The sequence below is a fragment of the Tamandua tetradactyla genome, chromosome 9 (genome assembly GCF_023851605.1).
Source record: "Tamandua tetradactyla isolate mTamTet1 chromosome 9, mTamTet1.pri, whole genome shotgun sequence".
In the NCBI taxonomy this organism is placed as follows: Eukaryota; Metazoa; Chordata; class Mammalia; order Pilosa; family Myrmecophagidae; genus Tamandua; species Tamandua tetradactyla.
Window position 1 is genome coordinate 67,085,783 of NC_135335.1, and position 72,089 is coordinate 67,157,871.

Sequence of the window (72,089 nt, forward strand, 5' to 3'; positions counted from 1 at the left end):
TTTAATATGTTATATAATCTTTCCATGAATCCTATGAGATGAATGTTTTTGTCATTTCGATTTGATGTATAGAGAAAGTGAAACACAGGGAGTTTGTCTTCTGTCTAAGGTTATGGATCTGGTAAGTGGTAGAGCCAGAAAATGGATTAAGGCTAGGGGCTCTGGAATTCACACTCTTAACTGTTACATTGTTTTAGCTTTCATAAAAGTTAAATTATATGTAAATGAAATGAGAACATAAGATGTTCAATGAGCCCATTGTTTGTTTGCTTCTTAATGTTATCTTGTGCTAGGCATGACGGTAGTAGTCTCTGAGAATACACAAATGGAAAAACAAGGTCTCAATTCTTGAGAAGCTAATAGAACAGTGAAGAAACAAAAATGTGATAAAATCATGAATCATGAACAATTTGCCATAAAAAAAGATGTGTGTAAGAGATAATGAAAATAGGGCACGGGTCCAAAAATTGCATAGAAGTGATGTAAAGCTTTTACAGAGTGGCTGATATTAGAACTAACTCTTGAAAAAAGAATAGGAGATTGCTGAATGGGAGGAAAACATTCCAGAGAGTGTGAATTATTTGTGCGAAGGTGTGGAGACAAGACACAGCAAGTAAATCTGGAGATGATGGTGAAGAGAAGGCAGAATATTAAATGCTGTACTCCTATTGTTGAATTTTAAGTAATGGAATAATATCAAATTTGCAAGGTAATAAGATAAAACTGGTTGTAGTATCATGGAAGGAAGGGAAAGAATTAAAGTTAAAGGAATGGAGACCTGTTTGTAGTCTATATAACTAAATATAGTTCTGAAAGTAAATTGTGTGTAGCTGATACATCTAAGAAATACCAGAAGTAAAATAAATTGGACATAAAGACCAATATTGAATGGGGGATATATAAGAAAGATAGTCAAAATGAATCAACTGTCTAATCTGGATACTTGGGAAAGCCATTTCTGCAGGTTAGGCAACACTAGGAAAAAAAAAACAACAGATTTCAAGGGAACAAAATGAAAACTTCAAAAGTGAAAATGATCAACTGAGATGCCCAAATGATAGTGTCTCCTAAAAGAAGTCTGGACTTGAGAAATGCCAGAAATAAATAAACCATTTAAAGAGGTAGGAACAAACAAAGCAGAATTCATTCAAGACCAGAAAGGAGCATTTTATAAGGAAGGATATTTTACACAGTATATTGTTCACAAGCACTTTGTTCTCAGGAAACATTTACACAATTAAACATTATTGAGAACAAAAAAACAATTCTGCTTTTATTGCCTCTCTGGCTCAATTTACCACATTAGATATTTAAAAAGATATTTTATAATACTCATATCTATTAAGTTATTAAAAATGCATTACTTTTGCCATAAATAATATAAGAAAATATATTATTTCAAATACAAAATAATAGTGAGAAGACTGGCATTATTTTACACTTTGCAAATCTCTTCAACATCTGGCCTAATAGAAGGCAACTGGGTTCTCATATGTTCTTCATTGCATTTATTGCAATGAGTTGTTTTGTGTAAAGATATGAAGACATTCCAGGCTTCTACAAGTATGTCATCGGAAAAATATTTCATATTTCATATTCATATCCTCAAGGATTACTGTGCATATTCTTTTTTTGATGCTACACCAAAACTTGACTCTCGTAGCTTCTTAAAGCTTACCTGCAATGCAGAATATAACATTACAGAGATTAATATTTTGTGCTCATAATACATTAAAATTGCAAAGTTGTGCAAAATTGGTATACCAATTTTGCACATTGAATGGATTTACCCATCTGTGATTTTGAACCATCCTGAATTGATTATTTTGAAAATATTGAGATATACCGATTTAGTATTTGGAAGCATGATGCCCACAGTAGTGAATAAAAGTTTCCAAAACTTTTGGTTTTCTTTTTTTTTTTTTTTTTTTTTTTTTAAAGGAAGGAAAGACAGAGAAGGAAGGAAGGATGAAGAAAGGGAAACATTTTTTAAACATTTTCTTGTTTTATTATATTTTGTTTGTTTGTTTGTTTTTTACATGGGCTGGGGCCGGGAATCGAACCGGGGTCCTCCGGCACGGCAGGCAAGCACTCTTGCCCGCTGAGCCACCGCGGCCCGCCCACTTTTGGTTTTCAATTGGAAGCTTGAATGTTATCATTGATGACAAGATACATAAGTCATTTCCCTTGAAAAGAAATGGTCATTTCATTAATTTTTATTTTATTTTATTTTTTTACATGGGCAGGCACCGGGAATTGAACCCGGGTCCTCTGGCATGCAGGCAAGCATTCTTGCCTGCTGAGCCACTGTGGCCCACCCTCATTTCATTAATTTTTGAGGAAATATCTACCATATACCCAAGTCTGAATAACCATTTATTAGTTATTGCTCTATCATTTGTTCTTTCAATGAAAATGGTGTCTCATGAAGAAAAGGGCTAGTTTAACTCAGAACTCAAACAATTGTCCCAGTGCTTTTCTGGAGCCCACCATGTAATTTAGTATGTGGTACAAGTACTTTAGGTATACTTTCCACTTCTTTATGCAGAATATTAAAACTGTGTGCACTCATGAGTAGAGATTTAATCAAATTAACAACTTTTCTGCTTCGTTATGTACATACCTAAGTGAATTTTTTTCCTCCTGCGAATGAGAAGCAGTGGAGAATACAGCAACTACTACATCAGATTGGTATCTCTACTTGATATGTGATGATGTGCCAGATGTTTTACCTGCCATTGCTTTTGAACCATCAGTACAAATGTCAGTACAATGATATTTATGGTTAGTTTTACTATGTAGATAGTTTTTACCTTGCAATTACCATGAGAGTGTCTTGAGAACCCCCAAGACCTCAGATCATGTATGGATGCTCAAAGTTTAGGGATTCTAAACTCTGGGCAAGTGATTAGTTAAAGGTCACATGGATAATAAAAATGCTGCTTAAGAATATAGACTCTAGGATGAGACAAAACTTGGATATAAATACTACCCTGTGTTACCTATGTCTTAGTAACTGTGACCTTTGGCAGATTTTTCTATATCTAAGACACAGTTACTCAGTTTGAAAAATGGGAATAAGCATAGAATCTATGTGTACTGCCCTTATGTCTTTCACTTGGCTTCTGGCATCTTAACCCCTTTTTTATGATGAAGAAATCCCCCATTTATATGTTTTCCTGGGGAGAAAAGAGTGCCTTTCTGTCTAATACCCTGAAATGCTAGGCATTTGCTTTGCTACCCACAGAAGCTTCCTTTCAGATAGACCAGAAGCATTTAACTTATAGCCTCCCAATCACCATCCTATGCCAGATTTTGACTCTACAGCTAGTGACAATAGAAAAGGAGTGGGAGAGCTCACCCTGGGATAGACAAGGCAATGCTAGCCATGAAACTGTAAGCTCCTAGCACAGAATGAAGGGATTTGAGCGCTGGCATGGGGAGAATTTGCAGAAAAATTGTGTTCCTGGTCCTAAAGTTGCTGAAGTACATAAACTGTAACCTCTAATACCTGGCTACAGAAGTTTGTTTCTTAATCTGTGAGATCTGTTCATAGTTTTGGAAATTATTCCTGAGAGCTTAGACCCTGCTTCTGCTTTCCAGCTTTCTGAAGAGTTTTGTGAATTACTGGGTGTCCTTAAACATTGGTTCTGTCTGTTACTCTCAACTAAAATCCCAGAAAATAAAGCATCTCTTAAGTGTTGTGATGGTTAATAAGATAAGTTATGTCAAAGGCTAGGGAAAATTTCTGACTGATAAATAAATGAATAAATAAATGCATTTTCAGACAAGTAAACTCCAAAATAGGTCCCATGCTCCCTTACTGTCCAATACATCACACTGCTTCCATCAGAACAACTGGAAAAATAGGAAAGATTAATGAATCCTTATTTTCCTTGTACTTTGTGGGATTACACTGACAAATTTTCAACAGTAAGCATCCATATTGCAGTAAATAAGCTCTTATAATTTAAATTATCTGGAACGGAGAAAGGGTTTGAGGGTCAATATTATAGAAAGTAATGGTGAAAATAATTGATGTCTCAAAAGCAAGAGAATAATTCTTTAGCTTACTGACCAAGAAAGATAAGCACTTCCTCTTTTTATGGCAATGGATATAAATGAAACTTCAACCATTGCCACTCTAAAAGTAAAGAAATACAGGCTATATGGCATAGGAAGGAGGAGGGAAAAAAATGGAAACAGGAAAATAATGATTGAAGATGAAAAAATGGAAGATAATCAAGAAATGCAGAAATGCCTATCTCCCTGGTTTCAGTTCGCCCATCTACATTCGAATTGTCCTTGAGTGTCGGCCCCTCACCAGAGGGTGTAGCTCGCTTCCCACATAGAGGTGGTTCTTGAATTGTATCCATTTAGTCTTCAAGCAATTAGAACATTAAGATATTAAACACTGATGCTCAATTTTTTGGGAGGTGGCCGTTGTGCATGGTCGGGGAAGTGAACCCAGGTCTCCCACATGGCAATCAAATTGTTTTTAGTATGCCTTATTCAAGCTATTTTTATGTATACTGAGGTGACTTGCTCCAGCAGCCCAATGGCTCCACGTAGAGGTACTTGCCAAGTTTAAATAGCAAGGTTTCTGTGAGCTCACATTTCAGTGCTGGGTGCCTGTAGCCTAAGGTTTCTTCAAAGGACCTCAAAGTCATCAAGGGGACATGGAGTGAAGGAGGCAGTGATTTCACTTATATCTATCTATATGTGTTAGATGACACAGATAAGCTATATATGCATATAAACAGATGACACAGATATCTATATATGCATATAAACCACTCCAAATCATGGATGACTTGAAAATGCATTTTACTAAAGAACTGGGTAATTTTCGAGCATATTTTGACTTTATTATTTTATGAAAATAAATGAAGGATGAAACACTTAAAATGCTGATAAGATTAAAAAGATGATTCCCACACTGATGTCAATAGAAGAAAACTTGGAAATCATTAAGCCTGCTGAAAATAGGAAATTTTATCCTCATTAGAATGGTCAATAGATTTAAACTAGTTAACGGTGTTCTTGCCAAGACAATGTATAAAATTAAAGAATATCTTCAAAGGGTTGGAAATGTTTTGATAGTATCTGAATGTAAAAATTCAGACATAATTAGAGTTTTAATGATATTTGTACCTTTTTGGGACAAAAACTGTTTTCATAACCTGCAAGCATTTTTGAGCTCTTGGAGTTTAAAGTTAGGTCATGTTTACAGAAATGAACCACATGAGAAAATAGGCAACACATCATGCTGATTTCTCCTTCTTTGGTGTACACTGCTACCTGCATAGAATGGACTTCTATTCTGAATTACTGGAGTGATATCTCACTCATTTTTATTTTCCAATATGAATCTAACAGACTTAGTTCACAGATGGCATTCATTAAATATTTTTAAAGGAAATAAATGTAAAAGTAAAATAAAGTACCTTGGGAGGATTGCACACTAAATGAATAACCTAATCAGTTTTACCAAAACTGACATTAACCAAAAATTCTGAATGAGAGAGATGGCTGCAATTAGGACCCTTGGTGGTTGGCATTGAAACTAGTGGGAAAAGTGTAGGTTTTGGAAGTAAGAGGTTTGGATCAGAAACATTGATTTGTTAACTCAGAGAGGACTAACAGCAAATTCTCCTTATTACCTTTTTTTTTTTTTTGCAATACTTCCTATCATCCTAAATTTCTGAGGTACTCCAATCCGTGAGCACCTTAGAGAAGTGTTGTCTAATTTAGATCTACTTGCAGATTAGATTAAAATATTCTTGATTCCATTATTTCAGTTCACCAATAACGATATTACATAGAATGAGCCTGTTTGCTATAACTGCCCTCCTGTGGTTCTGATTTTGCGTAAATCGGTCATTTTCCCAGCTAACTCTAACAGTCAAGATGATTATAAGCAAACGGTGAGTGTGACGTTGATGGAATCCAAGACTTTCCTGCAGTAAAGCAATATTGCTTTCATGACATCAATTCAAGAAGGATCCATCGGGTTGTGTGCCCAGCTTTGCTTTTCTTGGGGTGGAGTTAGAAGAAGGTACAGTCCCACTCTGGGACAATGAATTTGCGACTTGTCTCTCCCACTGGTCTGCAGACTCCCTGAGGAGGGGAACTTGTCTGCACCCTCAGTGCTTAGCGTGGGGCTTGGCCTAGAGTAGTTGCTTGGTGAAGGCAAAGGAATGGGGACCATGTAGGTGTCTGGAGTGGAGGATGGGAAAACTGCCCACCTGCTGTGGGTCACTCACAGTCTGGGGCTCAACAATCGGTAGTGGGGGTGGGGGATACAGATAGGCAGGGTGGTTTCGCCTGCAGGGGTGTTCGCACCCAAATCATTCTCAGTAAGCTTCTGAGTCCTGTTATCACTAGCTGAGAGTGGCCATGTCTGGCTACTCTTGGCTTGTAGGAGCTATGTGATGATATTAAGAATTACTGATTGCATATGTAGAATGGAATGATCTCCTTATTACCTTTTAAGCCTTGACCAACTTATGTGAAATCACTGAGCCTCCATTCCTCAAAACGTAAAATGAGAGCATCTATGGCAGGGACTGGAAAAACTTCCTTTTCAAGGAAGTTCATTTCAAATTGATGTATTTGTGTTTCTAAACTATTTACATAATTTAACAATTCAATAATTATTTTTCTAATTTAATTTTAGAAGTTAATATTTTAAGAGTAATATATACATTTGGTAATAATTATACTAGAGGAAGATAGCAAATTAAAAAGTAAAAGTCTCTTTTCCCTCACCCAACCCTAGTCCCAATCCTCAGGGGATTTCAGTTGCAATAATTTTTGTTCTATCTTTTTCCAGTGGTTGCCTTCCTTGCTGTAAATAATATTCCTATGTTCCCATTTCCTGTGTCTCTATGTATGAAAGATGAAAACTCTCCTTCACATAAACTCATTCCTTCCACCATATACTATGCTCTCTGAAGTTGCATTTTTTAACTTTTAGTTCCTGTCTTGCTTAAATTCATAGATTCACTTGATACATTTGAACCTCTATTTCCATACTCATGAACCTTAGGCATGATCTCTCAACTTGCCAGTATTTAGAAAGAAGTATTTAGAAGAAGTATTTAGCATTCATATGTTTCTATCTCACTTCCCCTTTCTCCTCATTTGAACTTTATATTCCATACCATCATTTTTATATTATCTGGCTTTAAAGAACTCTCTTCTACAAATATGATTAATCCTCTGCGGTCGCCAATTAATTTAGTTTGGAAGATAGATCCATGATGGATACTTCTAACTGTCCTCATTGTTTAGGGTGTCTCATTTTATAACATGTTTTTGTTCCCCAATAAATCATGAGGTTCTTGAGAACAGAAATAATTTACGTTTATTTTAATTAATATAGCTATTTTTTTTTGGCACAGCAACTGGCTCATATGAAGCGCTGAATAAAATTATTAAGATAGATGGTATTCTTAAAAAAATGAAATATTATTAAGAATTCCAGGTAGATAATTTTGTCCTAGATGCACTAGCAAATTCATTATCAGGAACCGGATTATTCACAGGTAGTTAAGTCAGAGACTTGCTAACAAACAGTAAGGCAGGGCCAAGTGCCTGGAATTGGTGTAATAGATGGAGAAAAACAGATATTTTTCCAGGGCAAGGTGGTGGATACTCTTTAGAATTGGAGAACTAGGCCACATCAGACACAGCAGTAAAGTTGACAGACGCTGGGTCTCTGACTCTCCAGCCAAACCACTACTTTTCTAATTCTTCCAACCCCAGGGCAAAAGTGACTGGAAGCTTCAGGTTGGCCTGAAGTCCTGTTTGTGATTCAAGCAACTCAACCGTGAGGAGTATAGAATAGGTGGGGAAAAGCGTTAGGGAAGTCATTTAGGTGGAAATGTTCTTTCTCTGTGAAATAGAAACATGTTCAGTTTTATTACTGATGTTTATCCACCACTTGCATACGCAGTGAGATTTCATTAAGAAGTATTGCTTTAATATAAAAATTGTTGCAGTAGTAAATAAGCATAATTATATGGAAATTTTATTTTATTTCAAGATGTTCTTGCTCTCTTTCTCTAAGATTTCAGGAATTGCCACACAGATAATGCAGTAAAATATTTTGAATTATTTTAATTTCATTTTTATTATCTTTTATTGGTAAACAAGAAAATTATCTTTCTAATACTTATCATGATATGCCCATGGTTATTATATAATGAATTTCACAGTTATGATTTATGTGATAATTTAAACTGTTTTTAGAAAGTGTCAGACAATACATTGAACTCAGCATTTTCTTACATAAAATAAACTTCAGAAATATATCTATCAGTATGTGTCCTTTTGGCAATAAATAAGTAAAACATTATTTTTCCAAATAATGGCTACGAAGACTGATTGGGTGTATCCTTTTGTGGGTGCTTACTATACAATAAATTAAGCTCATGACATTTTATATGTCATTGCAAGAATATTAACAGAATTCCTTTATACTAGCTAGTGATTTATCCCATCATCAGAGTTCTCTTCTCCTTCTTGATCTTATTCTTCCCATCTGTAAATACTAATAATGTTTTTTTTCATTCAATCATTTGCTCATGTATCCCTTAAAATATCATTTTAGTATATGCAAGGTCACCAGGATTCATTTACAGTTATTCTATGTCTCATCTCTGCCTTCATCTCCAAGTAGTAACCTCCCAGATCTCCCAGCACACATGATTCTCACTTTGGCAACTCCAGACATAAAAAAAAAAATCTTTCTTAATAAATTCAACAAAATGTCCTGGCATCAAGTCTTACTGCCTGCCTTGGGTCATGGGCCCATTCCTTAACAAATCACTGTGTCTTTGGGGCAGGAGTGTGGCATGAAGGAGGGGAAGAAGATATTGTCTGATACTCTATGGGTTACGGCCCACTTTCAAGTATAGAAGGTAGGCTTGACCCCCTAAACCACAAGTAGAAGTAGAAGTTGTTCCCTAAAGAAAAGTCAAGATGCTGCTACTAGAAACAAGTGAATGGATCTTGAACTACTACCAAAACGCCCAGAGACCCACTGAATTGAATATGTACCCTGAGGTTAGAATTTGGTTCTCAAACCTTTACTAATGTGGGACTTGATGAGATGGAGCTGATAATAGTAAAGGCATGTTCTTTATAAAACTGCACATCATTAGCATAATAATTAACAATCAAGATAATAGTACATAAACATTTATATTTTTTAAACATTCTCAAAGCAAATGATAAAATTGATTAGCCACGGTGGTTGGGCCGCCTGGCTCAGCAGGCAAAGTTCTCACCTGCCATTCTGGAGACCTAGGTCTGATTCCCACTGCCTGCCCATCAAAAAAAAAAAAAAAAAAAAAAAAGATAAATATTTATTAGCCAATCACAAATAAATCTGTGCACTGATCTTATTTAGTCATCAAAGTGGATAAACTTAAACAGCACTTACTAGGTAATATCTTTTGACCTTAAATAAGCTATACTTACCTTTAAATTTGAAGCTAATAAAATTAATTCAACATTTTAAACTATTTGGTCTAGTGGTTGAGGGGCACAGTCTTTGGAACCAGACTTCTGGGTTTAAATCCTAGTTTACAAGTTATAAGTTGCTTGATCTTTAGCAAATTACTGAATATCTGTGTTCTTTACTTTCCTAACTTGTAAATGGGGGTGTCTGTTTCACAGAAATGTTGTGTGAACTAAAAGAGAAAATATTTCTAAAGTGCCTAGAACAGTACCTGGCTCCTAGCAAGTGTTCAATCAGTGCTAGGCATCCTCATGATGAAAATTATATTTTTGTCATGTTTTATTTCCTAAATTGTATAATAAAAGCTTTACAAATATTAAAATAAAATTTAAGATATTTAAGAACTATGTATTTTATTTTCATAAACATGGAAATTATATGGCAAAGTTAAGCAATTTGCCAAAAGTGAGATACTTTGAAAGTAGCAAAGTCAGAACGTGAAGCCATTATTCTCTGATTCCAAAGTTTGTGATCTTACTAGTTATGATATTTGGCCTTTCAAATAAATAACACGGCGTGACTTAATATCTCTCAAATTCCCTTGGATACAGACTTGTTCTAGTTATCTTAGATATTTCCTATGCATATTTGTTTAAGCTACATTTCTTAATCTTACCCCACAACAATTTCTTCCTGAAACATTAAAAATATTTCCAAATTAAAAGATCCATATCTCAAGTCAGGCTCAGATATTTGACGGCACAGCCTCAGTGGATGCCAAAGCATTATAAATAACATTAAAATATGGTGAAGTGTTATCAGTGTTCACTTCTAGGTAGTCAAACTATTTCTTCGTTGTAGATGTGTTTTCCAGTCATTGTGCATGTGCTGTAATAAGGGAAAACAACAAATCACTGAAGTGAGGGGGACTGGCGCAACACAGAGAAAGGCACACCTCCACGACAGTGTGTTGAACTTCCCAAGCCTGGAATGTTGGCCCACAAGCCATTGCAAGCCCTTTCTTTGGGAGTCAGTGAATTCCTGCAAAATTGGTAATCTATAAATATTAGTCAAATTCCTAGGATCTCAAAAAAGGTTCCTTTTAGAAAAGAAATTTCTCGTTTTTTTTAATTAAAAAAACATTCTTTATATTCACTATCAGAAGATCTCTCTTTTTAGTGCTGCTACATCTTCCAATGCCTACTAGAGGTGATAGCTCATACATACAATTTTTTAAATGAAGGAATGCTGTGGTTTCTATTGCCAGGATATGCACACCACATGCACACACACACACACACACACACACACACACACACACACACACACACACACACACGTGCTCAGGGGTAGGGTGGTGAGTGGACAGTTTGGCAGAGCAGAACAGCTTGTACGGGGGTGGCCTTCTATTTCGAGTCAAAGCTGCTCAAATGGAGATGATGACAAATGAGGAAAGCAGATTGCGAAATCTAAGTTCAAGTAAGAAGAATTTTTCACAAAGGAAATAAAAGCAATGATCTAGCTTATGGTTTCCGGCTTAGAAAGAACATTAAAGATGAGCTATTCCAATATTTTCAATTTACAAAATGAGAAAAGGGATGAGGATAAATGAGCTCGTTATGGTCACACCGAAGGGGAAGGGCTTAAGCGTCTCCACACTGAGAGTCCTCCCTCCACTAAGTCAGTCAGTTCCACCTATTTTAGATACTAAACAAACACGAGTTCTATTGGAAAGTAGTATTGATTTAGTTTCACATGCAGGGGTAGGAGAAAGAACAAGTTTACCACTTAGCAGTAAAAGTAGAGTATTTAAATCTCAAATTCTTACCAAGAAGGATGTAAGTTTTAAAATTATATATTTTGTTATTTGTGCTTTGCCTATCTCGGCAGTGACCAAGTGTGATACACATTTGTTGTCTTATAAAGTAACCATTTTAATACCAAGAAAACTTTGTCTGAGAGATATTGCATAGAATTTAAAATAGAACCCAGGAATCTTACTTCCACTTGATCAGAAAAGATAGTCTCTCCCTTTTAAGGGTACTTTAGTAGATACTGTAGTCTTCCAGCTACAAAACATCATCCTAGGCTGGCTGATGAGGGGACAGAGACCTGGTCATCATGTCTTTGAAGGGCCACACCACCTCCAGAACTTGCTCTAAGATTAACTGGGACTCATTTGCAATAGCATTGTGGAGTAGCTTCTCCCTCTACCTGAACCTATATCCCTCATATCCTTAGAGGTACATCTCTTGAGAGCATTTCCCAATAAAATCTTTACATTCAATCTTCTTACCAGAGTCTATTTCCAGTGAAGTCCTTTTAAGACACTTGATATCAGAAAATGGCTTAAGAAACAGACCATAAATTGGGATTTTATTATGAGAGCATTCACTGACCAACCAGCAATGAGGATCTGCTCAATGATGGTAGATACATTGTTAGTAGTTGTATTACATATTATAAGAGTGCAATTGCTAAACCTTCACCAGTGGATCACTGGGATGTGATGCTTGCAGAAGGGGATTCATTGACTGGAAAGATAGTCACTGAATTCAAATGAGGAAAATAGAGGACTATGGAATAAGGGTGCTGTCATGGTGTGCTACTGATTTCCTCAAAGAGCAATGCGGTAGGCAGATTTTATAAAATGGTTCCCCATGATGTCCAGCTCTAATCCCCAGAACCTAAGGATAAGAAAACATCACTCCTATGATTAGGTTAGGTTATTTGATCCAGTTGACTTGAAGATAGGGCGATTTTCAGTGTGGGCCACATCTAATCCATTGAGTCCTCAAAAGCAGAGAGCTTTCTCCAGCTGATGGTAGACGAAGTCAAGGAGATTTCATGCCTGACAAGGACTCGCTATATTGATACTGGATTTAAAGATGAAAAGGCTGCATGAGAAAGAATGCAGGCAGTTCCCAGCTCACACCCCAAGCAAACTGGATCTTCTATCATACAACTGCAAGGAATTGAATTCCACCAAAAATCTGAGTGAGCTTGGAAGCTGAACTTTCCTCCAGAGGCTAAAACAAGGAGCCCAGTCCAGCCGACACTGTGACTGCGGATTTGTGGACATGAACATATGACATACAGTACCAGGAGATAATAAATGGGTCTAGTTTTAAACCATTAATTTTGTTGTAATTTGTTACATTAGCAATAGAAAACTAATACAAGAGATAATCTACTTCAGGGTGTTAATCCACCAATTTAAGGCAAATCTGTCGACTTTTAACTTGATTTGAAAATCAGTAATTCAGCACACAAATGCACAAGAATCCTTTGTATCTAAAATTTATAAATAACTTGCCCTTTTGAAAATATACTTATTTTAAAGGAGATTTTCAGAAATTTTAAACCCTGCTTCCTTTCCTCCACATTTTGCCTCTTCCTCTCTAGCTAGTCAGATCAGGCAATAAGGGGAGTCTAGATTGGAGCCTAATAAAAATCATCCTATATCAAGTTTAGATTAAAATAGCTCTCATTCTCTCTTTTCTGAATGTTTCTTGGTAGCCATGACAAGGCAAAATAGGAACACTGTTCCCAAGAGCTGCTGGATGGGTGTTCTATGGATTAGATAAACTTGATACAACTGACCTCACCCACACATATTAAAATTCTGTTTTAAATTATTCCTCATGTAAATGCTGAGCATCAGGAACATATCCTGATGAGAAGAGCTGAGGGTCTGTTTTGAGTAGCTAGCTCCTCAAGTGTTCCAGAGACAGATGTCTGAAGATCATTTCCAAACACTATAACGTAGCCTGCATCTTAATGGCACATTTGAATGAGACATATGTAAATTCCACATCAGTTAAAGGAATATGACTTGAAATGAAAGTGAATAAATGGCTTAACGCAGCAGAAAGGATTAGGCTGTCATTACGAATTCCACTGAACATAATATATGGGAGAAGCTTTATTTTTCTTTTGTAGAAGTTCTATTCGTCTTTAATTTTATTTTAGGGGTTGAGACTCCTTAAACACTTTGCTTTCTATGAATTTTATCAATTAGAAATTTTTAACACTTCCATTACTTTTTTTTTCATTTGCTTATTTGTTAGGTATAATAAAAAGTTCTTTGTGGCTCTTCATTTATCATTAATTGTTCATGCCCAGGCCTAGAAATTTCCTTTATTGTGACAACATTCTCCTTCTTCATGAGTAATATGCAGAGCCAGGCTATGTTAAAAATAAGAGTTCACAATGAAATGCAAATCATTGCTTCTAATCATAGGCAAAGTGTTACTAGATTGTCAGAGATGACTTTTTGTTAAGCTAAGGTTATTAAATGATCTATGATAATACTTTTAAACTTGTTTGGCCTCTATTGTAGAACTGCATATATGAATTGGGACACTGCAAGTCCTTTGACTGGATAGAAATTCTGCTTTCTGGGATTTTCCTCACCAAATTTCCATGGACATAGCATTGTAATTAAATGTTCTCCTTCAATATCTTTACATATTTTCTCCAGTATCTTTGTAATATGATGTTGTATGATATTAGGAACAGCTGTTCTTTTTTTTTTTTTTTTTTAGATTTTTATGCTCATTTCAACAGTGAGCTTTTAAAAATAGAAATAGAAATGTATAGTTTGCAATTAAATTTAAAAATAGATTCTATTTTAGATTTTGTGTTTTCCAACATATGGACTATTTCTGAGCTTATTCCTGATAAGAGACAATAGCATATTTAATCAGATTAGCTTGTTTTTTCACATTGAAATTCATACCACTGTAACAATTTCCACTATGCCTTAGGCACAAATAGACTGTTACTAACTATGATACAAAATCTGTATAATCAACATAAGAAATACTAGTTATACAAAAAAAATCAAGTAAAAACCAACTAAAATTTCTTTTGTTTTTTCCACTTATGCTTAAAGTAAGTAGCAATAAAACAAAAAGACCAAGATATTCCAGAAACATTGTTTTCTGAGAAACTTTTCTAATTTTTCTATGACATTTAAAAAATGATGAAGTAGACTGAGTTGTCAAACAAATTCAAATTTTCAACTTTTAAGTAACCAATACTGAAACTGATGAATGTAAAGGATTGATGTTTTTCATTCACATTACTTTAGTGATGTTCATTTTCACAGGGAGACCCTTTGTGGTAGACGGAATTGTAAGTGTCCCTAGGAGACCCACCACCTGGTACAAATGTCACATGTAGTCCTCTCCACTTGAGTGTAGGCTGGTTTTATGAAGATGATGGATGCCACTCCCATTTGAGTACCTGTTGTATGACAAAGCTGAAGACCTTTTTGCAAAGGTAATTAAGGTCCCTAATCAGTTGCCTTTGAGTTAATCAAAGGGGAGATTATCCTGGGTCTACATATCAGAGACACCCCTTTCCTGTTGAAGAAGCTCTACAACCATGCCCTTGAAGAAGAGTTCTACAATTGTATGGGAGTGAATTCTGCCAGTCATCATGTGAAATTGTAAGAGGAAACCTTAGATGAGGTAGCAATCTCAAAAAAGACCTTGGTTGTGGTCTAATGAGACACTGTACAGAGGAATCACTAAATTTTGTCTGAACTTTTAACCCATGGAAACTGTGAAATAATTAATGGGTATTCTTTTAATCTGCTAAATTTGTAATATTTTGTTATGCAACAAAACATAAGACTAATGCAACTTTGTATCCCTCCCTCTTATTTTAGGTGACAGGTTCCTGCTTTCCCATCCAGAGACCATTTGATACTATTCAGTTGGAGATGACCTGAAGCTGATCCTGGTCAGTGTACCCCAGTCCTCTGAGTATAGGGATTGATTTAGAGGTACACAAATAATAAAGCTTTACCAATCAGCATCCTCCCAGGCATTTTCTGACAATCATGTTACAGAGGAATCTCTCTTCCTATCTCCTCTGTTATAATGTAAACTTTGACTGGCAATATCCATCTGGTCTACCAAATTCTTAGAGCCTGTCATATGCACTGTTGGATGGCTAATTAACAGCAATTCCCAAGTTCCTTCTTTTTAAAAGATGCTGAAAATCTTAATTCTTCCTTTCATAATGTCCCTGAGCATTATGTAAAACTGTGTGACATAGTTCTAGCAAACTAGCTATTAATATATAATTATTAGGAAACTTCTGAGAAAGCTTTTAATTCTTATTAAACAGATCTCATGTCACTGTACATTTTCTCCCACATCTTCTATCTTCTCCTAGAATATAGAGGCAATACCCAGAGCATGGCTTCCATCTTGTTATCATGAGAAAAAACAGTAAAAGTTTTGTCCTTGATATTTTGAAGCCACTGAACTCATGACCTCCTTGTTGTCACATGAGATGTCATGTGCCATGTCTTCAGTGATTGAACTCCTTCAGGGTCTCAAGATCAATATTCTTTTAGTTGTAGCTGAAATATTTGTGCATGATTCAGGGACTACATGAAATGTATAAAGAGATAAAATTTTGTTAATTTCATCAGAGTTCTGGTGTCTGAAAATGCATAAAATCACCTATACCTTGGACTATTCAGTATCATGAGTTTCCCAATTATTATTTCCTTAACCTGATTTCAGCCAATCTTCACTCATTTGCAATTAGATAACCCCAGTGAATACAAAAGTTGAAAGCTTGAAAGTTTTTTTTATTTAGGGGCTTGGTGGGAATGTTGTGAGTGGAAGTGTTTAGTGGAAAGGAGTATGCTAAAAATGATAATCAAAGTGTGTGGAATTTTCTAGTCAAGAAGGAGTGTTGAGCAGTAATAAATCTCCAATTTCCACATTGGAAATTATTAATTTTCTTATGTGGTACCAAAGAACTTCATTTAAATAAATCTTAACTCTGGGCATATTCCCTAACCAGGCAGGAGCTTTAGATAACAAAATAGAAGGTTTCAGGATTTTATAATTCTTTCCTACTTCTTTTTTGCCTTCATTTAATTCCTGCTATAAGTGGTCACATTTCAATCCAAACAGGGTATTAAAGTTAATTTTTCAAAGCTAGCTTCTTGATGTGTTTAAGGGTTAAGAGAACCCAGAGTTACTTCTATTTCCAATGGTTCCAATTTCAGGAAGAGGAGGAAGCAAATTTATGTTCTTATCTTGAAGAATTTTGCATCTTGCGAAAGATGCAAAGTTGGGATTTTAGAAACTGTAAATTTAAGAAAACCTTTTAAGTTAATACTGAATGTTCTATATCATTTGCTGTATTAACAAAAATCATCATTAATTTTTTTATTTGTATGCTGTATGGCGGGGGTCACATTTCATTCCTTTTCCATATGAGTATCCCCTTATTGCAGGACTATTTGTTAACTTTTTGTTTCTGTTTGACTTTTTGTTTGTTTGCTTTGCTTGTTTGTTTGGGAAGTGCAGGGGCCATGAATCAAACCTGGAGGCGAGAATTCTACCACTGAACTACCCTTGCATTCCCCATCACTAATTTTAATATTTACTATAATTTTATAGCTTATATAATTATCCAAACATATTTCAGAAACATATATAGTAGCTAAATCATGAAAAGGATCTTACTAAGAATGACAGATGAAGAAACTATCAAATTTCATGAAATAGAAGAAGTTTTATCAGCTTCTGCTCATGTGTCAAGAAATTGAGGATGACTGATTTTAGTTCAAATGACCAAAAGAAACAAACTAACAAAAGGATGCACTCCTTTAACCTCCAATCAAACTGGGGCAAGCACTCTAGTACCTAGAATTCACCATCTAATAATTAGATTATTTTTCTCAGAATTAAGAGAATTCATAATGACTCATTTGAAAGTCAAGGTGTCCTTCATGCCTATCATTAATTTCTTCCATGCAGAAATTGAGAGGATAATGCACATAGAGAATAGGGAAAGTCAAATTCTCTACCCTACATGAAAGACTGTTTGAGCAAAGGGCCAAACCAAGCCTGCTGCCTATTTTTTGTAAATAAAATTTTATTGTAACAAAGTCACACCCATTCTTTTGCATGTTGTCTTTGGCTCTTTTAGTGCTGCTATGGAAGAGTTGAGTGGTTGTGACAGAGACCATATGACCCAAAGAAGATAAAGTATTTACTATATTGCCATTTGCAGAAAAATCTTGCCAAAATCTGAATTGGATCTGTTTTCCTATAGAAATCTCTGGTTCAACTTTGCTATGAAGAGTGGGGTGGTGGGTGTGGGTCATGAAAAGAATTAAAGTGTCTTTGAAGCCAATAACCTCAGGGCGTTCTGTGGCCGCTTCATCCAGTGAAACACAGTTTTGTCTGGAGATAGTAGTGAGGACTGCTTCTTTAGGGCAGGTGGTTACAGGTTTAGCAGGCACTAAAGGGTTAATCGCTTCAGCTGGAACTTGGGTGGCAGAATCCTCAGGACAGACTGGAGGTTGGGAAGCTACCTCTTGAAGGCAGGCTGGAGGTCAGATAGTCATATCCTCAAGGTTGAGACCAGGTAATCATTTCCTCAAGGAAGACCATTACAAGTTTATCTAGCAAAGATTCAGCAGAAACTAGGGTTACAATGTCCCCACTGACATCATTATCAACACATATGCCCCCATCCCCATTTTCAGGATCCCATTCCTTTCCAATCAATGCCATTGCTTTAATAGCAGATACCCTGCAAAGTTGAGAATTTAGTTTATGTTGTAAATCTGCTACTTGAACAATAAGACTCTGAATTTGGTTTTCATAGATTTCAAGTCTGTGGCTGCAGGAAATAAGATTTCTTTCAGAGCACACATAGAAATTTTACATCTTTCATACAGTGCATAAGTTGCAAATTTGAAGACTTGAGCTTATCTCTTTCTTTTATAACTGTATCTAGTTATCTAAGAGCAACTAGCAAACATCACTATATCATTTTAATTTCACAAATCTCTGATAAGGTTTCAAAAATACTGTCACTAAGAGCCTTGCCTCATATAATTTTATGATTAGCAGAATAAAATGCTGATATTTTACATATTTCAATTGCTAACGTATGCCATGGATTGTCAGTGCCATCTTGACTTCTGGAAGCAGAGTCATTAATACCCTTGAATTTAATTAGAAAAGAAAATCAATTGCAAAACCCATTTTTAAGATTCTGTTTCTCAAGAAACACTCCTAGTACCAAAGTTGTATTACTCAGGGTTCTCTAAGGAACAGAAACAAAGGGAAATATCTGTAAATATGAGATTTTATGAAAGTATCTCATGCACCTACCTAGCAAAATACCATATCAGAAGCAAAGCCAGATTACTGGAAGCATTTCAGAGATTAGTGCCACTCTTAGGACATGAAGGATGCAGGGGTGGTGATTCTCACCACATCCCCATTCAACTTTCCTATTTGGCCTGTACAGAAAACAAATGGGTCTTGGAGGATGACAGTGGGTTGTCATAAAATTTACCAGGTAGTTACCTCAGCAGCTGCTGCTCTTCCAGATGTGGTATCATTGCTTGAGCAAATCAACACATGCCTGGTATTTGTTATGTAGTTATTCATCTGGAAAATGCTTTTTTCTCAATAGCTATTAGTAAAGAACACCAAAAACAGTTTGCTTTCAGCTAGCAAGGCCAGCTGTATACTTCCACTGTCTTACCTCAGGAGTACATCAACTCTTTAGCCTTATGTCATAATTTTGTCAGCAGGAAATGTGATCATTTCTCTCTTCCACAAGAAACCACACTGGTCCATTGTATTGGTATCATGTTGATTGGATCTGGTGAGCAAGAAGTAGCAACTACTCTGGACTTATTGATGAGGCTTTCAATGTCAGGGGATTTGAGATAAATCAAATAAAAATAAGGGGGCCTTCCACCTCAGTGAAATTTCTAGGTGTCCAATGGAGTGGGGCTTGTCAAAATATACCTTCTAAGGTAATAGATAAGTTGCATCTGGCCCCTCTTACAGCCCCAAAATGAGGCACAATGCCTTGTTGGATTCTTTGCATTTTGGAGACTACATATTCTTCATTTGGGTATACTACTCTGGCTTATTTACTGAGTATATAAGTTTGAGTAACCAGAAAAGCTTTCAGTTCTGAGTGAAAGCTGAAATAAGAGAAGGCTTTGCATAGGTCCAGGTTGCTGAACAAGCTGCTTTGCCACTTGGGCCATATGATCCACCAAATCCAATAGTGCTGAAATTGTCAGTGGCAAGAAAAATATGCTGTCTGGAGCCTTTGGCAGGCCCCGGTAAGAGAATCCAATACAGGCTCTTGGAAGTTAGGCACAAAGCCTTGTAATACTCTATAAATAATTATCTTCCTTTTGGTAATCAACTTTTGCCTTGCTACTGGGCCTTACTAGAGACTGAACACTTAACCATGGGACACCAAGTTACCATGAGACCTAAGTTGCCTATCATGAGCTGGGTGTTATCTGACCCAAAAAACCATAAAGTTGGGCATGCACAGCAGCAGTCCATCATAAAATGGAAATGTTATATAAGAACCAGGGCACAGTAGCATCCTGGAGGTACAAGTATGTTACATGAGGAAGTGGCCCAAATGCGCACAGCCCCCACATTACCACATTACCTTCTCATTCCCAGCCCAAAGCTATGGCCTCTTGGGAAGTTCCTTAAAATCAGTTGACAGAAGAAGCCAAAGCTTGGGCCTGGTTTACAGATGGTTCTGCACAATATTCAGGTAGCCCCCAAAACTGGACAGCTACAGCAGTGCAGCCCCTTTCTGGGATGTCCCTGAAGAAGGGAAATCCTCCCAATGTATGAAACTTTGAGCAGTGCCCTAGGTTGCTTGTTTTGCTTGGAAGAGGATCTGACTGGAGGTGTGTCTGTATACTTATCCATGGGTTGCTGCTAATAGTTGGCTTGATGGTGAGGCTTTGGAAGGAACAGGATTAGAAAATTGGTGCCAAAGAAGTCTGGAAAAAAGGTTTGTGGATAGACCTTTCTCAATCGGCAAAAGTCACCAAAGGTTGACTATAGCAGAAGAAAGTTTTAATATTCAACTGAATAAGTTGACCCATTCTATGGATACCAGTTGGCCTCTTTCCCCAGCACTCCTGTGATTGCCCAGTGGGCCCATGAGCAAAGTGGTCATGGTGGTCACAGTGGTAGAGATGGAGCTTATGCAGGGACTTAGTAACATGGACTTCCACTTACCAATGCGACCTGGCTATGGCTACTGCTGTGTGCCCAATCTGCCAGGAACAGAAATGCACACATACTCCCTGATATAGCGTCATTCCCTAGGGTGATCAGCCTGCTACTTAATAGCAGATTGATTACACTGGACCACTTCCATCATGAAAAGGGCAGCAAGTTTTTCTAACTGGAATAGACACACACTCCATATATGATTTTTATTTCCTTGCATGCAATTTTTCTGCCAAAACTACCATCTGTGGACTTACAGAATGCCTTATCCACCAACATGATATTCCACACAGCGTTGCTTCTGATCAAAGAACACACTTCCAAGAAAATGACATGCAGGAATGGGCACTTGATCATGGAATTCTCTAGTCTTACATGTTCCCCATCATCCTGAAGAAGCTGGATTGATAGAACAATGGAATGACCTTTTCAAGATTCAATTATGGAGCCAACTAGGTGACAATACCTTTTAGGACTGGAGCATTGTTCTCCAGGATGCTGTTTATGTACTGAATCAATGTCCACCCTATGGTGTTGTTTCTTCCATAGCCAGGATTCATGGGTTCAGGAATCAAGGGTGGAAATGGGAGTGGCACCACCCACTATTACCCCTAGTGATCCACTAAAAAAATGTTTTCTTCCTTTCCCTGAACCTTAAGTTCTGCTGGGCTACAGGTCACAATTCTAAAACAAGGAGTGCTTCTACTGGGAGACACAACCATGATTCCACTGAACTGGAAGTTAAGATTGACAAACTGACAACCTTGGGTTTTTCACGCCTCTGAATCAACAAGCAAAGAAGTAGATGACTGTTCTGTCTGGGATGATTGATCCTGATTATCCAGGGGAAATAGGACTGTAACTACACAATGAAGGTAAAGAAAAATTTTTGGAATACAGGAGATCCCCTAGGTTGTCCCTCAATACTGCCATGCCCTGTGATTAAACTTAAGGGAAAACTGCAACAACCCAAAACAGGCAGGACACCAATGACCCAGATGCTTCAGACAGGAAGGTTTGGGTCACCCTACCCAACAAAGAAACATGGCCAGTAGAGGTACTTACTGAAAGAAAAAGGAACACAGAATGGAGAAGTAGAAAAAAGTAGTAATAAATATGACCTATGACCACGTGACCAGTTACAGGAATGAAGACTATAATGTTATGAACATTTCTTATTTGTTTTGTTATGAGTATGTTTGTATTTGTGCATAAAGCAAATATATTTGTTTTCTTCTCTATCTTGTTTCCTTATCATATAATATAAGTTGTATTGTTCACGTTGTGTTATTTAAGTTATAGGATATTAAGTTTAAGAGTGGATATCACACAAGGACTTGCACCCTATTCAGGAATGATTTAGTGTGTCCGGTTGTACATGTCAGTTGAGTATTTTTAGGTGAAAAATATGTCTGTTAATTTTTAATATTTAGACCATAAGTGTGGTATAAGGTGATGCGTATAGATGCCAAGTTGACAAGAGTTGCTCTATGATAGGTAGGTTCATGTATCAACTTGGCCAGGTGATGGTGCCTAGTTATCTGGTCAGGTGAGCACTGGCCTTACTGTTTCTGCATGGACATTTCATAGAGGAATCATCAGTATGTTGGTTGCTACATGGTTGATTGCATCTGCAGCCAACTAAGGGGAGTGTCTTCCACAATAAAAGATGTTTAATATAAGCAATTGTGTTAAACTTTTCAGGGAGAGGTGATAAATTCAGAAGTCAGAAGAGAGAACTTTCATCTCTACTTCAGCCAGTCAGCCTCTCCTGGGGAATTCATTGAAAGCCTAAATTGGAGTTGCCAACTTGCAGCATGCCCCATGCATCCCCACGTTTCTGTGAGACACTTTGAGAAGATCTCATACTTACAGATACTTCCTTTTAGTTCTGTTTCCCTGGATAACCCTGTTTAATACAGCAACCAAATAATTATAAGATGTAAAATTAGAACTAGCATTACCATTCACTTAATGGATACTTATTTATCAAATGAGAAAAATGAGTCAGTATTAATGTGAAATTTATAAAATTGGATGTGAAATTGTTGAGCCAAGACCAGAATCCAGCATTAGAGAGGCAATTAAATAACTTCCAATCAATTCCTGTCCTCCTTATTCCTTTCCAAAAGAAGAAAGTTGCTGTTTTCTTCAATTGTACCATCATGGTGGTGTTAGAGCTTTTGAGCCAACTAAATATCAAGCACATACGTAGATAATATTCTCACTTTAATCAACCTCTCAGGAACCTAAAAACAAAATGCTGCTGCTCTGGTAGGGATCGGGATGGCTTACTTTTTCTCCCACAAGGCTGGAAAGATAGTTGTGTAGGTGTAAAGAAGGACAAGAAGAGACTGGGATGTCATATAAACTAACCCTGCTCTTGTGTCTTTGGGAAAACTCATTGCCTGTAGCTGTTTTTGTGATTCCAGATGGCATCAGTCTTTTTGAATGCCTTTGTTGGTGCCTTACTTTGGATACTTTCACAGCCTTAGAACTATAAACTTGCAACTTAGTAGATTCCCTTTTTAAAAAGCCATTCCATTTCTGTATATTGCATTCTAGTAGCTTTTATAAAGGAAAACAATATGTAAATTGTATACCATGTTAGAAAGTGTGATAAAGGTGATTGGAATGTCCAGGGCAGAATGAATTTGAAATAGAATGTTCAGTGAATAGCTCAAAAAGCAGGAAACATCTCAGCAAAAACTTAAAGGACCTAGTAGTGACATCTTAGAGGAGATCCTAACTGATGGTATTTCAGCATTAAACTTTTCACTGTGAGGGACTACATGGACTGTTAAGGTATTTTACAATGCTGTTATTGTTTTTCTAATGACATTTGAAACTAACAGCATCTGAGAATTAAGTGAAAACCACAAAGGAGTGAAATGCAAATTATTATTTCAATTTTTTTTATTGGTAATGGTAAAAAGAGTTCCATAGAAAATTTGAGGAATATTTCCATGATTTTGACAAAAAGGACATTTGAAGATTTTCTATTATCTATATCTATCTTTAAACCTATATCTATACTCATGTCCATATAATCGTATATATAATTTTGTCACTATGACATAGAAAACTGATCAAAGAAAATGAACCACAATTTAATCTAGAGAGAGAGAATTGCTCCTTTTCATTTAATTTTCAGTGACTCAAACTATAAGCTTTTAATTAAGAATTTGGAAATTTCAGAAAAAAATTATTTTGAGTTTTGTTGTCAGCATTATGTTTTGTATTATTCAACATGTTTTGTATTATTCAACATTAAATTTATTATATTTATAAGTTCAATATTTGTCTTTCCTTAAAATTTAATATTCAGTTTACAACTATTGTCCTATTTATATACATTAAAATTTAACTACATTCAAGAGGCCTTAGATTAATGATTAATTCCACTTATAATTTCCCTTTAAATCGATTCCTCCAAACAGCTTAAATTACTTTCACATTCAAAATATTTACTTTCCTTTTAAGTACTTTCAATCCCTTGATTTTATAAACTCAAACTCAATCCTTCTAAATTATCAAATGGGCTTGGAATCACAATCAGTCATCTTCTTCAAAGGATGCCCTTGACCAACCACTGCCTTCTGCCTCCCCTCCCGGCTTCTCCCCCAAGTGAGAATCACCTATCACCTGTTGGCCAACATTTCCTGTGAGCAGCAAAGACCCATGTAAACATGGAGACTTTTTTAACCAGACCTTAGGCTCCCAGAAGTATACTCTGCACTGTTGTAGGTTGAATTGTGTCCCCAAAGAAATACGTTCAAGTCTTAATCCCTGGGCCATGCATGTAACCTTATTTGGAAATACAGTCATTGAAGATACGATTAGTTACAATGAGGTCAAACTGTATTTAGGGTGAGCCCTGATCCAATATGACTGGTGTCCTCATGAGAGGAGGAAATCTGGACACATTGACAGATATAAGGGAGAACAGCATGTGACTGAAGCCCAAGGATTGCTGGCAAACTACCAGAAGGTAGTAACAGGCAAAGAAGGATTCTCACTACCAGATTTCTTGCTTCTAGCCTGCAGAACTATGGGACAATGAACTTCTGTTGCTTTGAGCCATCCAATTTGTTTTACTTTGTTACAGCAGTCCTTGGGAACTAAAACATGCATCTTTCATAAAGTGGGAGATCACCTGAAGTTCTAATTTCAGTTATTTTAGTCTGTCTATTGGTGTTGACTAACTTTTCTCCCTTTTCTCTTGGGCAATTTCCCCCTATAATTTGTAATTCAAGCCTTGGCTAAATCCTAACGTGTTCATTCTGCAACATGTTGTACTCCTTCTCGTCCTCACTCTATTGATTAAATTTTCAATGGGTATCTATTCATCCTCCTTGGGAAATGAGTCAACTGGGAGCTGAAAGAAGTAAAATAATTATCTCCCTTTTCAGCTTCTAATTATCTGGGCTAATTCCACTTTTTGGTTTTTCAAAATAATTCTTTCAAAATCTGCCAAAAGTTCTGCCAAACTTATCACAACATTCTTTTTCTATCTTTTTTTTTTCATTTTTATGCTAAGATAAGCTGTTATTTCCAAGATAGACAAGATCAGTTTTCCTTCAAAAGCAGGAATGCTTGTTGGTTCCTCTTATTTTTCTAACTTTTAGTATATCAATGTGTATTTGTAAATAACTCTAGGTTTCTCCTTACAGACATGTTGATGGACAAACTTTTAAGGTGGACTCCAAGATACGTGCCTCCTGGTGGTAACACCCTTGTCTGATCCTTTCCCTTTGTGGGCAGGACCTGTGAATCGCTTCTAACCAATAGAGTATGGCAAAGATGACAGGATATGGGTGGTTATATATATGCATGCTTATCTTACAAGATTTTAGTTTGGGTCTTGCTAGAGTCCCCTTCTCCCTTGCTAGCTGGGAGAAAATGAGCAATCATTTTTGGGAACCCCCACATAGCAAAGAAAAGCAGGTAGTTTTATCAGAGATGATGGTGGCCTCTGACCAAAGTAAGGCAAAGAAAGTCTCAGTTTGACTTGGATAGAACTCCAGTACAATAGGAATTTGATAGGAGTGGTGAGAGCAGGCATTCTCATCTTGTTTCTGAATATTGGGGAAAAGCACTTAGTCTTTCACCATTAAGTATAATTTCAGCTCTGGGTTTTTTCCTCCAGGACTTGAATAAGGTTGAAAATTTTCTTTTAAATCCTACTTTGTGGAGAGTTTTTATGATGAAATTTTGTGAATTCTATCAAATCATTTGTGTGCATCTAATGATATGATCATGTTTTTTGTTTCCTTTATTCTACTTACACATGGAATTATACGGATAGATTTTTCTATGCTAAACCAACCTTGTCTTCCTAGAATGAATCCCACGTAGAATTGGTTTATAATCTTGTTTTGCTTGATTAGCTAGTAGTAGATGATAATTTTTGTGTCTATATTCATAAGGCATATTGATCTCTAAGTTTCGTTCTTATGATGGCTTTTCTGGTTTTAGTCTCAGGATGATAGTGGCCTCATATGACAGTTCAGAAGTGTTTCCTCTGGTTCTAACTTTGGAGTTTGTGAAGGGTTGGTACTATTCAACTTTAAACGTTTGGTAGAATTCACAAGTGAAGCTATCTGGGCCTGGCCTTTTCTTTGTGGGAATTTTTTTGGTTACCAATACAGTCCCTTAACTTGTAATGCATCTATTCAGCTTTTCTATTTCTTCTTGAGTAGTTGGTAGTTCGTGTCTTTCTAGGAATTTGTACATTTAAATTAAGGTATCTAATTTTTGGCATACAATTTTTCATTGTATTGACTAATAATTATTTTTCTCTCTACATAATTAGTAGTATTATCCTCATTCTTGATTTTAGCAATTTTAATCTTCTGCCTTTTTATGGGGAAGGGCCTCAGTCTCTGTAAAATTGTATCAATTTTATTGATCTTTGTAAAGAACCATTTATGATTTTTTTTTTGTATGCTGTATGGTGAGGTCACATTATTTTTCTTTGTGAGTATTATTTTTCTTTGTGAGTATCCATTATTGCAGCACCATTTGTTGAATTTTGATTTTTGTTTGTTTGTTTGTTTATTTCACTTGCTTTTTTTGTTTTTTGGGGACGTTCATAGACGAGGAATTGAATCCTGCTCTCCCTCATGGCAGGCGAGAATTCTACCACTGAACTATAGTTGCACCCCCTGATTTTGTTTATTTTTTAATATTTTTCCTCTGTTTCATTTCTTTCCCCTCCAATCTATATTATTCAACGTATGGTAAAATCATTCATTTGCATAGTAAGTATACAGATGAAAACAAAAATGAATGGTATTTGTAATTGCATAAACCAGAAGTATCTGAATGGCACTTAGTAAGTCTTTGCTTTCAGTGTTATGGGTACAATATACATCCATAACAAATATGTGGTCAATGTTACCATTTATATGGTGAAGGACACCATTTAAATCATAGTATAGGTAAATGCCATCCTTGAATATGCAATCTTCAGCATATATGACTATATGTGATAGCCTTTGATATGATTTATTTCCAACTTCTCAGGTTTGTGTCCATGATGTCCTGAAGTTCTCCCTTTGCTTTTTATTTTAATTACTTTGTCTTATGTGACTGATTACATATGAGAGAACACTATTCATTTCGAGTTTTGGCTAGAATCAAAAGTGTCATATTATTAAATATGAAAAAAAATTGAGCTTGCTATATATCTCCTCTATATGCTTTAGAAACCATTGGTGAGAATTTGACACAAGTCAAAGAAGTAAATTATGATGCCCTAGTTACAAATAATGAAGTTTTGCAGCTGGAAAATTTATCCTTAGTTTCCTATCAACATGAACACAGATTCGAAAGTAAATAAATTGAAAGTGAGTCTAGGGCAAGCAATGGTAGCTCAGTGGCAGAGTTCTCGCCTGCCATGCTGGAGACCCAGATTCAATTCCTGGTGCCTGCCCATGTAAAAACAAACAAACCAAAAACAAACAAACAAAAGTAAATTCAAAAGGAAAAAAGTATTAAAGCAAAAGTAGACATGAGTATACATGTAACTTTAATAGAAAATATGACACTGTATGTAATCTCAGGTTTAAATTGATCTTTACAATAGCAACACTTGGGAAAATTTAATTTATTTTAGCCAACAACAAGCAGCACTTCAAAAATTTGTGGGGGAAAAAAACAAAATATTTTTGTACTCTCCTCATGTCCTCTCATTTCTAACCCTGTATATGTATTTGTGTCTGTCCACTAAAGACATGTGACAGATGGGGAGGTAAACAAAATGATTAATAGTGGCAACAGCAAAAATGGAAGGCAATACACCCTTGGGTGCTCTTCACATCCCTTAAGACTCTAGAAAGTGAAAATCACATTCACTGTATCTGTTCACATTTATAATCTCCTAGGGAAGGTTTTAATTCTTCCTCATGTTAAAGTTATATTGAAGTTATGTTATATTTTATGTAATTTTTTTTCCCTCGAGAAAAGTCTATTCTCTAAATCTTTCAGCTTGATTGGGATTTCATTCATAAAATGTAATTATTTTTATCAGAATACTTCCTTTATTCCAAGAATATAGAGTACATTTGACCATGATATCAGGTTTGATTAGCTAGTAGTAGATTATGATTTTTGCGTCTATATTCATTATGGCCAAATGGTCCATAAATAAATCATTGTGGGATTCAAGATCCTGGGTTCTTTAATTTAGTTTATTTTCTTCTCAGTGCATTTTTACTACTTGGGTTTGACTGCGATAAGACAAACTTACGCATTACTGATGAATGTTTAAATTAAAAATGTTCCTCAAAATAACATAATTCTCTGGATAACTTACTCTTCAATGAGCTTATGCGTTAAATAATAAGTAATTTCAGTATATTGATTGAAAATATGTAGCTAATTTTCTTGTTTGAATCTACTTTCATCTTTTTCTCCATATATCTTCCTCTATATCTCCTACATGACTGAAGATTCTTGCAAAGAGTGAAATTTAGAAAACTCTTTGAATAATCTAATTTTTGTTACCATTGTTCCATGATAAAGCATAACTTTTCAAGGACCAAGTTATGGTGGATTAATACAGTCCCCTTTAGAAAACAGCTTGTTTCCCCAGGGATTCTTATATAGAGCAGGGAGAATACGATGCTTTTGCACCCTTTCTTGATCCGGTATCCTCAGGAATTAGTCCCTAAAATACTTGTCCATCTCCTACTGGTGTAAATTGGCTAGTTCCTTCCATGCAAAGTTATTTTGCTCCCATAGTAGGCCCAGTGCTTCCCTTGCCTGGTTTGCCGTGAACACAAGGAGAATTGTAAGGGCACATCCTGAAGGAAGTCTGGTTTCATTGCATGACTCTTTGCATAATTTTCAGAGAAGGGTGAGTTCATTATCCCTCGACAGAGAGAGCATAGGTTTGGAAATGCAAGATTTTCAGCTGCGTCTATCCAGGTGTCACCATCCCATGTATCAAGGCCCCGTTCTTTTCTATCATGGTCCTGACCTCACAGTAGTGGACCTGTCTGGTTTGATCATTTATCCTCCTTTGGAGCTCTTAAGATTAAGGTTTGTGTTTTCTCTTCAATTTTATTTACTTTTCAGCTTCAGAAAATGGGCCCCCTGTTTGTTGAACAGGGCTTTCTGGCTTTTACACCTATATTGTTAAAATCATACTTAATCCCTGTTAGGCAGAACCCCTTTCTCCTTGAAATAATGCTCTTAGCAAGCATTCCAGGAAACTTCCCCCACTCAATTTCCAGGAATCCCCTTGCAAAACCAAACCTGCCCCAGCCCACAGAGCAGTCGCATGAGAGTCCTTGCAACCCATGCTGGCAGCTCATTTCTGCTCTAACTCCCCTTATCAAACCTTTGCTCCACCCACCCCCAACAGTTCCAGTTCCAGCAACTACAATCTTGCAATAGTTCCCCCTATCCAGCCATTTTCATGGCCTCAGCTGGGCAGAGGGTTGCTGCTGAATAAACCTGACAGAAGGAACTCTGTGTGTGTGTTTGCTCTGTCGGATCTTGCAATCCCCTAAAATAGAATTAGCCAACTCAATTGTCTTAGAACTAATTTCCACTATATTTCACATCAAATATATTAGTTTATTTCATTCATAAGTACCTATACCAATTCATCACCAGTGGAAATTTAACAACTGCACTTTCTTCTGCCAAGGACTCCTGAGCTCCACATACAAGTGATTTAGTCCTCATTGCCAACAGGGTGGCAGGTACTCCAGCTCAAATAACCCAAGGTAGCATCTGCTTTCCTGGGCTTATCCTGACACAAACTCTTACAGATAAATGCATAACTTGCGCTAGAGACTAGAATGCAGGAAACTTATTTGATAGTATTCTCAAAGTTAGCACATTCGGAGGAAGAGAAGAAAGCTGGGTGTTGCAGAGGTAGAATTTAGACCTCAATATAGTCATGATAAAGCCTGAAATCACCCCTCAGCAAGCACAGAGGCAGGAATTTGTCTTCACCAATAGTTCTCTGTCATTCTCAGAAAAGCATTTTAAAATGATTTTGCATTTAATCTACTTACAATGCCTTTAAAATATTAGTTACATATGTCTAGATACATACATATATGAATCTATGTAATACATGTGCAATAAATATATATGTGCATATATAGGTAGATAAATGGTACATAGATATAGAGAGACCTGTGTGAACTCATCCTACCTATTGCAGTAAAAGTTTTACTGCTAAAATTTGGCAAAACCAGATGAGCAATAAATTGAGGTTTTTACAAATCTTATTATTGCCTGGGAAGGTTCCATAGTAAAAGCAAGACAAAACAAAATATTGAAATAATTGTAAGGAAAAGGGAAGTGAACTCATTTGTTGTTCAAAATAAGGGGAAATTGAGTATCATGTAATTTATTTTCATATTTCTGCATTTAAAATAGAAAGAGAACATTTTCCCCTCTATAAGACATTGCTTTCTTATAATCTAACTAGTATGAAACATTCTTATAGTACAAAGACAAAAAGAACCATTTTAATGAAGTCTTTACCCAGAATTTATTGCTTTGGATCATAAGAAACTGGAAGAACTTGGACCTTAATTCTCTATCATGTTAGAACTTGATCTTGAAAAAGAGAATGAAGGTGAAATGCAGTTCATATTCTTTCATCAAAACGGAGAAAGAGAATGTCTTTGCTTTCTAGAATTAGCATGAAATTGTATAAAATAGATACAAGAGGTCAAGCAGAACTAGAGCCTAGTATTTCATTAGGCTAGCCGATGCAAAGAAAAATTTGCTTAAGAAGCAAAGGTAAGAACAAGCCAAGCATGGCCGCTGTCTATGGATGATTAGCTGTTGGGGCATTGAAGGGACTACTTAAGGTTACTATGTGCACAAGGCCATGTAACGCTAGAAGAGTACATTTTTAGCATGGTTAGATATATGGCAACTATTATTTTTTCCAGGAATGTGAAAACTGTTCTTTATATTTTTATCTCTACACTTACATTTCTATTGTTTCAAAAATCATTAGGTAGGTGGTAGAATGGTGAGGGTTCAGATTATTCCCTGAAGAGAGAATATACAATGCTTAAATAGATTCTTCTTTCTAAACTACCAAAAGATATTGGCAGCTGTAGCAGAAACAAACATGACAAAGATGGAGTGGGAGGATGGTGACCATTTGAAGCTTGAGCATAGATGTATCCTCAAATGGAATTTTCTGTTGAATTTAGCAATGGTTCATTGCTTCTGCTTGTGTATTGTTTATGTGAAAATGGAGCTAAATAAACCAATCTAGGACCTGTTTTATCTGCCAAATGGATTGAACATTTACTCTCTCTGCCTCAAAGGCTTGTCATTTCAGTTTAGCCTTGCAGATGGTGCATCCATTTCCCTGAAGGACAGTCGCTATGTAATGGCTCGCCAATATTTGCTATCAGTTAAAGTTCACCCTCACAGTCACATCAGCGTGGTTCACTTTCTCAGCCAATATTTCACAGAGTCAATTTGACAGCTATTGTTTTTCAGGTCACTCGAGCAAGGACGGGGGGCTTAGCTATCCACCATTTCTCTTAAGAGTACTACTGAGAAAATTATCATGTCAAGAATCTACTTGTACTTTTGAGAAATGACTGAATCCCAGAATCTTCAAGGACCTTTGTAAATGTGTTTGACAGTTAAACATGGGATGAGAGTTTGTTGGCATTTTTCTAAAACAGTTTACGTGTCCAAGTGCCACATGAAGGATGAAGCTTTTGCTGTACTCCAGTGTTTCTTAGTTAAAATACTTATTTAAAATAACCATATATCTTAAGCCATAAGCAAGCATGATATGTTTTCATTGTTGTCAAATATTGGAAAAAGCGTCCGAGATTGTGATGTTTTATTATATGTAGAATGAGAAGAACTTTTGTAAAGGATAGAGGCAAGATTACATTTTGAAGTAGAGGAAGAAGTTTATATGATTCAGAGAGAATTTAAACTATTAAATTTATCTGTCTTTCAAATCCTCTAGCCACAGAAATTCTAAGGGTTAAATTTTTATCCCTCTGTTGACTGAGTTTATTTTATTTTGAAATCTTAATAATCAAATATTTATTCTTACACTTTATAAATGTAATACTTATTTCAAGTTGGTGTATTGAGAATAATTTGATATTAATGAAGATGAGGAAGAGTTGTTTTTTTTGCATGGGCAGGCACCGGTAATCGAACCCTGGTCTCTTGGTATGGCAGGCGAAAACTGCCTTCTGAGCCACTGTGGCCTGCCCAGGAAAAGAGTTTTTAAATGTGAGATGATTCAACATCAATCATAGTTCCTGGTTGGATTAGGTAGCAGAGAAGACACAGAGAAAGAAAACAGTTATTAAATGAAGAGTGAGACAATGAAATCAACCATCATGTTTCAGCTTAGGCCAGCCTTAGTCTAAAGTATAAAACTTAGTAGATAGTTCTTGTTTCTACCTCATCACCTCTATCCTCTCTGACACAGCATGATTCTGAAGTATATGAGTCAAGAAATCATTTCCAACTTTACTGAATAGTAATGAATACAAGCAATGCCCATGGAGGTTGAAGGGGAAAAGTAAAATGAAAAAAAAAGTGAAAATTAAAAAAAAAAACCCTTATGGAGAAATACATATATTGAATATAATATTGTTCTACCTGCAAATTGCTGAAGGGTAATGCATGAAATATGGTGCAACCCTCATAAAGTTCATTGGCCTACTCCATACAAAAGTTAACTCAAAATGGATCAAAGACCTAAACATTAAAGTTCAGAACATAAAACTTTTACAGGAAAATGTAAGGAAATATAAATCTTGTGGTAGGAGGGGGTTTCCTAGACCTTACACCCAAAGCATGAGCTGTGAAAAAAGAAATAGATAATTGGGATCTCTTCAAAATTAAATACTCCCATACATCAAAGATCTTTGTCAGGAAACTATAAAGGCAGCCTTCACAATGGGAAACAATATTTGGAAACCACATATCAGATAAAGTTCTAGAATCCAGAGTATATAAAGAGATTCTTCAACTCAACAACAAAGAGACAAATAACCCAATTAAAAAATGGGCAAAACACATGAGCAGACACTTTTCAGAAGAGGAAATGCAAATAGCTAAAAGGCACATGAAAAGATGCTCAATTTCACTAGTTATTAGGGAAATATAAACAAAAACACAGTGAGATATCATCTCACACCCACTAGAATGGCACTATAAAAAACAAAACAGAAAACAATAAGTGCTAGAGAGGATGTGGAGAAAGAAGCACGTTTATCCACTGTTGGTGGGAATGTAAAATGGTATTGCTGCTCTGGAAGGCAATTTGGTGGTTCCTCAGGAAGCTAAGTATATATAGACTTGACATATTATCCAGCAATCTCATTACTAGGTATATATTCAGAGGAATTGAAGGCAAAGACACAAACAGACATTTGCACATCAGTGTTTATAGAAGCATTATTTATGAGTGCCAAGAGATGGAAACAGCCCAAATATCCACCAACGGAAGAGTGGCTAAATAAGCTGTGGTACATACATATGTTGGAATATTGCACAGCTGTAACACAAAATAAAGTCATGAATCAGTAACAACTTGGATGAAACTTGAGGACATTATGCAGAGTGAAATTAGCCAGAAACATAAGAACAGATACTGTATGGCCTCACTAATATGGACTACCATTAATGAGTGAACTGAGAGAATTGAAGTTGAGAACACAGGTTGTCAAGAGATAGAAATAAGATAGAGATTGGGCATTTGGTGCTGAAGAAATACAGATTGTGCAACAGAACTAATTGTAAAAATTCAGACATTGACAGCACAATGCTACCTGATTGTAGCACAATAATATAAGTACCGAATGAAACTGAATGTGGGTATGATTGAGAAAGAAAGGCTGGGGGACATGTATGAAACCAGAAGGAAAGATAGAGGATAAAGACTGAGATGGTATAGCTTAGGAGTGCCTAGAGTGGACAATGATGGTGATTAAATGTACAAATATAAAAACATTTTTGCATTAGGGAGAACAAATGAATTTGTCAACATTGAAAAGTGTTGAAAATTGGATGGGGATGGTATATAGAAAAAAATACAGTTAATGCAAACTAGGGTCTATAGCCAGCAATAGCAATGTAATATACTTCCACTGAATGTAAGAAAGGCATATGCCAAATGAAATATTAACAAGCAATGGCTATGGAGGAGGGGTGTATTCTTTGCAGAAGAAAAGGAAATATCTTCATTAGGTTATGGTGGTGAAGGCATGTCTGTTTACTTGGGTAGGATTGTACGATAGGTGAATAAAACTGTTTAAAAATGAAAAAAGAAGAAGCTTGTTGTCTCAGTATTTACATTCCCTGCACAGGTCCTAGTTTGTGTTTTAGAACCTGTTGGTACTTTTCTTTATTTACTTAACCTATACATCAAAAGAAGAAATTTTTCATATTCTCTGATGATTTCTCTTATACCTCAGCAGTGAAATTTAGTTGTGTCTTTGCTCACATCTTGCTGCAATCAACTTTTATTGGAATATTAATATTTTTAATTATGGAAAAATTTGCCTTTTCATGCTCCCAAGTGATTATAAATATTTAAATACTTATTTTAATCACAAATTCATTCAATGTGGTTACCACCATTTGGAGGCCACTAATAAGTATTAAATTCATTGATTTTATACTCCCATTTCTTATTATAATAATGAAGTTTCTTCAGTTTATATTGCAAAACAGGAGCCAAACAGAAACATATTTTAAAACAAAATGAATACCTCTGCAGGTAGTCTGTGATATTGATTTTTCATACAACTACCATTGTAGGCAAAAGTACACACACAGGTATAAACCTCTCTGTGAGCCACAGAGTAGAGTATTTCTAGATAGGCAGGAAGGCAATCATAATCTATAGCTTTTCCTGTTTGACCTCAGCATTGCTCTTAATCTTTGAAAACAAAGTTAAAAGTATCTGTGTGAAATGCCAAATTAGTGCACATATTTTCTATTTTTAGGAAGAGGAAGTAGAATCCATTTTTAGCCTTGCACTGTAGGAGTCCTTGCCAGAGGCTCTTCTGTGAGACCCAGGCTACAGGATTTTACAAAAGGCTTTTTGGGTTGTCCTTTGTGGCGTTTCTGAGTGTTCAGACTCTCTGACCTCCCACCCTCCACACTCAGCAGCTCACGCAGCCCAAGGTTTGCTTCTGTCAGTTACACAGTGGGGAGGAATTGATTCTCATTGGTGGAAATGCTGACCTCTATGAGCTTGAACTGTTTTGGTTAATTTCCAACTTGGATGTTTATTTTTTTATAAGAAATCTCAATTTAATGGGAGGAGGTGCGCTATGAAATAGAAAGTAGTACAGACTTTGGTTCCAGTGCACAGGTGAAGGATGCATCTATAGTTATGGTGAACACTTGCTTTCAAAGATCATTCAGAATTTCCTCTGAAAGGCATATTGTCTCTTCTTTTTCCTTGAAGGTCAGTGAATTTGGAGTTTTGCATTTGTAACATAGAAGGGAAAATATAATGCACCAATATTTTACTAATTCCTATTCAAACCCACACCTTATCATAGGTATGATTTCTGACTTGGGTATCTTTTAGAGATTATATATGGGAATTCCATTAAAAGGAAAATTGTTAAAAGGATGTAGAAATCAACAAGAGAAGGTGTCTTTTATCCTAACAAAATGAAAATCGGCAATAAACTACAAAATGATAAGTTTTCCTTAACCCATAAAATAACTGATATTAGAAGGCAACCAAACTGGTAGAATTCCAAAGAGCATCAGTCTCCATAGAGGAGGACCAGGATGTCTTTGGCAGAGCACGAGAAGAGATGCCTACCATTGAACTATGTAAGATGAAATTAGCTAAAACATTTATGAATTCTCAAAGGTCATGTATGGATGGTGCATTGCTTTTCTAGGGTTGAAGTAACAAATCACCACAAACTGATTGACTTAAAACAAGAGAAATTTATCTCCCGGATCTGGAAGCCAGAAGTCCAGAATCAAGGAATCAGCAAGATTGGTTTCTTCTGGAAGTTCTGAGGAGGAGTCTATCCCATGCCTTATTCCTAGCTTCTGGATGTGGCCAGCAAGCTCTGGATTTTCTTAGCTTGTAGCTGCATTATTTCAGTCTCTTCCTCCTTCTTCACATCACTTTAATTCTATATTTCCATGCTTTCACTCTGTCAGTCTCAAGCCTCCCTTCTTCTTTCTCTTATAAAGACAAATGTCATTGGATTTAAGACACACCTGGATAATTCAGAATGATCAGACCAGGAGAGTAGGATATGAGAAAGAAATTTGGAGCTATACACTTTTTCTTTTTATTCACTATAAAAGTAATCTGTTGTCTAAAAAGTACAAAAATACTAACAATATGAGTTTTATAGCATAAATACAAATAAAATATATGGCAACAACAGCCCAAAGAAAGGGAAGGAATAAATAGAATTATATAGCAAGAAGATTTTTAAATTATAGAAGAAATAGTACAGTATAATTTGAAATAGCCAGTGATAAGTTAAAAATGGTAAATCCTAGAATGACCATTTAAAATAGGTAAAACTAATCCATAAAGAATGGAGGGGAAGGGAAATCATGAGTTCTCACTCCCAAACAGATTATAAATAGGGGAAAAGGACCTAGGAGACAAAGAAAAAACAATCAGCAGTATGATATATCTAAACCAAACTGTACCAATAACTCCATTAAATCTAAGTTGTCTAATATCTATATTTACAAGGCAGAGAATGTCAGGAAAAAATGAGGAAGATCCAATTAAAAGTTGTCTACAAAAAATCCACTTTATATAGTCAGACATAAAAAAGTTGAGAGAGACATACCATGCAAATACTGGAGTGACTATATTAATTTCTGACAAAATAGACTTCAGAATAATTAAATTTCTAGGGCTAGAGAGGGAAGATACAAATGATAAAGGATCCCAAATGTGAATTCACCCAACAACGGAGTTTCAAAATACATATTGTTAAAACATAAAATTGAGGTGGGGAAAAGACATATCCAGAGAAATAGTTCGAGGCCTTCAAACCTCTTCTTAGTAATTTATAGAATATGAAGTCAGAAAATTAGTAAATATGTGAAAAATATAAATGACACCACCAGTCAAGTTGACTTAGTTGACACAGGATTCTCTACCCAACATGAGTAACGCACATATTCGTTTCAATTGAACAGAGAACATACACCAAGATAATCCACATTCTAGATCATAAAACAAATAAATGGATAGTAATTGAGCCACAACATGTGGCACCTGGGTCCCTAAATCATTACTTACAGGACAGCACCCTCCAATAAGAAACAAAATTGTGGATTTTTTTGTGGGGGGTGAAGTGAATAGTCCAGGAATTAAACCCGGGTCTCCCACAGGGAAGGCGAGCACTCTACCACTGAACCACCTGTGCACTCCCCCCCAGTTGTGGATTTTAAATAAAATTTATTGCTGCTGAAATTTGTGGTTTGTTTGCTGCAGGAAAAGTATTACTCCAAATAATGAATGAATTTATCTTTCAGAGACACTTGCATAAGGACAATGATGTGAAATTTTCAGAACTATTATTATTTATTTGAATGCAATTTATATAACTTCCAGCTCCAAACTCAAACGCTTCATGTTTCCAATGATAAGACTTCAGCAACTAGAAAATATGCATTAAATTTATTTTATTAAATTATAACCAATTCACTAGAAGCATAACAAGAAACAACTGGGGATCAATTATGGCACATTCTCATCTCATACAAGTGGTTGATTAAAAAAACAAAAACAAAAAGACAAACAAAGTAAAACTTTTCTTCAGGTAATATCCATCATTTGAAATACCGAATCCAATGAACAATTATGAAATTGACTTTTGCGGAATTAATATTATCCTATACCCTTTTGAAAATGTTACTGCCAATTTCCATACATATTTCTGAATGTAACCCTTAGACACCTTAGGAAATCACTGGTAATATATAACAGGATAAAAGTTAGTCTAACTTCTCATAGTAGTATTTCCATATTCTTGACATAAGGAGGAAGCTTATGTGTTAAATAAAGACATTCGATCTGTTTTTCTTAAGCAGAAATTTAATTTTAAATTTTATGCTAATTTTTAGTTTTAATATCATTAGAAAAATATTTAGATATTGCATTGTTTACAATATAAATGACTCCTTAATAAAAGGTGGGATGGTTAAAGTTGAGGTTAGACTAAAGAGGCCCTGGTCACTTGTGGGCAATGGATTGTTGGGCTGGAGGAATGCTGGCTAGCACCACATAACTGAGTGAGACTGCCTTTGCTGTACAATTTTCTTATTTTCCCATGAACACTTCTGGTAGATCATCAGTGTCCTCTCCATGCCTGAATGTTCCTTTCCAAAATTCATACTTTTTTTTCCTTTGTTTGAATTCTTTGCTATTTATGAATGTATTAAGTTTTCTCTGTTTTAGACAAATCCCTCCTTTTCCCATCAACCTCAGTCAATATTCCCTGAGTTCTTGCCACACAATCTCGCTACTAGTCAAGATGTTACTTTCTAACTAAAAAAAGGAAATGGTCTAAGACCCATGTTATTATCAGTGGGTCCTATAATATAATTCATTAAATAGAAGTAATTCTCCTTATAAAGAACAGTAGGATGGTCTATGAAGACTCAAATACAGAGCTAGCTGAACAATTCAAATGTAGTGGGCTGGGATGCTATTGTATAGGGTACGATGTATGCTTCAAGTTACTGAACAATATTTCTCACTTAAATATATTGTCCCATTTGAGAAGTTCTTTTGGCTGCTCTCATTCCCCTGGGATCTTCTTAATTAAAGAGTTTACAACAAAAGAAAACATGTTTCTACTTGGCAGTACAACAGTGGTTTTATTAAATCCAGATTTAACACTGCAACTTGGACAATTTAAGTTCCTAATGTACCTTAAAAATTGTCATGAATATTTGGTTTAATGATTCTGGCTATCAAAGGGAAATAATAGGATTGCTGCTGCACAATGGAGTTCATGCAACCAACACCAGCAGGACATATAAAGGGTTAGAATCACCAGCAATAGAAACTGGGGTCACTGGCAGACTCAAAATATCACAGCAGGTAACAACGGGGAAACAGCTGTTTTCTTTGCAAGATGCAAAGGGTCCCTGGAATAGATTTTGTACGCTTAAGTATATAGCTACTGTCTATAGCCCTGGAACCAGCTAAGGTTGCACATTCTGGCTAGTGTATGTGGGAGTAGTTAATTTCAGAATTTAGTTGAAAGATGGTAGAACACAGAGCCCAGATTTGATGGATTTCAAGGAAAAAAGATTAATGATGTAAAATTTTAGATTTGGAGGGGATGCAGTAACTTATGAGATTTGGGTTGTCTCCTCAAGGGAAGCCATGAGTGTGATTTGGGATATATGAGGGAGAGTTGTGTTGTGATAGGCAGGACCATTTCTTTGGGAAGCAGAAATATGAGATGTATGTGGATGTGGCTATCTTCAAAGTAGATTTTTGAGATAAACCTGATCTAAGCATCTTCTGTTCTGCTTTCTGTATTTGTAGATTATACCATTGTGTGAGTTTTCAGTAGAAGCTTGTCTCATTTCCGTTATGAAAGCTGTGAATACTAAACATTTGTCTTCCATGCCCAAGGGTATATAACACAAAATCACTCACCTGAGATTGACCAATTGAATGATCCCATCAGGGATGTATAATTGAATTTGAGTGAGAAAGAGAAGCAGGAACTGATTGATCATCCATTGCCATGGCAACAGCATCCTGTAGTCCCAGCAGTTTCTTCCAGAGCAGTGGTACAGATTAGGCTATTCTCATGGCTATTCCAAAAACTCGTCTCCTCTGAATTATTGTGCTTTTATCAGGGTAGTTCTCCAGGTACTTGCTAATCTAGTACTTATCCAGCAATTTCCAAAGACACTCTTTCTATGCTTTAAGTTAATAAAAATTGCTCTCTTTTTTATATATATTATACACTTAGATTCGAAAATTCAAAACAAACTTATGCATCACAATGTTAAATTCGGGCAGGTCAATTAACTCATCTATTTTCCTGAGATCATAGGAATTCCTTCTCTAGCCCATATTCTATGATAGGAAAGTTTATTTTGTAGTATTTTTTATTATTGTTTATCCTTAGTTGAAAATAGTGTAAGTAATTAGAAACTTTTTTTTTATTAGAGAAGTTGTGGGCTTCTAGAACAATCACACATAAAATACAGGATTTCCATATACCTCCCCACCACCAACACATTGCATTGGAGTGAAACATTTGTTACAATCTAGGATAGCACATTTTTATAATTGACTATATAGAAAGTCCGTGGTTTGACATAAAGTTCACTGTTTGTGTAGTACAATTCCATGGATTTTAAAAAAATTATTTTACCATATACACAATTCAACATTTCCTCTTTTTGATCATATTCAAATACGTATTTCAATGCTGTTAATTATGTTCACAAAGGTGTCACCATCACCACCAAAATATTCCCAGTTTCCAAACAGGAATCCTGTATATTTTAAGCCTTAATTTACCATTCCCCATTCTTCACTCATCCCCTGGCAACCTATTTTAGAAACAGAAGTCTTCTGACAGAAGAAGAATTCATCAGCTTTAAAATTGTTAAATGTATGATTTGAAGGATTGCTTTCTACCTGAGTACTTTAATATCATAAACAAAGTATTATATTGACGGTAGCTAATGATATTCATTCAGGGGGAAAGAATCTTTATCCACTACATTGAGAAACTAACTTTCCTGAAATGCATCTGGAAATCTTCCCAGATTTTAGAATCTGTCATCCAATCAGCACTCCAGAAAACGCATTTGTTGAAACTGCTATTGCTATAAATTAGAAACAAAATAAATGTGCTTTATCTACTATTTACAAATGCAACCATCTACTATATACACAAAAGGTATAAATTTTTTGATTCTATGTCTGACTTAAGTCAAGGTAAGGTGTTGGGAAATGTTGTATTTTGTTTTAGAGAAACAGGGGCATAGAATGAAAACAAATATATGTGAGTGCTATCCATTTATACTCTGTTTAAAAGATGAGGTTTACAGAGATAGATATGTCAAACAGGTAAGTTTTCTAAGCAGAATGACAAGACAGGGTTGGCTTAAGTAGGTAACTTCTGCTTCACAGTAAGCTATATGGAGGTAGATGTGTGGTTTATTTGAAAACAAAACATGAAAGCTAAATATGACTTGCCTTTTGGCAGCAGAAGAGACCAATTTATCAGGGATAAATTCTTATTTACCTCCCCCCACCTCAGGGAGCTTGAGTTGTACCTGTGTCCGTGTGCTACAAAATATCTAGAGGTAAATGTTACAGTCAGCTTCTGTAGCTGGACCATAAGATGTCTATAGTTCTATAAAAACAGTATTTTTCTGTATGTTTTAGTAGAGATAGCTAAATGGAGGATACACCAATTCCAGGTTCAGCTGTCTACCGGCTTTTTCCTACCAATTAATTTAACCATTTTGAGTCTGTTGTCTAATATTAAAAGAAGAAAATGCAAATGACATTGCTTATATTTTAAACTCTGTAATGAAAGAGTAAATCAAGGTAGCATCTATATTCAGGCTAGTATCATTCAAGTGAAAACTCTAAATAAAAATATATTGAGGGTGGACAACGGTGACTCAGTGACAGAGTTCTCACCTGTCATGCCGGAGACCCAGGCTCAACTCCCGGAGTCTGCCCATGCCAAAAAAAAGATATAAATATATTGAGACACGCAGGCATTCAGAAAGTACACTACCTACATATTACCTTTTTCGACCTTTAAGGACCCACTTTAACAACACACATGATGAAAATGAAAATATGGAAAACATAAAATATGGAAGAGTTGGTAACATTGCATGCCTTAAAGTAATGATAACCCTCATAATATAGTCATAATGTGACTATAAGCAGAAGGCATATAATACATTTAAAAGAAAATAAAATTCTATAAGTATAATTCTAGAAAATTCTATCAAGCCTTCTGTGTTTAGGGATGCAGGATTAGGGAAAAATAATCTTAACCTATATTTTGGACCTCTTTATTTCTTGTTTTCTCAGGAAATGTTCACTATTGCTATTTATTTTTGTTTCTGCGTAGCACACTGTACTGTAATTGGAGGTATTCATGGATGTTTGGATTTAAAAATAAAATGAAGACAAATTAAAAAAAAAAAGATCAAAACTTCCTAATCACACAATGCTATATAGCTACTTCTTTATTTCTCTTTTCTCCCTTCATAAACTTCATAAAGGTATAACTACATTTACTGATTCCAAGATTATACTAAAAATGGCCAAGCATATTAATAGATAATTCATATAAGAAAAAAATATCAAAGAAGTCAATACAAACACAAAATGATTCAAGGTTCATTAGAGAGCAGGAGATGTACATTGAAACTGTAATTAGATTAAAAGTTTGCCTTTTAGATTTTAAAAGAAAAGATTAATAGCACATGATGTTGGCAAGAGCAATGGGACAGCTTACACACTTCACTGGGAAGGGAAATTTTTATGACTTTTTGGAGGGCAGTTTGAAAATATGTTTTGAAATTATAAATGCACATTCCTTTTATGAGTAATTGCACTTCTATTTATTTTTCCAACACTAATGCTTGCATAAATGATTAAAGATGTAAGTACACTTATGTTCATTAATTTGTAATAGCAAAAACAAAAACAAAGGAAAACAAAAAACTTGGGAACATGACAAATATGAACCAATAAATAAATTTGATATACCAGAGTATTTGCACACGAAGCAGTGATTAACAAACACAAGGAAAACTTCTGTGCCTTCTTTTAGGACATTTTCAAACTGCTGTTAATTTATCAAAGCTAGGTACAGAACAATATGTCATGTGTGATCCTCTGTCTTGAAAATCAAAAATCCGTGTATGTGTGTGTATGAGAAAAAGAGAGAGAAAGGGAGAAAAAATGTTGAGAGTGATTGTCTGCCAGAGAAAATCATAAAAAAAAGTCTGCTAATTGCATCTGGAACTATTTTTCTATCTTTGAAATGGAATAGGTATGAAATATAAAGCTACTGCTTTTTAATTTATACCTGTATGCATTTTTTTATTTCTTAAAATTAACATATATGACTTTTATGATTTAAAAAGTTAAGAATTTTTGAAAGGTAACTTTTTTCAAATGTATGAGTTACAAATAAGAAGTTTTTTTTTAAATCCATAACTTATGTACAATGGCATTTGAAATATGGTGACATGTAATGCAAGTTTTGCTGCTTTCAAAAGGAAAGGTAAATCGGAATACTTCTGAACACATGTGAAAAAGATGTTTTCAAAACAAATTAGCAAAAAGGGAAATTTATTGGAATGATTCCAGGATGGCTCACCAAGCTGCGGGAACAAGTGAATAGCTATGGTTTGGGAAATACACTTCCGGGAAATTCCAAAATTGGAAGCAGAGATGCTTTCTTTCTTCTTTTCTCTGTGTGCATATGGTAGATTGTGGCATGTACCCCAACAAAAGACATGTTCTTAATCTAAATTCCTGTGTGTATGAACCCATTTGTAAATAGTATCCTTGAATCTGTCATGGTACCTCAGGGTGTGGATTGGCCAACTGAATCAGGGCGTAATATTGTAGGCTTTATAATAAGAAATCAGAAGTTAAGGAAAATTAGGAAGAAGTCAAGAGTCAGTGGACACCTGAAGACCAGACACAAGGAGAGAGAGATGGCCATGTGAAGGGATGCAAGCAAAGGAAGCCCAATAATTACAGCAAGCAAGAACCAGAACCCTGCAGACTTCAGGGAGAAAGCATTGCCTTGCTGATGCCTTCATTTTGGACTTCTAGCCTTTCAAACCATAAGCAAATATATTCCTGCAGTTAAGCCAACTCATTGTGTGTATATGTCATCACAGACCTGGCAAACTACAAAACTGTGACTGCATCATTCTCTCAAATATCTTTCCACATGATGTTACACATGACTGATGGCAGATTGAATAAGGATTCATCCATAAACATTTCTGTTTTCTCTTTAATAAAAAACAATACTTCCCAAGGATTTTTTCTGATTGGCTCTGCTATGTCATACGCCTTTTACTGAAGCCATCACTTTGTCTTCTAGGGGACAGTGGGTTGGTGAGGATATTATAGGTTTGCCTTGAGTTACATGTCTATGGCCAGCCCAGGGGGGTCAGTGCTCTAGGAGGACATGGCAGCTTCTGTTTGAAGGGACCACATGTTTAAATCATACACACAGTATTGCTTTCTTAGGTTTACTGCTCTCAAAATGCCCCACCTCCCATGATGCAAGTGTTAAGTACACAGCTACAAGTACATCAAAGCTGTGTTTAAGTCAGCATGTAGAGCTAGGCTCTGAGTCTTTTCAGCCACAGAGAGAAAGAGACTCTTTTACTGAAGCCACATGATAGAAGCTGTGCCTGAGACACATTATATCATCCCTCATGCTCCCCTTTCCCTGTAAAATCCTAGAACCAGTGCCTCAGTTTACTGCGCGATCTGACATAGGCCTCTTCTCAGTGGGGTTTGATCGAGAGCTTATTGTTTTGCACCCCAACCATTGTTTGTCAGTTCATATGCTATTGTAATGAATGATTTGTATATGCACACATAAGGAAACATGAGTATAAAAAGAAAGGAGGATTGTTCTTTCTATAAAAAAATACTGTTACGTGATTAGAAAACTTGCCAAATTAAAGTTACTAAAAAATGTCCTTGCATTTCCCACTCAGTTTAAAAGTATATTTACATTTATATTCCATTTTGGAGAAACTGGAAACAGTAATTGCTACATTTTGGATTTGGTTTATGTAAAAAAATGATGCTGAAATTTTATCAGTTGACTCATGCATACAAAAAGAATATTTGATTTTTTTTTTTTTTTTTTTTGACATGGGCAGGCTCCCAGAACTGAACCCAGGTCTCCTGCAAGGCAGGTGAGAATTCTGCCACTGAGTCACTGTTGCACCGCCCAGAAAGTATATTTAAATTAAAATATTTTATTAAAATAAAATATAAGATTAAGTTAAAATAAAATACTTAGAATAATATCTGTTAAAATGTAATACATTAAAATAAATTAATTAAAATGTTAAATATATGTATTTTTAAAAAACTAATCTTTTGGCCAATTCCACAGGTAACTATGGTCCTATCAAATATCTGTCAGTTTATCCATCTATAATACATCTGCTCAGTTCTTTTATCTGCCTTGGGTTAGACACGTTTGAACCAAAACCTGTCTCACTTTAGCTGCCCCTTACTTAATAAGTAGCCAATGCATACCTAACATATTTTGGATGGGTCACCTAAAAAGCCATCCTTTGGGAATGCATGTTTGAGGTTCCCAAGGCCAATATGTAGTAGTGTAATTGTATTGCTTTTCTATGGTCAAAAGAGTTCTTTTTTCCCATCCAGTATGTATCCATTTTCACGCTCTAGGGTCTGTTACTTGCAGTATCCCAGTCCTGTTGACAATTTCTATATCAATTAGGGCTCTTTTGATTTTTAAAGATGCACAACTCAAACTAAGCAAAGAAGGAAGATATCCAGGAAGATACTAAGGTTGTTTCTTGAAAGTAATAACTGAACTGTTCAGTTGTAAGAAATATGGGGACAAGAACAACTTCAGGGACCTCAGATACTCAAATACTTGTTCAGGGCACTCTCCATTTCTGATTTACCACTCTTTGATTTTGGTTTTATCCTCAGTAATTAATATTAGTGTTTTGCATACAAATTTATCAGGCCTGCGTAAAAATTGAAATAATCACAGGAATGGTTGACCCAGCTTCAAGAACATAGATGCTGAAATAATTTATACAGTTTCCATAGCCCTTTATAACTCTGGGGGAAACCGTGGCCAGAGGACCTGCATGAAATCTGAAGAGCCTTGATTAAGTCTGTAATCATTGATCCTAGGGAACCCTTATCAACCTAGAAAATTTGAGCCTTAACTCCTCAACTTCCCTCCTCTCTATGTAATTCATAGGAACAGTATACCAAGTTAATAGGTCATATCTTTACACATTCAGTTTAACAGGATTCATTCTATATGACAAAATGCATGCTCACCAAGATATAAAATGTGTATGTTTTAGTTGTAATTATAGTTACTCTTTCCATGGGAAGTCTTGACAGTATAAAAAATGCTTTCTCCCAAGTGCTGGAACAGTAGCTATCAAGAATGTGGGTTTCCCTTTTCCAAATTCACCTTTAGAAGAATAGGTTCTTCATGTCAAAAATCCCAGGGTCGGATGCTGATTGGACGTACTTCATTCACCTGCTTATGCTTAGACCAATCACTATCCAGGATCCTTAGACTCCTGCATGAAGATGACAACTTCCTTTGAAACTATAAATTAAAATGAGTGTTGGGGAAGGAACAGCTCCCTAAAAAGTAAGGGAGAAAATCTGGGCAGAAAAATCAAGACTGAATAAAATCAGATGAAAAGAAGCCAGACAAAGTAAATAAGAGCTCAGAACATAGAGAACATTATAACCAACTGATTGCAATGAACAGGAATTTCAATTATACATGAAAAGACCCATTTAGATTTATATAATCATAACACTTTTTTCTATGGCTATTCAAAGTCATATGTTTTTCATGGCCACCACTTGTCATAAACCGTTTACTCTCAATCTTTTCTACTCCTAATTAATACATTAAAATACACTGTTGAAAAAGCCTTTTAGTAACCACAGGAGTGTGGAAACTAGGGCCTGGACTCCATCTCTATATAGAGAGTAAGTTGTTGCACAAAGCTGCCTACATGCCAGGGACAGAAGTTAAAGGTCAACATACTTCCTTAGAGAGAAAAAATGTACAGATGGTATCGTAAACCGTTTATCTTGTAAAGCATTAAAACTCCTCTCCCCTGATATATATGTTAATAACAAATCTCCAGCCCCCTGTTTCATGAGATCCTGATAAAACTCTGTTCTCATATCCTGTGGAATGTACTTGTCTTAAACCTTTATAAGTTGCCTTTGCACTCCCGCCTTTGCAGCATGCTACTTGCACTTTCCAGATGGTCACCACCAGAAACACTCTCCTGTTTGTAAATCCTAATAAAACTCACGTCTAACTTTGTGCCTAGCGTGTTCTTTGGTCTTGCAGCTTTCCTGACCTGAGCCTTCGAATAGGTTGGAAAAAGGAGAATTTTTCATTTCCTACTGCTTTTCTCCACCTAAAAATGTGAGTGTATGATTCCCTTGTATTCATTTAATTGTACATTGTAGGTAAAAATAAATTCTTATTTATATACTGAACTAAATTAAGCATGTATCTGTTTTCTCTTCCATTGTTTCATTTCCACATGAATACTTACAGTAAATGCCCTTTACATCTTTGTACTATATACATTGAATGTTAAGCTTACTCAGAAACCACATATCATGGTAATTTTATTCAGGAGAGATTCTAAGGCAATTTCACAAGAACTTATACTTATTTCATTAAATTTTATATAATCATCAGACATCAGTTTAGGGAAAGAAATCTCACATAAAAATTGAAATTAAAAGTCCAAAAGTTTTTAAAGAAACTTTGACAGTTTTGATATATTAATCACATATAGATAGCAATTAGCTTTGAAATTCATAGCTACTTAATTTCATTCTCAAAGTGGTGGTAAAATCCTCTTGCCTAGGGCAAAAGCAGCAGAGAAAGAAATCCTTCAAAGTACCATCTTCAGCTGGTTTTTAAAGCACTATGACAGCTTGCATTGCTTTTAGATTTGAAGTTCACAGTTACTCAATCCCAGCTCAGTGGTAAAGGATTGGAGGGAATATGTGAAAGGATGAATAAAAGTATAAAAGCATTTTATTTAGGTCATTTAAAAGTGTGAACCTGTTGAACCAGTCAACCTGCAATTTTAACCTATTTCTTTCTGCATTTGTGTACAAAGACACAGAGAGACAACCGAAAGAAATTAGAACCTAAATCTATAGATTCACTTAAATTTCAAAGGCTAATACAACCTTTCCCACCATCTTCCTGGTTCCACATCCCAGAGAAAGGGCTAAAAATAACTACAAATGCTAAAGCAATATGTGTTTCAGTTTTCTGGAGGCAGAGATTTAAGCTTCCATTTAATTGGAATTTCTTATTAAATTTCTCAAGACAAATACATGATTAATTTAATTTGATTTATAGTCTGACCTAGAATTACCTAAATCCTGACTTCAGAAGATTAAAAGATTATACCAGTGTTGGTTCTATGAAAGCCTTTTTATTTTCTCATTCTGTTGAGAAAAAAAAATGGCTCAACAATAAAATCTAGACTGGAATACAAATGAACATATAGGGTGCTTGGATGATATGCTGTTGTTAGAACTCAAGGAATCTGAAGGAACAATTTATAGGTTTGTACATACTGAGGTTTGACTCTCTTCAGTAATGTCAGTCCAATGAGAGAGCATGTTGCATAGTTATGAAACATAATATTTGTTCCTCTAAATTGGATTCAAGTGTTTATTTTTCTTCCACTGTTTGAAAGCTGCTTAATTCCAAGAACTGTATCTTCTATGTATTTTTTATGTTTAGTGCTTCACACAGCCTAGGCATCGTAGGGATCACCTTGACTTGAGTGTGTGTGTGTGTGTGTGTGTGTGTGTGTGTTGCTCAATAGGAATGGTGAGTTCAGGGATTCATTGGGATGATTAAATGAGTGAGGATCTGAATAAAACTCTTCTTAGACAATGTTTATTTTGTATTCTTATGTTAGACAAAAGTCCTCCAAAGTATCTTTCTTGGTTCCAAAACTATGCTGTGTGTTACTTAGTTCATTTACCAAGCTGTGTTATTTGCATAAAATGAAAAGAAATAGACTATTAATTGTCTATTTGAATTAAGACTTTCTATCTCATGCTTTATGATGGAAAGATACAAATTGAATATCTCAAAATATTTAAATATATACTTTTATGACCATAGATGAATTATATTTCAAATAGTGCAGCTTGACTTTTATGATTAGAATCTTACTTATTAGAAGATACGTATCCTGAACTTCTCAGTAATCTGATATATTCTGACTGCTGAGGAAAGTCATAATCACTTCTAATTTTTAAATTGCTTAATTCTCATTATCACAATTATTTTCATAAATGTAATGTAATCTATATTCAAGACACAGAGGAAATCTATAATTACAACATTTTTGTTACTACTATGCTTTTAGTGTCGCGATATATATGTAAAAAATAAAGTTTACCTAAACCATCCTAGAAAATTCAGCAAATGACTTCAACATAATTCATGGATTTTTCCACCTCTTTTCTGATTTTTAAATGTAATTTACTAAATAATCTAGATGAATTCCTATGAAATGAAATCTGAGCTTAGAACAATCATGGGCATACAATGCATGTGGTATAAAGACATAAAATATCTACTTCATTCTGATAAAGGTGATTGGAGAAAAAGGTTTTGGATCTACATCTAATAGGCAATTTTGGTTGCTAATACTTCACTATTGAATTTGACAGATACACTGATGCAATCAATAGCAAACTAGACAATCTGAAGATTTCCTTTAGGGAACAGAGGTTTACTACATCTGAGAGGATGCATCCTTGCTACAGGGTGCAACTCGAAAAGAGAATCCAGAAGCTAGCTCAAAAGTTGCTCCCCGAATGCAATCAGACATCACACCCCAAATATGGAAGAGAGTGTCTAAGGCTGAACAAAGCGGGAAAGGTTCTCTACAAATTATTTTTGTATATATTGTTCATCCCGTGAGTCAGAGTGGATGTTCTCTCTCATCTATAGAAACCTGAGGAGAGGAAATGTGTGCCTTTCAAAGTCAGTAAGTGTACACCTTTCAGAAACCTGATTTTTAATTGAAGTTCTGTACCTGTCACACATGAGCAAGCTAATTACCTTCACTAACTATTTAAATAGAAAATTTCTTTATCCTCTGCTTTTATCATTCATATTTTCCTTTTTTCTTTGTGGTTATAACCTCGTAGTGATCTTTATGGTGTGCCATCACTTAAGTGCTCTTGACCATGTCTTAGCCACACCTCTAAGGTCATTTTATGGACATTTGCTACTAGAAAGTGGTCTAGAAAACAAAAGCCAATTCATAAGTCTAAAAGTTTAGAAGCAAATAGTGAAAACAAATTTAAAAATTTGAAGATGACCAAATACTACTTCCCACTGGAGGTGAACTTGTTTTGCAACTTCAACCACTAAATATATAGTGAATTACTGGAATATAGAGGATGGAAGAACTCTGTGACATTAGCAAAAGAGTGATGATGTAGGACATAGCATCCTTTTGTGGAGGTGAAAATGTGAAAAACATAAGGATTCAGAACTTAATTTTGGATGGTAATTCAAGATACGATAAAAGCACTGTTTGAAAAAAAGATAGCAAATGCATTCATCTCAAAAAAGAGTTATTATTAGTACTTGACATTGAAAAATATATACAACACCAATTTTCACAATGTCAAGATTTGTGCTGACATTTCTGCTACTAACGTGAAAGATACTTACATGCATTATGAAGTAGGAAGAAAATTGTTGGAGTTAGAATTATGCAGATTGTTATATCTTCAATGTAGAAGGAAAAACATAATCCTCTACCAGATGGAATACATATTATTTGAAAAAATTAAAATGCTAATATATGAAGTATTGACTGATATTTTAGCTTGGGACTGCTGTATTGGGAGATTATGAGAAGAAAGTGTTGAATTTTTATCATTCAGCATATCACTGATTTCATATATATCATTTCTGTCTCATTAAAAATTCAAGTTTACTTTCTACCAAAATCACAAGCAACAAAAGAAAAACCAGATAAGTTTAACCTCATCAAAATTGAAAATGTATGTGCATCAAGGGCTTCAGCATGAAAGGAAAAAGACAATCTAATAGAATGGAAGAAACTATTTGGAAACCACATATCTGTTAAGAGTTTAATATCCATAATATATAAAGAAATTCTACAACTCAACAAGAGAAAGGCAAAAAATATCCAATTGAAAATGGGGAAAAAATTGATAAGACATTTCTCCAAAGATGAACAAGTGATCAATAAGCACAGAAAAAAATGCTCAACATTATTGGTCATTTTGGAAATGCAAAACAAATCTTCACTCTTTGATGCGGTTTAATCTCAGAAGAAAGCCTAGTACAGGCTTTTACTAGAGATGTAATATTTAAGATGCCTTTTGTGGTGTACACCTTATTATCAATCCTAATATTTTAGTAAAATATTTGTAAACATTATTTAATTTCAGTTGTGTTGAGAAAAATGCTTTAAAAGGAAGAATTATTTGATTGGTGAGAACCAATAGAATGAACTGTATCTTTTTCCCAGTCTAGTGGGGCAGAAGATGGCACTGGGTATCAGAGGCTGAGAAAATCTGTAAGTAAAATGGGAATGTTGGAGTGGGCGGCACTGCATGAACATGGACATTTGGGCAAGGCAAGGAGGCTTGAGCAGCAGCTAAGAATGTTTAAAAATATTTGTGAAACGGTCTTCTAAGAAACTGTAACTGAAAAATTAGAAAATGTAGGCTACTGATTTGTAAACGTCAAATGGTTCTATACCATTTTTGGCATAAAAAGGGAGTGGGACTTTAGTTTTTGGCTGAAGATGATGGGAACAGATTTGGAGTTAACATAAGATATGATTTTGGGGTCAATTTACTTGCATTAGTATAAGAGATGGCAGAAAGGTATGTGAAAGCTAGGCTTTGGAGGGCCTTGAAGGTCAGCTGCTGAGTCTGTCATCATGCAGGTAACATGGAAAATGGAAAGTTTGTTAGAAGAGCATAGATACTCTAAGATTGATCAAATTAAGGATTAATATACAGTTTAGAGAGGCATGGAAGGAACAAAAAGTAGGAAGTTGGGGATAATACTGGCACTTCAAAAGAGCTGATACTATGTTTTAGTCTATAAAAAGTTTGCTAAATATCCATTAGACTTTACTTAATCTTAAATATTAATAATGGATTATTTGAATATCAGATGATCTCAATACAATGTAAAAAGAAGTGATTTGCTTAATATAGTGAATAATTGATTTTAGAAAGCTACCATGTGGCTAGGTGCCATTGTTTTGATGTAAGCACTAATTTCTTTACTCTTCAAAAAGATGTTCATTAAGCATCTACAATTCGCCTGTATTGTGCTAGCCAGACACTGTGCTAGTGAAAGGGAATCATAGAAAATGAAACCGGCGACTGATAGAATGATATAGTACAAGTAAAGGCAATTTTTATGTCTTTTTTTCCATGAGAATTAAGTGGGATGTTTCTAGCAATATATCAGACAGAATTACGGTGTATAAATTTTCCCACTAAAACACTTAGATGTGCTGAACAAAATAGGAGTTAAAAAACACATCCCAATTCAACTGTACATCTGAGATGGTAAAATAAGGTCTATGATTTCTGCTCTAAGAAGAATGATTAGATACATTTTAATGTATTCATTCCATTAAGCACAGCTAAATGTCTTTGGACATTATGTATAAAACAAGTATAAAAAAGATTCTGGAAAGTGGAAAGGAGAAAGACAGGCTAGTAAATTTATAACTGAGGGACAATACAGTGGTGAGTTCTTGGGAACATGGTAAAAGAAGGAATCTGGGACTACCATAAGAAAGGATGGAGCACAGTCAGCAAAAAATATGAGTAATTACAATAAAATTTCTTCCTCCTCTTGAGTTTTCCAAATTATGTCTGAGTGTTGAAGCAAACATTTTTGCACTCTCATGTGGTTCTAAATGTTTGCAGAGGATAAATTTTGGATGATTACACTATAATTGGGAAGAGTAAAGGTACATAAAGTGACTATATATTTCACTCTCTCTAGTAAAAAGATGACACCATTAGCTTGTGATAAGACATGTGTATATAATTGTTTTAGTTTCCTTGGCTACTCAAGCAAATGCCTTACAATGTGTTGGCTTAAATAATGGGAATTTAATGGCTTATGATTTTGAGGTTAGGAAGATAGGCCAAACCAGTGTGTCATCAAGGCAATGCTTTCTCCCTGAAAGTTGACCTAATGCTTATAAGAGGCATCTTTCATTGTGGGGTAAGTCTAAAAATATTACGTGACTTCACCCATAATATGAGAACCTATCAGCATTAAACTTAAACTTTTTCCTCTCATTTTTTGTATTACTATTATTTCTATAAAATAAGACAACTATAAATTATTGTTCATAATTTTTACTCTAAAAACAATTATCTTGTAAAGATTTTAAAGAAATCAAACATTTCATATTTATACAAATATTTACCTCTTTTGATACTCTTTATATCTTTCCATAGGTATCACTTCTCCTTTGATATTATTCTCCATCATTCTAAATATATTCCCTTGCTATTTACTTTTATCCTCCAAGATTTCACTATGAAAATTTTCAATCATATATAAAAGTAAATAACTGTGCAACGAACACCCATATGCTCACTATACATATTGTACAGTTACATTTTACTGTTCATCTCCTAAAATACTTTCTTGACATATATTCATATGATACAATCTTTCTGAGGTATACCATCAGTGGTTTTTAGTATAATTACAGAGTTGTGCATTCATCATCACAACCAATTTTAGAACATTTTCTATACCCCAAAAAGGAAAATCTGTTACTTCTTAGGAGTCATCTCTCAATCCCTCTGTCCTTTCATAATCCCACATAACTACTAATCTGATTTCATCTCTACAACTTTATTTACATTTACATTTGATATAAATGGAATCATACAATATGTAGTACTTTGAGTCTGGTTTCTTTCATTTAGCAAATGTGCTTTTTTTTTTTATTATCATTTTTTTTTAGTTGCAGAAGTTATGGGTTCACAGAAAAGTCCTGTAAAAATTACCATGTTCCCATACAGCCTCCTATATGCACTAATGCACACTATGTGTAATTAAAAAAACATGCATTGCTTTATAAACAAATAAAAATATCTACAACATATGGTCTGTTTCTGAGAACTTATGTTAGTTCTTCAGTTAAAACCACTCTATTTCTTTTGAAAGTTTCAAGTTCATTTCTCTTGTTAGTTATATTTTAATCATTTAGTTTCTTATTTTTTTAGATATTATTTCTGTTGAGGATATTTAAAAATATTACCTTCCAATGAAGAATTTGGAAATAATATGAAAAATGTATTTTGCATGGGCTTCACAACACAATTTGAAGGATAATGTAGAGGTTAACTTCTATATATTTCTAAGGTGTCTTTATATATAAATACAAAATTTTCCAGTGCTATTAAAGGAACAGTGTTTGGTATAAAGCAACATACACTTAATTGCTATAAAATATACTAAATAATATATAGGTAGTAGTTCAGAAATATATAAAATCTATGAAAAACAGTTATTAAGTGGAAAGTTTTAGGTGGTTTAAAACTTATATGATCAAATGTTCATCCATTTATCAATCTTTTTTTAAATTCCTACTATGTGGCAATTAGTTTGCTAGATGTCAATGTACAGAGCAGAGAAACAATGATTCTAGTTACATACCTTGGCCATACACATTAAAATTACAAAAATTACCAAAGAGATCTATGTCTAAATTCTGACTGCAAATCATCTTATTTGGTTATAGATTTCTTAATCACTTTATGCATGTGTGCTAGTTTGAAATGATGTATGTACCCTAGAAAAGCCATGTTTTAATCCTAACCCCATTTTGTAAAGGCAGCCATTTGTTCTAATTCAGTATTAAATGTTTGACACTGTAATTAGATCATCTCCCCGGAGATGTGATTTAATCAAGAGTGGCTGTTAAACTGGATTAACTGGAGATGTGTCTCCATCCATTTGGGTGGGTCTTGATTAATTTCTGGAGTCCGATAAAAAGAAACATTTTGGAGGAAGAAAGAGACTCAGAGAGAGAGCAGAGCAGAATAACATAGCCATGAGAAGCAGAGTCCACCAGCCAGCGACTTTTGGAGATGAAAAAGGAAAATGCCTCCCAGGTAGGTTCATGAAACAGGAAGTCAGGAGAAGAAGCTAGCAGATGATACCGTGTTCATCACGTGACTTTCCAGATGCAAGAGAAACTCTGACTGCATTCGCCATGGCCCCTTCCACTGGAGAGAAAGACCCTGAATTTCACCAGCCTTCTTGAACCAAGGTATCTTTCCCTGGATGCCTTTGATGGAACATTTCTATAGACTTGCTTTAACTGGGACATTTTCTCAGCCTTAGAACTGTAAACCAGCAAGTTATCAAATTCCCCTTTTTAAAAGCCATTCTGTTTGTGGTATATTGCATTCTGGCAGCTAGCAAACTAGAACAGCATGCAAACCATTAACAGCAATAATTAAATTAGAAGTCATTTTAAACTATCACAAAGATGTTTTTAAGGGAATATTCTAATGTAACACAGTGAATTAATCATTCAAAGTATCCAATGTCATTTAAGAAGGTGTCAAATATTCATGCTTTTTCATACTTCAAAATTGACCTTTCCTATAGTTTACATAAGTAAGGGTCAATATTTATCATATAACAGTTGCTATTAAGCTATTTAAATTCTGGAAATATATTTATATTAGTTTTAAAAACTAAAATGTGAGCCGGCCCGCCCGCCCTCCTCTCCTCTCTTCCCCCTCCTGCTCCGGCGGCTCTCCAACCACCACCGTGCCCTCTTCCGCCTTCACTGGCTCCTCCGCCACCGGCCTCGACAGCCTTGCCACCCTCACCTTTCCTCCTCCAGAACAGCTACTGGGGGAGTGGAGACAATACAGAGCAGCTCCCGGAGCCACGACGGAGATCAAAGGGATGGCGTACCCCATCCTGGAACGGCTGACTGTCTGGGAGAACCAGCTCTGGTGAGATCACCGAGGGGTGCGGGCTTTCCTGGGCGGGACAGCAAGCGGCCAGAGTCCCTCCCTTCCTCCTTCCCAGGCCAGCTGGCAGAATTGGGCAGGCGGTCCCCCTGGGCCGCGGCGGCTGGTGCCCCCACCACGTGAGGCCCCCCGGACCAACTGAGAGAGTTGGGTCGGAAATCCCCAGACTGTGGAGAACGGTGACCGGGGGGTCCCTTCTAAACACGTGACTCCCCGGTCCGGCTGGGAACAGTGCACTCTCCCAGGCTGCGACAGCTGGCGCCCTCCCGCCACGCTTGGCGCCCCGGGCCAACTAGGAAATTCGGTCGGGTGCTCTCCCGTACTGCGGTGGCTGGCGACTCTCCCCGCGTTCGGACTCCCGGGCCGGCTGGCACTCTTCAAAGACGCTTCAGCTGCTGAACCTCCCCTACGGCGAGAGTTTTCCAGAGTTAAAGGACCCACAGCAACTTTCACTGGTGGAACCCGTAGACAAACGTGTGCCACGAGCGCCACCTACTGGGCAGGATAAGAGAAACAGAACCCACAGATTTCACAGAAAAATCTTTCAACCTGTGGGGTCCAACACCCAGGGAAATCTGACTAAATGCCCAGACACCAGCAGAAGATAACGGATCATGCTCAGAAAATTGAAAATATGGCCCTGTCAAAGGAACAAACCAATAGTTCAAATGAGATACAGGAGCTGAGACAACTAATGCTGAATATACGAACAGAAATGGAAAACTTCTTCAAAAACGAAATCGATCAATTGAGGGAGGACATGAAGAAGACATGGGCTGAACAAAAAGAAGAAATAGAAAAACTGAAAAAACAAATCACAGAGCTTATGGAAGTGAAGGATAAAGTAGAAAAGATGGAAAAAACAATGGATACCTACAATGATAGATTTAAAGAGACAGAAGATAGAATTAGTGATTTGGAGGATGGAACATCTGAATTCCAAAAAGAAACTGAAACTATCCAGAAAAGAATGGAAAAATTTGAACAGGGTATCAGGGAACTCAAGGACAATGTGAATCGCACAAATATACGTGTTGTGGGTGTCCCAGAAGGAGAAGAGAAGGGAAAAGGAGGAGAAAAACTAAGGGAAGAAATTATCACTGAAAATTTCCCAACTCTTATGAAAGACCTAAAATTACAGATCCAAGAAGTGCAGCGCACCCCAAAGAGATTAGACCCAAATAGGCGTTCTCCAAGACACTTACTAGTTAGAATGTCAGAGGTCAAAGAGAAAGAGAGGATCTTGAAAGCAGCGAGAGAGAAGCAATCCAACACATACAAGGGAAACCCAATAAGACTATGTGTAGATTTCTCAGCAGAAACCATGGAAGCTAGAAGACAGTGGAATGATATATTTAAGTTACTAAAAGAGAAAAACTGCCAACCAAGACTCCTATATCCAGCAAAATTGTCCTTCAAAAATGAGGGAGAAATTAAAACATTCTCAGACAAAAAGTCACTGAGAGAATTTGTGACCAAGAGACCAGCTCTGCAAGAAATACTAAAGGGAGCACTAGAGTCAGACACAAAAAGACAGAAGAGAGAGGTATGGAGAAGAGTGTAGAAAGAAGGAAAGTCAGATATGATATTCATAATACAAAAGGCAAAATGGTAGAGGAAAATATTATCCAAACAGTAATAACTCTAAATGTTAATGGACTGAACTTCCCAATCAAAAGACATAGACTGGGGCGGGCCGCGGTGGCTCAGCGGGCAAAGTGCTTGCCTGCTATGCCGGAGGACCTCGGTTCGATTCCCGGCCCTAGCCCATGTAACAAAAAACGGAAAAACAAAATACAACAAAACAAGAAAATGTTTAAAGATGTTTCCCTTTCTTCCTTCCTTCCTTCCTTCTATCCTTCCTTCCTTCTCTCTGTCTTAAAAAAAAAAAAAAAAAAAAAAAGACATAGACTGGCAGAATGGATTAAAAAACAGGATCCTTCTATATGCTGTCTACAGGAAACACATCTTAGACCCAAAGATAAATATAGGTTGAAAGTGAAAGGTTGGGAAAAGATATTTCATGCAAACAACAACCAGAAAAGAGCAGGAGTAGCTATACTAATATCCAACAAGTTAGACTTCAAATGTAAAACAGTTAAAAGAGACAAAGAAGGACACTATATACTAATAAAAGGAACAATTAAACAAGAAGACATAACAATCATAAATATTTACGCTCCAAACCAGAATGCCCCAAAATACGTGAGGAATACACTGCAAACACTGAAAAGGGAAATAGACATATATACCATAAAAGTTGGAGACTTCAATTCACCACTCTCATCAATGGACAGAACACCTAGACAGAGGATCAATAAAGAAATAGAGAATCTGAATATTACTATAAATGAGCTAGACTTAACAGACATTTATAGGACATTACATCCCGCAACAGCAGGATACACCTTTTTCTCAAGTGCTCATGGATCATTCTCAAAGATAGACCACATGCTGGGTCACAAAGCAAGTCTTAACAAATTTAAAAAGATTAAAATCATACACAACACTTTCTTGGATCATAAAGGAATGAAGTTGGAAATCAATAATAGGCGGAGTGCCAGAAAATTCACAAATACATGGAGGCTCAACAACGCACTCTTAAACAACCAGTGGGTCAAAGAAGAAATTGCAAGAGAAATTAGTAAATACCTGGAGGCGAATGAAAATGAAAACACAACATATCAAAACTTATGGGACGCAGCAAAGGCAGTGCTAAGAGGGAAATTTATTGCCCTAAATGCCTTTATCAGAAAAGAAGAAAAGGCAAAAATGCAGGAATTAACTGTCCACTTGGAAGAACTGGGGAAAGAACAGCAAACTAATCCCAAAGCAAGCAAAAGGAAAGAAATAACAAAGATTAGAGCAGAAATAAATGAAATTGAAAACATGAAAACAATAGAGAAAATCAATAAGAACAGAAGTTGATTCTATGAGAAAATTAATAAGATTGATGGGCCCTAGGCAAGATTGACAAAAAGAAGAAGAGAGAGGATGCAAATAAATAAGATCAGAAATGGAAGAGGAGACATAACTACTGACCTCACAGAAATAAAGGAGGTAATAACAGGATACTATGAACAACTTTACGCTAATAAATACAACAATTTAGATGAAATGGACGGGTTCCTGGAAAGACATGAACAACCAACTTTGACTCAAGAAGAAATAGATGACCTCAACAAACCAATCACAAGTAAAGAAATTGAATTAGTCATTCAAAAGCTCCCTAAAAAGAAAAGTCCAGGACCAGACGGCTTCACATGTGAATTCTATCAAACATTCCAGAAAGAATTAGTACCAACTCTCCTCAAATTCTTCAAAATAATTGAAGTGGAGGGAAAACTACCTAATTCATTCTATGAAGCCAACATCACCCTCATACCAAAACCAGGCAAAGATATTACAAAAAAAGAAAACTACAGACCAATTTCTGTAATGAATATAGATGCAAAAATCCTCAATAAAATTCTAGCAAATCGTATCCAACAACACATTAAAAGAATTATACATCATGACCAAGTAGGATTCATCCCAGGTATGCAAGGATGATTCAACATAAGAAAATCAATTAATGTAATACACCACATCAACAAATCAAAGCAGAAAAATCACATGATCATCTCAATTGATGCAGAGAAGGCATTTGACAAGATTCAACATCCTTTCCTGTTGGAAACACTTCAAAAGATAGGAATACAAGGGAACTTCCTTAAAATGATAGAGGGAATATAGGAAAAACCCACAGCTAATATCATCCTCAATGGGGAAGAATTGAAAACTTTCCCCCTAAGATCAGGAACAAGACAAGGATGTCCACTATCACCACTATTATTCAACATTGTGTTGGAAGTTCTACCCAAAGCAATTAGACAAGGAAAAGAAATACAAGGCATCAAAATTGGAAAGGAAGAAGTAAAACTATCACTGTTTGCAGACGATATGATACTATACGTAGAAAACCCAGAAAAATCCACAACAAAATTACTAGAGCTAATAAATGAGTACAGCAAAGTACCAGGCTACAAGATCAACATTCAAAAATCTGTAGCTTTTCTATTCACTAGTAATGAACAAGCTGAGGAGGAAATCAAGAAACGAATGCCATTTACAATCGCAACTAAAAGAATAAAATACCTAGGAATAAACTTAACCAAAGAGGCAAAAAACCTATATAAAGAAAACTACAAAAAACTGCTAAAAGAAATCACAGAAGACCTAAATAGATGGAAGGGCATACTGTGTTCATGGATTGGAAGACTAAATATAATTAAGATGTCAATCCTACCTAAACTGATCTACAGATTCAATGCAATACCAATCAAAATCCCAACAACTTATTTTTCAGAATTAGAAAAACCAATAAGCAAATTTATCTGGAAGGGCAGGTTGCCCCGAATTGCTAAAAACATCTTGAGGAAAAAAAACGAAGCTGGAGGTCTCGCGATGCCGGACTTTAAGGCATATTATGAAGCCACAGTGGTCAAAACAGCATGGTATTGGCATAAAGATAGATATATCGACCAATGGAATTGAATAGAGTGCTCAGATATAGACCCTCTCATCTATGGACATTTGATCTTTGATAAGGCAGTCAAGCCAACTCACCTGGGACAGAACAGTCTCTTCAATAAATGGTGCCTAGAGAACTGGATATCCATATGTAAAAGAATGAAAGAAGACCCGTATCTCACACCTTATACAAAAGTTAACTCAAAATGGATCAAAGATCTAAACATTAGGTCTAAGACCATAAAACAGTTAGAGGAAAATATAGGGAGATATCTTATGAATCTTACAACTGGAGGTGGTTTTATGGACCTTAAACCTAAAGCAAGAGCACTGAAGAAATAAATAAATAAATGGGAGCTCCTCAAACTTAAATACTTTCGTGCATCAAAGAACTTCACCAAGAAAGTAGAAAGACAGCCTCCACAATGGGAGATAATATTTGGAAATGACATATCAGATAAAGGTCTAGTATACAGAATTTATAAAGAAATTGTTCAACTCAACAACAAAAAGACAGCCAACCCAATTACAAAATGGGAAAAAGACTTGAACAGACACCTACCAGAAGAGGAAATATGGATGGCCAAGAGGCACATGAAGAGATGCTCAATGTCCCTGGCCATTAGAGAAATGCAAATCAAAACCACAATGAGATATCATCTCACACCCACCAGAATGGCCATTATCAACAAAACAGAAAATGACAAGTGCTGGAGAGGATGCGGAGAAAGAAGCACACTTATCCACTGTTGGTGGGAATGTCAAATGGTGCAACCACTGTGGAAGGCAGTTTGGCAGTTCCTCAAAAAGCTGAATATAGAATTGCCATACGACCCAGCAATACCATTGCTAGGTATCTACTCAAAGGACTTAAGGGCAAAGACACAAACGGACATTTGCACACCAATGTTTATAGCAGCGTTATTTACAATTGCAAAGAGATGGAAACAGCCAAAATGTCCATCAACAGAAGAATGGCTAAACAAACTGTGGTATATACATACGATGGAATATTATGCAGCTTTAAGACAAGATAAACTTATGAAGCATGTAATAACATGGATGGACCTAGAGAATATTATGCTGAGTGAGTCCAGCCAAAAACTAAAGGACAAATACTGTATGGTCCCACTGATGTGAACGGACATTCGAGAATAAACTTGGAATATGTCATTGGTAACAGAGTCCAGCAGGAGTTAGAAACAGGGTAAGATAATGGGTAATTGGAGCTGAAGGGATACAGACTGTGCAACAGCACTAGATACAAAAACTCAAAAATGGACAGCACAATAATACCTAATTGTAAAGTAATCATGTTAAAACACTGAATGAAGCTGCATCTGAGCTATAGGGTTTTTTTTTTTTTTACTATTATTACTACTTTTATTTCTTTTCTCTATATTAACATTTTATATCTTTTTCTGTTGTGTTGCTAGTTCCTCTAAACCGATGCAAATGTACTAAGAAACGATGATCATGCATCTAGGTGATGATGTTAAGAATTACTGAGTGCATATGTAGAATGGTATGATTTCTAAATGTTGTGTCAATTTCTTTTTTTTTCTTTCCGTTAATAAAAAAACAAAACTAAAATGATTTTCAAGGTGTTAAAATTTCAAAATTTAGTACATTTTTAGGTCTTGGTTGCAACTAGAAGCTCAAATGCCCTATAAACATATACTACATAGACAGCTACTTCTCTATTATATTAAAAAATACTTGTTAAAGAGAAAACACATACACTAATAAATGGAAAGATACTCTATTTTAATTCATATGTTGGCATATTTCTGAAATATTTATATATAAAATAATATGTATATGAACATTATATACAATATAAGTATATGTATTATATAATATGATATTTCTTCAATTCAACAATAAAATAAATGATAAAACCCAAGAAATGTAATTAAAATGAAAAGTCACAGATGAGGGCAAATGAAAAGACACAGGTTATTACATTAGAAATCTAGGATATTCTATTATCGAATATAAAATTGGAGGTATAGCCTGGTTATTTATATGCACATTTACCCATATTCAACAAGATAAACACTGGGTGCAATGTCAGCAAAGACTTTTTTCTTTTTGTGATTCTTGGGGTATTAGCTAAGAATGTGATTATATTATGTCCCTGTAATGCTACTACTCTTATATTTTTTTAACCAACTATAATTCACAATTTTGCTTTTTTTCTATCCATTAAATAATTGCTATCATTGTTATCAATTTTTACAAGTAATAAAGTAACTGCCCTAAAGTCAGACCAAAATGGTATCAATATATTGGATCACATTTTTGTTTTCTATTATTATCTCAGCATAACTTTGAAAACACAGTTCTGCCTATGAAACATTTTTCAGAATCTATCCTTCTTTGTCTGGACATAGAACAAAAGTGTTCTGTGAAAGATTAGCTGTGTATTTGTAATGTTATAAAGATCCTGTGCTTGATGGAACATGGAGCTTATTATAGGTCATTTGTATGGAGTGTCTAATTATACCCAGGAAAATTTACTCTATTTGCATCCAATTCAATAGCCTTCTGGAAATCAGGCCATTCATTATGTTTATTTTAATTCTCTGTATTTTTTCACACATTTTAAATGAGTGTGTATGATTTAGAACCAAAAAATAATATTATTTAAAACTAAAGAAAATTATCAGATACACATCTAATATTTGGATGTTAAAATAATTCAAATAACTAATGAACCATTTCATGAAAATTTATTATACAGAATGTTTGCAAACTCTGTTAACCTGTAGTACAGAATTTATGCTGACGACCTTAGATTTATAGATACTGCGTTTATTTTGAGGTCTCCAGATGCAAAAATGGACTTTTCCATCTTAGCACTTTGACTTTTCTGCATCTTAAATAAAATCCAAGGCTGGAAATTCCTTTAAAGTAGCATTAAGAGATAAAAAGCATAGGCATAGTGGGACTGTGGAAGGGATTTAGCTGGAGATAAGAATTTCCTTGCTTTTATATTAAATGTGTTTGTGATAAAACGTCAAGGTGATACAATATGCAGTTCTTGCTAGTGCAAAGACACTAGTACACGATGGTTCTCTAGATCCATGTGCTTATATCAAGATGATCTGAACCATCATAGATGGTCACTGATAGAGTTCAGTAATTCATTATATATCCATATGTGGCCAGATACTTCCATCTGGCTGGGATAAATGAAGAATTTCCAGAATTTGAAAAATAAGACAGGTAAAAAACCAAATAATTCAAGAGAAACTGATATTCAAACTGGGGTCCTAGTTCTTAAGTCAGGCCCTGCATGCCTGTATTTGGAAGAGCCTAAATGAAAAACTCTCAAATCTGATGGCACAGTAGAATCACCTACAGAGTTTTAAAATGATCAATTTTTAGTCCAATCCCCCAAACATCTGGGGATTCAGGCCAAGCAGCAACAATTTTAAAAATTTGCATATTAATATAATTGTGGTCAGGGTTGAAAACTACTAGTCTAAAATTAGGAACTTATACAGAAAGACAATCATGAGAACTTGCCTAACGAAGGGAGAGGGAGCATGTTATATCTTAGGGACTGCAGATATACCCCAACCATAGTCTTCATATTTGTGAATCCCAGATATTTTTGTCATACAGGGAAATCAAGGGGCAATGCTGAAATCCAGCATTTATCCTTGTACTTTATTTCACTGGAGGAAATCAGGATCTAAGACTCCTGATAGTTTTAAAAGAATGTAGAAGTAATAGGTAAGATAGATGCTAGGAGCTGTTCATTCAGTTATACATTCAAAATTTATGGTTGTTATTGGGTTCCGATAAAAAAGATCAATAACAAAGCAGAAACCAAGGTCATGTGGAACAAGGAAAACACTAGTAATGCCTATTGTCGAAGATAGAAGTAAGAATGGAGAGAAACTACCTATGAGGGAAGCAAAGTTATATGGATATATTACTCTGACTTCGTCTCTTTGGTGTGGGATCATTTTCAGGTAACGTATTTTCATAAAACAGTCAAAAAGTAAGCAATGAATTAAAAAAATAAATTTTTCATTTTAGAATAGTTTTAGGTTTACAGAAAAATTAAGAAGAGCATATAGAGCGCTCCCGTGTGCCTCATACAGTTTCCCCTATTATTAAAATTTTATAATAGTATAATATATTTTTCAAACTTAATGAGCCAATATCAGCTCTTTATTGCTCAGTAATCTCCATAGTTTATTTAGATTTCCTTAGTGTTCTTTTTAACTTAATTCCATGTCTTTCTGTTCCAAGATCTCATCCATGATACTACAGTACACTCAGTCATCATATGTCCTTTGATTCTTCTAGAATGTGAGAGTCTCAGACTTTCCTTTTCTTTATGACCTTGACAGTTTTTAGGAGTACTGTAAGGTACTTTGCAGAAAGTCCCTAACTTTGGATTTATATGATGCTTTCCTCGTAGTTAATCTGGACTTATATGTTTAGGGGATGAAGAGCACCTGGGGTGCTATTCTCATCACATCATGTCAAGGGCGCACGTGATCTACATGAGCTGTTACTGTTGATGTGAATCTTAACCATGGGTTGAGATAGTGTTTCCAAGATAAATCTACTGGGATAATTTTCTTTTTCCTCCCTTTTCATACTGTACTCTTTAAAAGTTTCACTGTTCAGCACACACTTAAAAAGTGGGGAGTTTTTTTCCAACTCCTTGAGGTCCAAGGAGTTACTTGGAATTATTCTAATTAATACATTTATTTATTTAATCATTTTTTCATATTAATATGAACTAGTGGGTATTTATCTTACACATTGATTATGACTCACTATGGCTTTACTTATTTTGTTGCTCAGATTTTTCCAGCTTTGGACATTGGGAGCTCCATCAGCTGGCTCCTGTGTACATTTGACATGTATTTTCATGTATTTTTCTTGTTTCTGTTTCTTTGTTTGGAGCCATGGAAAGTGGAAGTAACTGTTCCTCAAAAGGTGCAGGAAGAGTGCAAGGTTTAGGACAAAGGTGTGAGCAGCAGGGTCTTGTGACACAGGAGTTTAGAGTTTGGTATCAATACTGATTAAGGAAGAGAGTTTTAATGGTTTGTTTATGATACCATCTATGCATTCTTCCACTCCCTTCCCAGGAGATTTGATGCATTAATTTCCGTCCTGGTCATTGTAGGCAGCTATGTGCAGCAACGTATTCTCAATATAGAGGAGGGGCTTGGGCCCTGGGTCTCCACAATCCACCACACACACAACATACTACATTGATCATATGACAGACATTGCATCCACATTTTACAACAATGTAAGTGACAACAGAAACATTTAGTAGTCCCCACATGCACAGATAACAACCCCCAAAAGAGATGCCACCATGGCCAAGAAAGCGAATTACATCATTGCCAGTTACTAAGAGTATGGGATTTTCTGATACCTTGAATTCTGCCAGGTCAGCAGGATGTTTCACACAATCCAATTTGCAGAGGCGACCCACCAAGGAATGCCAATAGTGCCTGAAGATGGCAAGTTGGTGCAAACCCAACATTAACCCTGATTGTGGGCATGAGTTACCTCTGAAGCTCACTGTAGGGAAGGTGTTTGCTAGGGTGCTAAGGGCAAAAAGAAAGATGTTTATGAGGAACAATTAGGGGTCTAACAATATACATACTAGGGTTCCATTGATCAACAATAAGGTATTAGGCAGAGGAACATTAGGAGAAGGTTTTAAATATCAAATATTTTCCTCTACAAATTTTGAGATCCTCTACTGTGATATCAATCATTATTTAAGGCATAAGAAGGATTCATATAGGGTTCTTATGGGAAGAGGAGACCTCATATTGGTGACAATATTTGGGGTGACTCCTATGCCCCATGGACTCAAGATTTCCAACCAGTGCAGTTACACAGACCAGCAATAAGGCTAAAGAATCTCACTCCCACCCATTTGTACCATCTGAGGCATAGTCAAAAACAAATTATTATTATTCCACCTTTTAGGCTGTAAAGTACCTGGCCCTTTAATTTTTGTTCTCAGAGCCTGCATTGGGTCCTTCCATTAGTATTTCAGTAAACAGCGGCCACAGCCTGGGCATTGCACTCAAGGAAATTAAGGTTTGATAACATGTCTTAGTCCACTTTTGCAAGGACCTCTTTTACCTTCTTTTAGCTATTCCTTTAACAAACCATTCATTCTTTTAATAAGGCCTGCACCTGAAGAATTTTAGGGCAGATGGACTGTCCACATGATGTCCTGATCCATGGCCCAGGATTGGGCTACCTGCCCAGTGAAAGGGGACCCCAATCACTGTTTTGTGTAGGCACTCCATACAGAATGCTCACTGTTTTCAAACCTCAGATGGTGGCCCTCCGGTTTACCTTTCCCACTGGGAAAGTAACAAGTGTCCTGTAGCTGTATCCACAACAGTAAAAGCATACTTCACACCCTCTGAGAGGGAAAGGTACTAATGTGATCCAATTGCCACTGGGTCACAGGATTGTGACAGGCTGATGTGTCTTATCTGGCTTGGTAGCTTACTTGGTCGACACAAGGAACATGAAAGGCACTATCTCGTGATGTTCACTGGCTGCTGACACATGACTGGCAGCTGGAAATTTCATCATTGGCAGACATCCTAGATGTCTTTCCACAATTCTTGTTCCTAGAGGGGGTGACTTAAGACGATCCATTGTGCCTGCTTCCAGGTTGCCATCCAGGTCATAAAGCCTTTGCAAGCAGCCCAGCTGTCAGTAGATAGTTATCACGTCTCCTGGTTCATGTACTATTACCGTCCGTACTATTCTTACCTTAGCCCACTTACTGCTTTGAATAGTGCCAGTCTCCTACCATATAGTGTCAGTACTGGGTTGTACTGCCATACTGTCCATGTGGGAGGCTGCGCACTAGCAGACCCATCAATGTAACAAGAAGGCTTGGGAATATCACTTGTACTTCTATAGTAGGCATTTCAACAGCTCTTTAAGATGCAGTGACTTTAGCTGTTGGATCTTGTATATAGAATACTGGTCTGAGAATTACATGCCTTTCTGCATTCAGAGGGCTGGTATTAAAAATGCTGTGCTGCAGCAGGCAGACTTTCCATTTGGTTAGTATGGAGAACTTCTTTGATTTTGATCACTGCAAGATATTCAGGGTCCATATAATTTATTTTCTACCCCAGTCCAAGAATAAATTTTTTCTCCAAGGAAAACTGATCCTATTTTTCAAAAGAATGGTATTAGAGAATAAGATCTGGGCACTGTGGGTGTTCATTGCTGTTGGAATATCCTTGGTAACATCTCTTATGTATGTGCATATTAACCCATGTATATACACATATCTATAAATACTTGTAACAGTGAATTAATGGGAATTCACTGTTTCTAACTTCAGTCTTTCATTCTAACATTCCCCCCTTGCATGTCTATAATCTCCCACTCCAACGGTGAAAAACTGTCTTCCATTGTCATTCATTTGCTTAAATGTCAGTTGTAATATACAAGTATAGTGATTTCAGAATTGCTAACCAATGCTTACTGTGTCTTAGCTTCCCAGCCGCTAAACATATACCTTGCAATTGTATAGCTTAAATAATGGGAATTTATTGGCTCACAATATTGAAGCTAGGAGAATTCCAAAACTGAGGCCATCAGCAAGGTGATGCTCTGTCCCCAAATACTATGGCATTCTGAGGCTGACTATTGCTAATCCTTGTGTCCTGGGCTTTTCTGTCACATGGCAATATCTTTTCTTTCTCTCTGGTTTCTGCTGACATCCAGCATCTTCTCCTCCCTCATGATTTTCTCCCTGTGACCCTCCATATAGCCTCTAGTAAGAGGACTAAGATCCATCCTGATTCATTTGCCCACACCTTAAACAAAAACAACATCTCCAAAAGGTTCTGTTTATAATTGGTTCGCACCTACAAGTATGGATTAAGATCAAGAACATGTTTTTCTAAAGTACAAAATTCAACCTACCAGACCCTTGTACTGAAGTTTTTGATTGGCTGATTACCAAGGGGAAAACCTGAGGAAGATATGTACATTTCAAATTCTAATGTCACAGAATTGAACGTAAGGTTTTCTTCTTTCAGTTATCTAAAATGCCAGATTTTCAAAATGCAACTTGGGTATCAATAACTATTTTTTTTTTTATTTTGTAGAAAATAAGATGACAAATAAAACTGGATAGATTCTTTAATACATGGAAAATATATAATTTTCTTGTCTTATTATAGGTCTTTTATTATATTCTGTATAGTTCTTTGGTTGATAAAAATAAAAGTCCAGCAAATTTTCTTGCGTAGAAAGTGAATTGTATTGTCTCAAACAAGTGCAAGAGATAATGATGTTCCTGAATTCAGCTGAACAGAGAAATCGTTTTGCCTCTTGTTTAGGAATCTTATCACATGACAAAGAAACAGCTAGCTGCCTCCAGGTCCAGGCTCACATTACCAGATTTTTTTTTTCCCCCCATGGGCAGGCACCGGGAATCGAGCCCGGGTCTCAGGCATGGCAGGCAAGAAATCTGCCACTGTACCACCATCGCACTGCCCTACCAGATCTCTTTAACTAGACAAAAGAAAAAGTACCACTGCTTCTAATTCAAACTGAAATAATTCTGGGAAAGGTACGGTAATCTGTGCCTGGTTTTAGGAATATGAGAGCTCCTTGGGTCAATCTCGGTGACCATGTATATAAAGTACTCTTACTGAATTAACAACAGTAGAGAAACATTGTGCCATGTCAATTTCAATAAAAAAAGAATAAACTATATAACTTCAGTAGACAAGAATTAATTCTTTTCTTATTTGCAAAATGTTTATTTTTAGTAAATTTTCTTTTGTTAAAGTGGCTCTAATGAGGACATAATGTATCTGAAATAACTCATTAAAGTTTATCCCTGCACACTGGTGTGTCTGGCAGCAGTATTCACAATTTGTGGAGGTGCCTAAGGGTACATCAGTTGATGAATAGAAGGGCAAAGTGTGGTGCATATATATATGATGGACTATTGAGCAGCTGCAGGAAGGAATAAGGTTGTGAGGCATGCAACGAGGTGAACCTTGAAGGCATTATGTTAAATGAAATAAACCAGAAACAAATAAGACAAATATCGTATGGTTTCACTAATATAAACTAACCATATTGAGCAAACTCTGAGAATTGAATTCTAGAGCATAGATTATCAGGGGATAGTAAGTGGGCAGAGATTGGGCTATTGATAATTAAGAAGTACAGAATGTTCAATAAGGTTTATTGTAAAGGTTCTTAGCTTGTAAACTTTTACAACAGTCACTTTTATTCCTGAATGTTAACTTCTTTTATTAAGTCTGAGATGCTGTGCTCTTTGTATACAACTGGGTAGTTCTCTGGAACTTTGGTTATCTGTGTGACACCTGAAATTCAGAGTTAGAGTTCCGCAGCTCTGGACGTCAGAATTACTACATACAACAATTGTTAAAGTAGCTGCAAAAGAGATCAGACTTCAATTAGAAATATGAATGATACAGGTCTAGTTAGGATATAAGGTAAATCAGAATACAGGATAGAAGATGATATCACATATATTTTAAACTTTATCTTCTCTGTGGGACCAAAGAAAGAGATTTTTTTTGGTCCAAAATTTAAATTTTGTGCGGCACACTATCTAATTTAACCTTAATTTTGTATAGCACACTACCTAATTTAACCTATCTGGTCAGTTTATTTAAACAACTTAATTACGTGGAACTTAAAATAAGGAATGAGATCTTGCTATTTTGTACAGATTAATATAATACTTCAATACATTCTAGAGTATTTTGGGCAGAAAATTTAAAAAGTATTGCAAAACTCCTTGTGGGACTGGGGAAGAATGTGGAAATATTCAACTCCCCACCTGGGGCATTCCTAATATTCTTTTAAGAATTAAGAACCCCCAATTTATTAAACCGAGTACTCACTCTTGAGGCTTGCCTTTTTTGAAACTTATTCCTGCAATGGTGAAGCTAAGCCTACTTATGACTTAAGAGTCACCCTCCAGAGAACCTCCTTTTTCGCTCAGATGTGGCCTCTCTCTCTAAGCCAACCCTTGAAATAATCCCACTGCCCTCTCCCCTACATGGGACATGACTCCAAGGGTGTATGTTTTCTTGGCAATGTGGGACATGACTCCTAGGAATGAGCCTGGCCATGGCATCATGTTATTAAAAATGCCTTCTTGACCAAAAGGGGGAAAGTAAATGATGCAAACTAAAGTTTCAGACGCTGAAAGATTTCAAATAGAATTTGGAGATCATTTTGGATGTTACTCTTATGAAAATTTCAGCCAGATACTGCACAATTGCCATAGTATATCAAGCCCCAATTAATAGTACCTGAAAACCCCAAAGAATTCCCTGGACTCTATCTAAGACTCTACAAAAGTTTTTCTTAGTAAGCTGATTTTTTCAGAAAATTAAGGCCTCCAGATTGTTCCTATGACAGAAAAGCCCTGAAACCTAGAGATACCAATCTCTCCAAGAACATCAACCCGCTTCATTCCTCTAACCCATAAGGTCAACCTTGTTTCCAATGCAGTGAGCATTCAGCACATGCCAAGCACCATGGTAAATACTTAAGTGTTTTAACTTTCAGTAGCATTCAAGCATATAACCACTCCCCAGCTTCCAACACTGAGTTTCTTCTTTCCATCTCCTCAACCACCTCATTAAATGCTGGAGGCTGGGGTTTCTCTGGGGTCTGTTGCAGACACTGTTCTCCAGCATGCGTTCCCTTGATTGGACATTATCATCTAACCTAGTGACTTCAATTAACATCTGCATAATAACTAATATGAAGTTTATATCTCAAAACCAGAACCACAAGCAAGCCTCCAGACTGGTATATCTTAACGCCTATTAGAAATTTCTTCTTCATGTTTCAAGGTAACTTACACATTTTTGATGGGACATCTCTAAAACTAAACTCATTATTTTCCCACAAGCATGCTCTTCCTTCTCCATCTCATATCCCTAGTAATTGGTCACTATATTGATGTATGCAGGCTACTTATAGAGAGACCTGCTCAGGAAAAAAATAAGCACAAAATACAAAAGTATTTCATTCCATTGAGGGTAAACAGACTTTATGTCTCACAGCAAAGAGACATTATATCAGCTACTTGTTTTTCCTTTCTTTCTTTTCCTTTCCAACTGAAAAAAAATCAGGAAAAGTATAATTAAATTACTCATGGCATTTGTGTAGATTGTCAATTGATAGTTCTAAATATGACAAGTAAGAGATAAGTAAACCAAGAGATAGGAAAGTTACAAGATGCTGTACAAACCCAGGAAGGTTTGATTGTAAATGTATATTACAATGTTAAAATATGAATGTTTCTAATCACAGTCTTCCCACATGATCAAATACCAAAATAACTGGCATTATTTAAGTCATATGATTAATTAGGAAATTATACATTTTTATCATGGAATTTAAATATTTAGGAAAAGCTTTTAAACATTGGTATTTAAAAGAATGTTTCTGAAAAGTTGGCCAAAAATCTGTATTGTTGATTTTTAATACATAGCCCATTTACAGTGAACATTTGCTTCTAACTTTTCTATAAAATAAAGCCATGTAATAATTCAGTTTATTCAAACAGTTCAGATTTAAAAGCATTTATTAAGCAGAGATTTTTTTTTAATTAAACAGTATACCTGACCTG